The sequence below is a fragment of the Sparus aurata genome, chromosome 4 (genome assembly GCF_900880675.1).
Source record: "Sparus aurata chromosome 4, fSpaAur1.1, whole genome shotgun sequence".
In the NCBI taxonomy this organism is placed as follows: domain Eukaryota; kingdom Metazoa; phylum Chordata; class Actinopteri; order Spariformes; family Sparidae; genus Sparus; species Sparus aurata.
The window spans coordinates 24,049,556-24,121,644 of NC_044190.1; the positions used below are offsets into that span (position 1 = coordinate 24,049,556).

Consider the following 72,089-nt stretch of genomic DNA (forward strand, 5'->3'; position numbering starts at 1 on the left):
AAAAGGACAGGGATTCATAGGTTCAGGTGATCCTACACTAAGAAACTGTAGCTATGAATATTAAATTCCATATCTCCTCCTAAACCCCCGTGAATCCTATACACTGGACCTTTAAATGCATTTTCTGAGAACCGAGACTCAAAAGAACCCCTGGGTTGAGGGTATGTCTAAAGCTCTACGTTAACTTTACAGGACATGGCCTAGAGAAGAACATTGTACTGTATTGTACATGATGATACAACTGTGAAAAGGACTACTGGGGCTTTGATTCTTCAAACAGGAGCACAAGGTTTGAGCATTTGCGAAGTACAGATGTGGATTCCTGTATCTTAAATTCCAGTACAGTGAACGAGCAGTTACTTTGTTCACTTGCTAACAGAATACGAACACTTAAAAAAGCTTCATGGCATACATACAGTACAAACTCTGCAATCTCTGTCACTCACATCACACACTCATACATACCGATATACTGTACACCCAAGTGTAGCTATTAGACTTTCTGATCTCTCAGCTTTTTTGGGGGGGGTATTTTATACATGAATTGTTTCCACCATATCCCATAGTGTGTATCCTTAGCAGCACGAGGAGACTGCATCAGAACAGAGAGATAATCAAAATAATATACTATATACATCTTCTCTGGATCATCCATACTCAACAAGGTGATGCGCCCCCCCTCCCGCCACCATTCTTTACGAGAGGAGAAAATTGCACATGTAATAAAATCCAATTTTGTATTTCATTCTGAGAACTACAATAAACACAAAACAAGCAGTAAATAAGCTTTTCAAAAAGCTGATTACCAAAGCAATTTATTGCCAAGTCCAGGACTGTGTTAAAGCAGAGCGGCGCTGGAAAGTGAAGGGGCCCACATACCAAATCTTCTCTCCCTCAAGCTCTTTGCTTTCCATGTTATTAGCTGGGCTGCTTGGTGAGGAGCCAATCTGATCAACTTATTTTACTATATAATGCTCCAGCTGCCACGGAAAGCAGTTAAGAAAGGATTGTGATTGAGGTCATCCTTGCATCCATCACGGTGGTAAACGCTGATACGTATATTACCAAGGCCTTTTTTTTCTGTGTTTGGGTTTGTGTTAATGCAACAGCCAAGGGACCGTGTGGGCCTTGGTTCATTGTGTTTGGACTTTGCTGAACTGGATCACTACAGTACAGAGAAATATGCTTATAGTACAATGGTCCTGTTATCAAACAGGAAGCATGTATTCAAAAAATTAAGATAATTAAGTGACTTTTCTCCCTAATTATTTAAGTGATGTTTGTGTTGCAAACACTGATGAAATACAGTAATAGAGTGAACAATGTTTCAGGGTTTTCACCTACAGCATTGTACTATAGATATCCTAAATTAGCTCAAACTTTAGGTGGGGATTGAGGAATGAGCAAAAAGTATAAAGTCTGCATAATATTTTTGAATATAAATTGAGGCAGTGATGGCACAGGAGAAAATGCTATGTGGGGATTATTCACAGTTATATAATGTTAGGAAGAAAACCAGGCGCTTCTCATTTTGGTCACTTATCCCTCATTGTAAAGGTCTGTATATTTCATTGCTGGTGCAGCAGCTTAGGGGATACATTTCAAAGCAGCAAATAAAAATTGGCTAAACTTCCAAAATTAGCACTTCAAAGTCAAACATGATTTGCAGCGAGGGAAGGGGTGGAAGCAGTGTGACTGTGAAAGTGCGTTTGTAAAAAGCAAACCGCGTGTGTGTGCATGCGCGTGCGTGCGTGCGTGTGTTTGTGTGTGTGTGTGTCTGTGTGTGTGTGTGGTGGAGCTGATGTACAGAGTTCAGCATTAGGCCTTAGAACCAATTTCTAGGCAAATTGGTTTCATTTAAGAATGAGATCACAGAGTAAGCAAACCTCTTTCAGGGCAAGTTCATGCATCTGTAGCCATTTATTTCAGTTTTATATGCATTGCTTGGCACAGGCTGTTTGTAGGTAGAATATGCATAATCTTAGCCACGGGCACCATGCTATAGTTAATGTGTTCACATTTACCTGTTATTACCATGAAGTTTAATAGTTTCTTCCATTTCATTGCATTCTGTCAAAAAGAGCTTCAGCTGTAATTTAGTATTTTGTTTTCTATATTCCTTCGAGCACTGTTGTGGAATCAGTGCTAATCAAAGCCACATGCAACTAATTGCCCTCTCCAGTCTCTTGCGAATAGCAAAAGCAGGCCCATTAGGCATCAATGGAACATATGTTGGAGTTTTTGAGTGGGTGTGAAATTCAGTTTATTTTCAAGGGGAATAATAGTCACTTGACCACAGTTGGCATCCCTGCTCATATTTTCATTTATTTAAGATAACTGTTTTCACCACGTTTTAAAACAAATGCCGGAGCTTTGTCTCTGAGGCTGTAAGGTCACAGCTGTCTGTTTGAAGGACAGCATAATGGCTCACGAGTAGAGAACATGGATTATTCATTCAAATTGTTATATAATAAACATCACGCATTCAGAGATAAGAATACATCAACCAACCTTATTGGCATCAACATCACTTTTGTTTTCGATGATCTGCTGCATTACGAGGTGAAATTCCGCACATACCCTGTAAATGGTGGAAAATGTATTCAGTCTTGTCCTGAATCAACTGTCTGGTCATTTAACACTTTGGTCCAGAGAAAATCTCAACAACTATTTGATGGGTTACTTTTTGTACCAACATTCATGGTCCCCGCAGGCTGAATGTGACTGACTTTGGTGAACCAATCTCAGTCCAAGTAGAAAACCCCTGTGTCATGTAGCTTACATACAATTTAGGTTTTTAGTGATGTTATTTTCAAGTCTATACATCTCATGCATCTAAATAAATATTGTATGCTGTCATATAAAAACATTACATCACTAACGTTAATTTAGAGACCTTACCTGTCAGCTTGTCCAAAGTAGAACCCAACCGATATATTGGTTGGCCAGTATTACTGGGCGATTTTGGGCCATCACAGATCTTTTAGTCAGTGTCGTATCAGTGTTTATGTTACCCAATATCTGCTGATATAAAGATTTTAATAATGATTAAATTCCTAGTAAGTCTGCCTTTTTTCCAAGTGTTTTATAGCCACATTTGAGGGATCATTGCAAAAAAAGGTGTGTATGTATTGGCCAATGAATTCATAATATCGGTATTCGCATCAGCCAGAAAAATCACTTGTCTGGTCCAAATGTCGCTGTTGGTTGTGATTTGTCATCAAGTGGTTAGCAAAACAACGCAGTCCAAGAAATAAGCACATTAGAAACATCGGTCGGATAGGTCGGACCACTGTGTTTAACTATACTGCATATTTACAAAGATACAGTTGACCCTAACCCTAACCCACAGCTGACAACATCAACAGAATAATTGTGACTGTTGCTATGAGGAAAACACCCCTGAGGTTTGGTTTACATATCAACATCTCCTACTGGGATTGGTACAGAATTTCGTCCAGGCAGTCATGGCTCCTATCAGATGTATCTTGCTGACTTTGATGATCCTCTCTGTTCTCCTCTAATGCCCAATGCATGAGGTTGACTTTTTGGTTCTTTATTGAAATATCTCATTAAACATCGAATGGTTTGTTGTGCAAGTTGTTGCATGACTCATGGTCTTTTTTTTTTTTTGCATCCATCTGTCAAGATGGTATTTGTCCCAACACTTTGGATTATAAACAAATGGCAGCAAAACTGATGAGCCTCAGCTGTAGTTTGTGTTTAGTGTTTTAAGCTAACATGCTAAACCAACATGATGAACATGGTAAACAATTTTCCTGCTTAACATCCATATGCTAGCATTGTCATTGTAAGCAGGTTAGCATGTGGTAGGTTCTTAGTATTCCTATTTAATGTGTACTGTGTGAGCCAGTCAAAAGTGTGTGTGAGTCAAAAGTTAATGTGATGGCCAAAAGTTTTTATTTGCTGAAAATAGTCTTTCAACTTATCATGCAGCCCAGTCTCGAGGATTTATGTTCATATAGGAAAAATGTAACTAACCTACCTTTTACTGTATGCCATTGTTAAACCTTTTTCTAAGTTTTGTTGTTGTTAAACTTAGACTAATATATACTTTGTTATGTATTTACTAACAGTTAGCTATTTTTTTGCAGCTACTGGATCTGATGTGTGAGTAAACGTAGTCAAACTCAATAAATGTGTTTTATAATTCTAACAAACAATTAAAAGACACTAGTGGTTAAAAATGTCTTAAAAGATAAACAATACACTTGTCTATACTTCTATTTTTAACAGTTAAATATTGTTATTAACACAAATTATTGTTTATAAACATTATAGAAGACTTATAAGGGTCTTATTAACTATTAATTAATGCTCATACAAGGACCTTCATCGAAAGAGTTACCTAACTAATACTGATGTTTGATCTCAAACAGAACGTGATCCTTTGACTTGTAAAGAAGGGACATTTCTAATCTACAAACTTTCTGTCCCATCAAGAAATTACCGTAATGTGGAGAGGAAATGATTGTCCAGAGCTGTTATGCAGATAATGATTATAATTTCACACATGGCAATAATGAGGTTGATTCCTCGCCAGGAGTTGGACACTGCACCAATTTAGAAAACACACTGGCAGGAGGTTACTTTGAATATTACCTGAAGTAATCAAAATGCATGGCCAAGTATCAGTTCCTTCTCCCAAAAAACTCTCATCCATAAAATTAAATTTGGTATAATTAGAAGTGTTGCAGTGTTGATGGATCCAGAATGAAACACAGAATCACTAGTTTCACTTATCGGCATTCCCGGTGTTTTTTTATTCTATGGGCACCCTTTATGACCATGCTCTGCTGACAGCTGTCCCTATGTCAATATGAATGTCTGTCAAGAGAGATTATACATCACATGAATCGAGGCGGATAATGAGCAAGAGGGAAGGGCACTTTTTAACACCCCCCCCCGTGTAACATATGACACAAGCCAAGCTAATTAAGCAGATGCCATAATGCAGTAATCAGGAACACAGAGGAGGTTGGAGAATTCACAAACTTGAGTCATAACAGCACAACATTTGGTGCTTAAGAACTTCTCCACCACCATGAGCAGATGGGAATGCCGAGCTGCAGTGCACGTGTATTTATGTGTGCGAGCATGCCTGCATATGCGTCATGTTTTGTAATTCTTGGTGAGTGTGCATGTGTCTCAATCTTTGCCTGCATGTCTGTTTGTTACCTTATTCTTTATGTGCATGCGTTTTATTACATGGTTAGTATTAAAAATGTGTTTGCAGGGATGTACAGTCATGAATATAATCCTGTGTGCATGACAGAACACACACACAACCTTGAATCGGTGTGTGTGTGTGTGTGTGTGTGAATTTACAGCTGGGAACAGTGTTACCTGGTGAGGTGTTTTCCTCATTATTTCTCCGGAAAATGAGCAATCAGCCATATTGCGTGGAGCCTGATTGTTTCCCTCTGTAAATCAATCCAGGAATTGCGATTAAAATGTTCTCTTATGTGGTATAATTGATGTCTACCTAATCCTTTATTTGCACACCTGCCGGTGAGTCTGAATTTTTAATGAATTTCTAATTAATGCTCTTTGTACACTTGATTTATGTGTTGGCAAATTATATTGCTGCTCTGTGTCCTGCTAGTAGAAGTTTGCCTGCTTTCACCAAAAAGCTGATAAAAAAAAGTTAAATAATAATAGATACAGCAGTTGTGGTTGGACAATTGACACATTCTGTAAAAATTGAAGCAGAGCTAAAATCAGCAAGTTGTATATTCCAAATGATGATACCAGTGACAGCTCCCCCTACACCGTCTCTTTTCTTTTGACCATACCACCATATTTTGGTCCCTTGCATCAAACATGGACTAACTGCAAAGCTTCAGATTCAATGAGGGTTTACTCATGATGAGCAATTTGTTTTTCTAGCACAGGTTTTTATTTAATCCTCCACCAGCGATTTGAACTTTAAGGCCTGCATTACACACACTTGTGCACTGGCGAGAGAAGGGTATCGTACGGTTTTCCAGGCCCTTTACAACACCACATTAAGTCTCTGCCATAGTGACGCAAGATGACCGACCGCACATCCTTTTTTTGGTCCTCAGGGTCAAATGAGGTCTCGTAACATGTGATGTCATCATACCAGAGTGAAATTAAAGGCCACGGTTCAGGCTAATGTAGTGCATGTTACCTGCTACTGAGCTTGAACTCAAATAAAACGGATGATCCGATCTAAGCCCTTTTCATTTCTTTCTGCTCAGGTTCTTGTGAGGAAAAAATATTTTCTCTCTACAGGAGGGAAGTCTGAATGAATGGCCATTTTTTTCACCATGTAAAAACTTAGAGTATTTAGATTGCAACATGGCAGAATTAATTCAAATCTACTTAAAATGGCTTTACAATGCTTAATGAACTAGAGTTGAAGAGATTAGGCAAATAATTATTTGGTCGATCGTCAGGAAATTAATTGGCAGCTATTTTGACCATCACTTAATGATTTAACAGTCTATTCAATAGTTCCTGCTCTTCCATTTTGATGGTTTTCTGCTTTTCTCTGTTTGACATAATTATAAAGTCGTGTTGTGGCGATTACTGGGAATACTTTGAAAAAATTTTATATTCTGTACCATGTTCGATACCATGGGGAAAAATGTACACAAATTTGGGGGGATTTTCAATAAAGGATAAACGTAACAAGGTTTGTGTACTGTGTGTTGAGCACAACTGCATTTGAGTAAATTTAATTCTGACCATTGTCAGAAGAGTTGGAAGAGGCATGAATATGTGGGCACAAGAGCAGTGTGTGTGTGGATTCTCTGTTGGAAACAAGAGAGAGCGAGAAAGCACAGCTGGTATCAGTTTGGATACTGTGGAAAATGAGTATCGAAACTGTTTCAAATATTGAGTATCAAATTTATAGATATTTCCATATTTTTGACAACACTATTAAAAAGTGAATATCTTGGGGTTTGGCTTAACAGGCAGCCAAAACATGCCATTTGAAAACGTCAGCTTGAGCTTTAGTGATGGCCTTTTTTCACATTTCTTTTTGGCATGTGTATTAAGACTAATCGAGAATTTAATAAACCGATTTATCAATCATGAAAATAATTGTCAATTTCAGCTCTATGTTTAGCAAATTATCATAAATGATTGAGCTTCTTATGACCCAAAACTATTCACCAGCAGAATGATAAAAACTGGTGTTATAAAGACTGCAGCATACAAGTGTCACCCTAGTCACAAACCCTCTTCTATACAAGTCAGATCATTGTATTATTTTGATATATCAGGATTACATTAATATATTTAGCAGTTTATCACCTACATCATGTTATTTGCAGAAAATGATATTCACATTTCTCGTACCTATTTTTTTTTTTCTCATTTAGTAGCCGATGTTAAAATAAAACTATTGCTTGATTATTTCATCCAGCTACATGTAACAAGTGGATTCATTTACATAAATGTTCGTATGAAGGATGAGCTAAATATTTGATAGCTCCACCACTGTTAGTATATTGCTGGCTGTTGGTGTGTGCATCAGATCAGTGTCACACAGCTCCATTAACAGAGTCTTTTGGGAAAACTACTTTTTAATACAGCTCCTACTTCTGTTCCTGATGAGTCTGAATGAGCCTAAACGCAATGAGCTTTTATTTTCTCTCTAATTTATTTGCTGTTGCATTTCATTTCCAGGCCAATTCACCCTCTTAATCAGATGGCAATTAGTGAAGCATGAATCGCGGAGAGCCGCTCAGCCTTGCTCAGTCCCTTTCATGACACCTGCACGCTGACAACAACACAGTTTGGAGAGGCATTCTTTTATTCCAAATAAAATCTTATTTAGTTCATTTTAAACAGCATTTCTAATTCCATCAGAACTCTGTAGAATGTAATAAAACTTGTTTTGTTGCATCATGTTTTGAAGAAAGACTTCAAATATATTTTTCCTCTTGCAAGGCGTTTTATAGCGTTGCAGTTTCTGGAGTCATGATTACATATCAACTTGTGGGCCAATCCCTGTCGACAACTTTGGTTTTGGTACAAGAGAAAAAAACTCACTATGAACATTTAAGAATCTTTAATTCACACTAGTAATAAAATTGCATTACATTTCATAAAATAAATGTTCCAGTTTATATATACAGAGAAAACAGACTGTACATACCCTCCAATGAACCATTTCTAAAAGGAAAAAAAAACTAACCGGAAACAAATTTCACAAAACATACAAGCAATACAGTGCTCAGCTAAGCAGGCACAACTGTACATCAAAATTTGTAACTGCTCAGTGTTGGGGTGTGGGAGGGGCAAAAAGTTGAACATTTACAATAGAGTCCTTAGGGACTGATAAAGGGGTCTTAAAAAGTATTGCAGGCAAGCAGACAGACGCTTGTCTTTATCCAAGTGCAGCAGAACATCCATCTTGTGTGTAAAGTGTGGAGCTGACTGTTGCTGCCACGATGTTCCGACTATTGAACCTGTGTCTCAAAGCTCCCGTTCAGCTGGCCCTCCTCATAGTCCATTTGACACAAAATCATGTTGTTTTTTAGGAAAAACTTGTCCCCCACGCAAAACCTGTTGGCAGAGAAAAACATACAAAGACAAAAATTGTTAAAAAACACAAAGACGAGTACTATTGGCATCATGACAAAGTCGTCTGTGTGTATGTGTGTGTGTGTGTGTTTGTGTGTCTGTGTGTGTTGACTGGCTGACTCTGCTCTCCTCTGGCAGTGAAAATGTTGCATTTAAGATCAGCAGGTAACGATGATTCTGTTTGATTGCCCACATTTTGGTCGGAGATGTTTTACCTGACACTGCGCCTCGTCGGTTTCAAAGCCTGTTTTGATGGCCATCATGAATGTGTGGCTTCAAATAAAAGTAGATTAAAAACCCTATCATTTCAAAGCAAGCAGACATGAACGCTGGCACCCAGTGAAAGGCAGGTCAACTCTCCTCGGCCTGGCAAAAAAGGGCGCTGGCGCTGTGGCATAGTTTCCAAGGAAACTCTGCTACGGGGTTAGCTTTTAACACACCAGTTTGGTTCTAGTGCTCGAGACGGTTTTTTCCTCTGAAGTCAATTGAAGAGGGAACATAGCACGTAGCAGACTGCCCCGCTGATGTTCTTCTCAATGCTGCTGTTTGTTTGTGTGACACAGTGGAGACAGCTCCATAATGTGACTGAAGGGGAGTGAAGATAAGGATATAACCGAGCGTAGCTTGGCTTTAGTAATGAGCCAGGCTGGTTAAACAGCCATGGCAATAGTGTGCCAGATGAGACCTGGCTTCATGTCTGCCAGCTGAGAAGAGAGACTGCAGTCATAATTCCCTTACAGCAGGTGTTCACTATGGTAACTGAATCTGGCCTGCAGAAGGTTAATGGGCTTGTGCTGTGTGGAGGAACAGGGTCACAGCACCCCTGACAAGCATGCAAAGGACGTTCTGCTCCCAGAGTGGTGCCATTACTGACAGTATATTAATGGGAAAAAGCAATATTTGGGTATGTCATATTCTGTGTGGATCGTACCATAGGGTTTGTGCTCACTCCAATTTCATCATAGTTCCTATCATTAAGGAAACACCATTTTACACTTGTGTAGGTCTGTTCTCCCTTATGCAGCGAACACACCTACCTTTGTAGCTCCCGTACTTTCTAATTTTACGTCACCGTGGCATAAAATATTTACAGAGCTTGCCACAAACAAGGACAAAGTGCTGGCAGTGTGTCACAACAGAATTAATAAGCAGATCATTACGGACACAATACGACAACCTTTATTTCTTCAACATGTGAAGACAATTGACTTCTTTTTTTCCACGCTTGTTCAGCGGTCTGTAATAACATAATAAGACAGAGAAAACTCTGCTGCCTGCGCCTCAACAGCTTCTCATATTTAAGCTATTGGCCATTTCAACACGTTCATGTTTTTTTAAAAGGCGATGTTGTTGTTGCAGTTATGATCCCCCCCCATTCTTACCTCTGGTTACAAAGCTGACAGGCAAAACAGTCCAAATGGTAAACATTATCTCTGGCTCTCATCACCATTTCAAAGGCTGGGATCAGTTTACTGCAGGCTGCACAGTTCCCCGTTGTACCGAAGAGCCTGAAAGACAGAGGAGCACAGACAGAGATTAACCCACCTTCCCTTTACCTTGATGCAATAAAAGAGCAAACAAAAACGTACCGACAGCAAGAACAATAGCAGGGGGAAAAAATGCTGCAATGGAAGGGAAAGAGGGTAAAATGGAAATGCGTTGAATGCAATGCACAAATCTTTCTTGGCACCCACTTGGAATTTTTTTGTTAATGAGAGTCACAAACATAGATCTTAATTCTTGGCTAATGATCTAATTAAAATGATCACATGGTTTAAATCTTCTTCTTCAAAAGAATTTCCCCCCTCGCACATTACAAAAGCAGCGAAAAACAGATCTGAAGCAAAGCATTTTTGAATTGTTGAAAGTTTTCGTCTTTCATAACTAAAATACCTAATGAGTCTATCTCCAACCAAAGCCAGCTGGATTTTTTACATGAGAGGATACGTTCTATAATGTAGTCGTGAGTTCAAAAGATTTCTGTTACGAGGATTCAGGCTCAATCCCTTCGCTCTCTTTCTCTCCGTCTTCTGCTTTCATTCATCGAGGGAGCCTGAGACAATGATGAGAGATGTAACCTTGAACAGTTAACTAAATGTTTCACGGCGAACACCCTCGCTGCTCAAACCTTGCCGCTGCTTGTTTAGGCTTATTAGATAGGAGCCAAATGATAAAGGTCACAAACAGAGCAAAGAGGCACTGGTGTAGATCTTTTTTTTCTCCTGCTCAAAGCAAAGGAACCACAAATGCTTTTTCCCAGTCAGATTTACATTTTCATTTTCCGAGCTCCTGCTCCTATGTTTAATTTGGAGATTCTGGGGTGCAGATAGATTTATATATTCTGCAGGAGGAGAAGGGCCGTTTCACAGCTTTGCAAGAGGGGATAAGGCAACGGCAGATTGCCAATCCAACAGTATGTTAAACACTTTTTCCCTCCAAACTTGTAGGGCTTAGACAGAGGAGTCACATTGTTGATATTCTGCCTCGTTTATGCTAGTCCCATTCAGTTGCTTTCACCTTGTTAAAGAAAACGTCTATCCAGCAGGCCTGCTTCTAATAAGGGACCACATTGCCCCACAGGAGCAGCAGAGACAGACACAGGGGGAGAAAGGTTGTTATGTTCCATGAGAGGGATTCACAAGGTGTTAAACAGAGGCATTGTTACAAGCGCTTACTGTTTCTGTAAATACTCCATGTTCTCATACAGTAGACATCTGCCACCCACTGGGCACTCTGTAACACAAATAAGTTGCCTTTTTTTCCCCACAGGGACCTTTTTAAAAACCCTTTTGCAAACATCTAGAAAATTCTCACACATTCAGTATTGATCCAAAAATTGACCACGCATCAGTGCTCCAGAAATTGGCCCTGTTTCCATTACAGCATATAGGCTTTCCAGCACTTACTGGCAACTCTGATGTCGTTGTTTTCTAATATGATTAAATAAAGGTCATTCTTTTCCCTTTTGTCCCCATTGGGTTAGTGGTGGGTGATCTGGTGATCAATTTTAAAGGCATCCACAATCTACTTTTCAGGTCAATGGTAGAGATCAAAATATTTATTGTTCTCTTACTTTTGTATTCCAACTTCACAGAACCTTATTGACTGACAGATTTGCACTTTGTGAACTCACCAACAGAGTGATGCAAGTGCTACAAGGCAATGTGAGTTTTACCTAGCAACATGGCAGAAAAAAAGTTTAATTGTAATGCAATATTGTGTCTTAATAGAGAGGTGTAATTATGCCCCTTCTGGTGTACTCCATGGCATCTTATTGCGGAAACAATTCTACAGTATTCAATAGGAAGAGATATTTAATCCTGTTTGATTGGTCCCAAACACACGTTTGTCGATTTTAAAAGATAATTTTGAAAGTCAAGAAACTAGCAGTTTTTTGTAGAGATAATAAAATACTGTTTTGTTTTGTGTAAAACTGCTCAGTGATCTAGGTCATCTCACTCAATAAACCTCACAAATACTAACATGGCTGCCACCTTGGCAATGAGAAAGTTTTGAAAAAGGTGACTATCGGAGCTGCAAGGAGAGTTACTCCGTTCTCTGAGCTAGCTAATATTTGGCTTGACAAGGTTCTAGTAAGCTTTAGAAAGGCTTCGCTTGGGTGTGTAGTCTGTCTAAATGTGTATTTTCACACTCGAGAAAGTTTTAGGACTTTCTCGAGTTGAAAAATTATCTTTTAAATTGACAAACATCCTATGTGCAATTACTGGCACTAATAGGATCCACAAATTATTTGTCACTCGCCATCCACTACCCTATCATACACATCTTTACTGAAATAATGAAATAAGGGGCATGACTTCACTGCTTTATGATGCAAAAGGAGAAGTACAAAGGGTATTTCAAGTCTCGCTATAGTTTTCATAGCATTTCAGTATTAAAAAAAACTTAATTGATTAAATAGATTGTGATTTTACTTTTTTGGTTCACACTTGATGTAACCCACTGCCTCACTCCTGCTGCGTCATCATGACAGTCCAACAGCAGGGCCTGCTCCAGGTTTCACCACATCTGAACTCTGTACTGGACTGAACGGTGTGCGACCCTTCAGTGATGTCTTTTTCTCTCCCTCAGGGAGCCACGACTATGAAAGGGCCCAGAGAGCCTTGGTCACTTACAGAGTCTGACATGCACACACCTCTAACAGCTTGTGGGATTATTCTAACCCATCTCCATTACACCCCGCTGGGCTGTGGACATGGTGCTCACTTGATACATACAGGTTGTGAAAACGCTTCACGGGGAGCTCAGCTTGCTGCCGACTCTAAGTTCTCCGTTCAGTCAAAGCGGTGTGTGACACCTGTGGCTACTTTTTACCTTCCAGCTACATCCATGTTCTCTATAAACAAATAATAATAATAAAAACTGTCTATTGAATCTTTTTTTTTCTTTTTTTTTACTCTGTTGAAACACATTTTTTTTAGCATCTCACCTCTGCTGAGCTGTTTACAGATGCAACCACAGCTACTCTGGCAATGCCATACTTTCACTTGAAATAAAACAAATAAGAATAGAAATATTACTACTAAAATACTATGAAACTATGATAATACTATGAATACTTCCATCTTTATGATATTTGCTTAAGCATTTTCTGGTAAATTCTCATGAGATTGACAAGAGCCACATGGAAGTTTGTAGTGGCAGGATTAGATATAAATTCATCATAAAATTAAAAACAGATAATTGGAAATTATGATTAGAATTATTATTATTATGAACAAACCATTTCATTTGTTTGTTTCTGTTTTTTTTTTGTTTTTTTACTTGAATTTTTTTAAGCTTTAATTAACAGTTTTAAATCATTAAAGGCTGCAACTATGTAAGTATTAACAGTAGTAACATCCATATCAACACGATATCCACCTCCACCTGCTCCACCCTGCTGAACCCGCTCTCTTTCTCTTTCTCTTTCCTCTGGTTGTGTACTTTTGTAATATTTTGTGCGTCTTTGATTTGTTTTATTATATCATCATGTAAATCTGCTTTTTGTTCCCCATTAAGTATTTTATTACCCAGTAATGAATTACTAATGTGCTGAAGATTATAAGAAACTTAATGCGTAATGTTTTGAATTACCAGTAACATTTTTTTTTCTGGTGGAGGTTCATCTGCGGCCAATAGAAATAGTTTTGTAATCAAGACCACTACTTTATGATTTCTTTTCTGAGCTTAGCGATCTCATAGAAATCCCACCTCTGAGCTGAGCTCTTCTTTGCTGGCAGAGTGGAGGTTCAGTATCAGGATCAGTCCAGGAGCTGACTGCGTAATGAGCTGCTGTCTTTGTAAATCAGACGTTGAATACACACAGATTGTGGTTGCCAAGTCAGTGCACATTTCTGCACCATTTCTCAGGAAACCCAGCCCTAAATATGTGTTGAGGCTGTTTTCTGTAGAAAATTAGCTCGCCAAAAAGGAAACACAAGTATTCCACTTCACATCTTTTAGGTGGAAATAGTGAAAATGAAGCTACACCACCGTGGCATGTTCTTTACTGACACTGGTCCCTGTTTATCACCCTGACATTCGGCAAATCACGGAGAGAAATCCTGTGATTTACTATCGCTGACAGAAATGTTGGCAAACACACAAAAAGATGTCTTCCATTTTCACCACAATAAGAAGAGTTGGAGTGTAAGACATTGCATTGGATGTGGCTGCCTCCCATTCGCACCGTTCTCCAGCCAACAATTGATGTGTCTGGGCTATAACGTGGCATCAACATACGGCTTAATTGGGCTCCTCGTGCTAAGAGGAGATTACAGCATGAGAGAACTGTTCAAACACATTACACTCTTCTCCTCCTGCTCCTCTGAAGCTAAAAGCAACCAGAGTTGAACCACCTCTGCAGCAGTCTCATGAGTAACAGCTGAAGTGGAGCCGTGCATAGTAAGCAATGAATGTTTCACACCAAATATGATCAAGCTGAGAGAATGCAACATACTACCATAGAAGAAGAGGTGTGACACAAAGTTGAACTGGATAAGGCATGAAGAGGTTAAAAATCAAGATAGCTAATGAGGACTGTAATTACGTATTCAATAAAAACGTCCTGGTAAATTCATGTGTGTTGTTCATCTACACAAGAGAAACAAGCGCTTTCTTGATACGCTTCACAGCACTGAAACAGTGCCTTCAAAGAACATAGGTTGTGGATTACCATTGAAAAATATTAATTCATTTCATTTACAATAGACCTTTTGTTTGAAAAGGCTATTTTCTGCAGAATTCCCACGTATTGTTCTGACACATGTCCTGTATTGTACAAGTGCAGTGGCTCATGCACTTCAATTTCCCTGGTCATTTGGATTAAATAAATCAATATTCTCAAAAGGAAAGTGGGGGTGGGGAATCCAACATCAAAACAGTTTTCAACATTTCTAGTTAAATTGAGTGTGAATGGTGTATATATATATATATATATATATATATATATGTATATATACATATATATATATATATATATATATATATATATATATATATATATATATATATAAGGTTATTGTTCAGAGCTGCTCGATGCATGAAGCCCATCAGTTTTTGTCGATCAATCATCAGCTTTGTGCGTACAAGAAGTCCTCTTTTAAAATAAACGCTTCTGTGGTTTATTTAAATGGATTAGAGGGTTGAAAGTGCTGATTTAGATTGCTCCCAACAACCTGTTAGACCTTCTGGCATGGATTTCTGAACAGGTTGATGCTGGCTGAAGTGAATTTGGTATATGCGTTTTTAGGAATTTCATCATCTGTTTTTTGGTATTCTATGACCCCTGTTTGAGTTCATAACAGTTGGTTTCACAGTCATACTTTCTCACAACGTCTAACATATTCAGTTTACTATCATGTATGAGAAAGTAAAGCAGCAAATTTATCTATTTGAGAAGCTAAACTTAAAGAATATCGAAATAGATTACGTGATTATCACACTAACAGCCTTTTATTTTTGTGTCCTTTTAATTAATTGGCAAACAGTTCCTGCTCTGAAGAGTTTTAACAGCAGTAGGTTAATTACTTCAGATCTGTCCTCTAAATCAGATGTGCCCACACCCTTTCCCATTGGTCACAGGCCAAAAGCAAGCACCTATTGTACTGTATTATTAAATTACAATATATTTGACTCCCAAGTTCCCTTAACTAACTCAGATTGTGAAATAATGTATAGTGAATAATTAAGAGAACCTATGTCTGAAAAGGAAACTTTTACAGCAGAATAAACTTAAAAAACAACATTAACAGAAATACAGACACATAAAGAGATACATAGATGTTTTTTGTAAAATACACACTAAAGACATGTGGCAGGCCAAATTAAACCATACAATGGACCAACTTTGGCCAACGCCCCTCATAACGGAGACAAACATTACATACTATTTTTATTATCTTTACTTTAAACTATTTAAATATACCTTTGTAAATGAAAAAATCTTCATAATATAATTGCCATGCCTTGCCAAAATTACTATTTAGTATAAATCATAATTTTTCTAATGCCAGCTCTTACATGCACTATATGACAACATATATCTCTAATATCTAATCCCACAGTATCTTCAATGCAAGACAACTCCCACACTCTCTAAAAGAGCTCCTATTTAGTAGCTAAAATGTTAACTTTGTGGGTTGTTGGGAGCAGCGTTGGATGGCAGGAATGTAAAGAAGCTCGGCTATCCTTCCTCTGTTATTGAGTTATTACAATGGGTCTTTAGAGAAAAGAGGGCCTTCTTTAGTTCTTTCAACTTGCTGCTTTGCTAACTTCAAACCCTTAAAGCTCCTACAGTGCATCATCTGCCTCTCTGTATTGCTTCCCTCAGATTGGGCTGTGGCTCTTGAAGTTTTTCTACCTGTTCTCTGAGCTCTTTGAGACTTCCCAGCCTGCACAGGGGGTTTGTCAGATTTCATAAAAGGGAAAGCTGTTAATGCATGCATCACGTGTTCTGACCCTCCCCAACACTTGTGTCTTTTTGAAAGTTTAAACCGTTCTGTTCAGATCTGCCTTGCCCAGAGAGGTAGAGTAACTGTTACAGGAGGAGAGCGATTGTTTTACTTGCTGGGGTAGTGAAGAGAGGACAGATTTGAAAAACAGTCACATCCAGATGGAGCTATCATCTTCCCCCTGCTATTTCACTGGTTTGTGGATAACTTATAATGTTCATTATCTTGAAAAGGTTTTTCCTCTTACAGTTAATTATACCCCATTTTGATAAGTGGATGACTATTATGTCCTCTCTAATATATGAAATAGAAGATTAAATGATTTCAGGCTTCAAGTCCTGATGATCACACCATGACTAGATTGTCAACCCTCTGGTGAAGGCGTACGATCCTGCACCCTAGACATAAAGGAAACGCCTAATTAATCTATTATTCTCATGCATAATGAAAGAGTGTGGCCATGTACCTTAAAAAAACCCACTCCTGATAGGAGGAGGGGAACATCAGGGACGTTAGAAACTGAACTTTATGTCGGTGCAGTGGTTTAGAGGGCACGGGAGGACGCCGTTTTAAGGTGTGTGTGCTGTTAGTGCCGTGTGTGTGTTGAAGTGTAAGATTCAGGAAAGCGTGAGTGCATTCAATAAGTTGCTAATGCCACTGAAGGACAATCACAGATGGAGCTCCTATAATAATTAATGTGAGCATGGCAGGGTTCCAAACCCTGGGAAATAACCAAAGTGTGTTTGATCCACCCGCTTGTCTTTAATGAAGTGCGGGGAGGCTAATTCAGTGCACAGCTTTAACTTCATTACTGCAGGTGAGGGGGAGCTTTCGTCGTCTTACTACACAGAAAGGAAGGAATGAAAAGGAAGCCGGATGGAAACTGCATCACCTACTTTCAGATACTCTCAAACTGCCTCCTCTCTATACGCAAGGCAAGGTTTTTAATTTGTTCCATAATAGAATTCATCTCAAGCATCTCTAGCCATTAAGTGTTCAGCATTTGTCGCAGGCTGAAGAGCAGGCGAGTGGGATGGATTTCATTAGGCAATCCGGGGCAGCAGAGGAGCACGGAAAGCTCTCCCCTCCTCCTCTTCCCTTTTTATTCTTATTTTAGTATTCCTAACTCTTGATTTCATATGTCATTCTCAGCTTTTCATCCCTTCCCTGACCTCTACATCTTACTGGTCTAATGTGCGAGAAAGCTTTTCCTTCTCCCTCCACAGTGCCAGTTAGGCACTTATGGCTGTGGGGGGGTTGGGGTTGCTGTCCTTTCAGCAGATGTATTTTACCAAGTGAAACTCCGAGCTTCATCATTTTTGCCTTCTCTTGGTCATTTGCCCATTTATTATTACCTCATCTGCACCATCTGCCCCTTCTGGGGGCAACATCACGTCTTAGTGGACCTCTCACTGCATCTTAAAAGCATTAACTGAGGGTGGAAACTGATGGATGGTAATGGCCTATCTCAACGTAACGTCCCTAAGCGCCACTCAAGTGGGGCTGCGGGCGTCTTCCAGGTCAGAGGAAGAGCTGACGTATAAGTGAGATGTCACGGAGATACATGAGTGAGATGGCAAGAAAAAACAAGTTGATTAACATTCCCTTATTTGTGTGATACAAAATGACCAATTTTAACTAGAATAATGAGCTGATACAAACCCAAGTGATAAAACAGCAAGTGGCAATAAACTGGGAGTATCACTAAGTGTGTGAAGGGACAAGTAGGCAGAGAGAAAATGGAGAAAGGGAAAGGGGGGAGGACAACGAAGGACAGGGAGTTTTAGGAGGGGGGCCTAGGGCACTGGCATCCCTAAGTTGGCCCCGGGGGGATTCCCTCAAAGATAAATGGTAGGATCTCATTGGGAATGTGACTTAACGCCCAGGAAATGGTCATGTTTAATTTAACAAGCAGATGGCAGGGGCATCTGAAGGGGGGGTACACAGAGCCAAAGACACTGATGAAGCAACAAGCCTGCCTGGAGGTTTCTCACAGCCTACAGCTCTGGTGCAATTGAGAACCAGTCTACTCCATGACAGAAGTCCTCTGTGTTCATGTAAACACAGAGAGAACGATGAAAATATGACAAATGAGCACTGTGAAAACAAACACGTAAGCTAACTCGGCCTAGAGATACATAATATAAGATATTGTGATATTTTATTATCAGGTATTTGTTGTTACCAGTGTAATCATAGGTGATAAGTTGAGATATTGATACAAAGCCAAATTGTTTTCATGGGTGTACCAAGCATTGCATCTGCACACCGATACTGTAGGTAGAAATAAGCACCTTTACAATGTGTTCGTTACTGCCAGAAAAGGGAGAACAAGAAGGTAGATAAATAGATAAATTAGGCACACCAGTGTAAAAATTCAGTCTTGAGCCCTGCATGTGGGTCCCAAGAGGAGGGACAAGTCTATGAGTATTAACACAACAAATCTTATTAGAGCTGTGAAAAATCATCTACAAATCAACTATCATAAACTAAAGGTTAGGAACTTCTTTTTAAAATACAAAGATGTAAACTTTTTGGTTATCTTATGGGAATCAGCCATTAGAAGCAGGTAAAGTATGTTTGTTTGGTATGGACCTCAACGATTGTCTCATCATCATTATGATTTTAATACATGTTTTCCCCCATAATTCCCGCTAACTGTGACTCATTTCATAATTGTAGCATTGTTTGTTTTTTAACATATTCGGCAGCCTAAACAACAAACTACTGCAAATGGCAACCAAGCTTAACCCACTGCTCACTTTAAATTCAAACTGTGACTCTGCCTTTTGTTTTTTGGCTCTACAAGATTTAAAGCTATAAAATACGGGGTGGAACTGCTCCCAAAATACCTGAACGTTGTTTTTTTCTTTTCTGTACACTGTGTTTGTGTTGAAGCTTCACAAAACAACGCAGCTGTAAAAGAATATGACAACAAGCTCTCAAGATATTAGGTTTTGCCGCGGTGAAGTTCTAACGCTGAGGAATCTCGTGCATGATTTAGATTGATTTTATCCGTGTTTCTGTGAATGGGAGCCACAGGAAGCACACACTGAGAGACCAAAGCAGAACTGTACCAGGAGGCAAAAAACAAAACCTTTGTGATCCTTTCATGTCCCACAGCTCTTGGGATGGCATGGCTTTTGTGTTTGTTGTGAGTGGAGAGGGGTGATTGTGTGTCTTGCTTGCCTCAGGTAGTCCCTGCGACAGAGGATGAGGTTGGCTTTCGTATAGAGGGTGGAGCCCACCTCCCCCAGGCGGCAGTCGCAGCAGGCACATTTGAGACAGTCCTCATGCCAGTATTTGTCCAGGGCCTTGAGCAGGTAGCGGTCTTTAATCTTGCGATTGCAGCCAGCACACCCCTTCTGTTTCCCTTTGGGCTGGACGGAGAGCATCGGCACACCTGTAGTGATAAGGAGACAAACAGCCATGCGTGATTTACGGCCTGGGAACACGAGTGACTTTTCATGTTCTCTTTTTTGATAAGCTGGCTGCTTCTCGAGGCGTCTAAGCCTGGCCTCGCGCGCGGCCACAGCACACTGCCTACCTGCTTCATATGCATTAAAGAAAACATTCTTCCATGTAGATAGGCACACAGGTCACATTGGACTACAAAGCCCTGGCCTGCTTGTTCCACTAAGAGCATGCTGTAATACAAAAGTTACATGATCACTTGCAGCAGGTTCCAGTGGAAGGGGCATGTCTCTCGTGTTGCTGATGTTTATTTTGCCTACTGTGGTATTTACAGCGAGCTGTGTAGTATGTTAGTTACCTACCATTTCATCAAAGCCCATTTCCCTCAACTGTCCACAGCTGTAAAAGCTCCTCGTGGGCTTTGTTTGGTATAGATTAACATTAACCTTTTAAAAAGCCTCTGACCACAAAAACGTTTCTACCAGACCCCAGTGAGATATGTTATGGCCTAAGTGCCTTTTAGCATACACTCACTGTCTGTGTTGCACACACACACACACACACACACACACACACGGGGACATGCAGACTCACACACACGCATTTGCACACACACAAACCACAGGCACACACACAGTGTTTCCTGCTCAGAGCATTACAGCCTCTCCTCCTTTTACACTTATCTGTACTCATGTGTCTGCGACGAGCGAGCCTAAGTTACCAAACTCGCAAATTGCCCTGCTGTCACGCAGGTCCCCTTTAAGCACGCCTTTTAGCCTCCTAAAGGACAAATAAAGTCCATTTAATAACTGCACTAAACACTAATAGTCTATGTGTGGTTGACATTTGTGTTTGGACTAAAAGCCCCCCTCAGGCCACTGGTGGTACAGAGGCAGGGGTGCGCAGCTCCCCTCTGTAGCACTAACAGGTCTGCCACAGCTGAAAGCACAAGACAACAGCTCTTAAGACACTCTCTCACACACTGAGCTATTGATCCATCTAAAAGAACACACAGTGGACGCCACTTGCCACTCCACTTTCAAAACACATTTCTCTCTCTCCCTCTCTAAAAAAAAAAGACTGGACACTCTGCATCACAGGGGGTTAGGCCAGCATTTTGTATGTGTGGGTATCTATAAAGGCCCATTTTAAACACACGTTATACTGAGTTTTATAAATGTCAGCGTCTGAACAGGAAGTGCACGGGAACATTTTGTCCAGAGCAGATAAAGTTTTTATTTTCATTTCCTTAGTGGGGGAATATGCACAATATCAGGGTAATGTAAAGTGTGAATGGGGGGGGGGGGGGGGGGGGGGTGTCATTCTGCAGTAGGAGCTGCCATTTTACAGTAACTTCTGCGGTTGGCCCAGTGATAAACACAACCTCAGTTGGTAACAAGGGACTGCTTCACTCTGTTATTCTCCGCTAAGCCTGTCAAGTTCATTCTCTTTCACAAAAAACCTTATACCACTTTTCAAAGGAACAAAAAAGCACATTTTCTCTCTCTCGCTCTGTCTCTCGCACATGTACACACACATACTTTGTATCTGCACGCCTAAATAGACTCACAAAATACCTTATTGGATCCAGATTTGCTCCGCAATTTTTGGCCATGCACACATCAATAATGCTATGAATGTAATATAATTTAGCATTTCCTCTTTTTTAAAAAAAAGAGGTGAAAGAAATAGGAGAGCTTGTTAGTCAAATGTACGGCTTCGGTTTATATGTCAGTAAGTGCTCCGATGGTGTTGAGCCATCTTATTTCTTTATCAGAAGTGGAAAGGAGAGGCTCGTTGGTTCAGTGCAGGCGATGGGAGCCATCAATTAATGTTCTGCCTGCCCTCCAGCTCCCTCACCTCCCTCCCGCCCCCCTAAAACAGGCCCCTTGAAGCTGGCGCATTAGGATCACAAAACCTGCTATAAATACCAATGTTCAGTGTAAATGAAGCTAAAAAGCTTCAAATTCAAGCCACACTGGCTAAGGGTGGACTCTTCTACCTGCATTTCATGGCTTGTTAGGGGAGCTCTCTGCAGGTATGCCAACAGTGCTCGCCTGACAGACTTCTACAGAACTAAAAACAGTCTTAATGAGGAGAGAGAAAATGCCTGTGTGTGTGTGTGTGTGTGTGTGTGTGTGTGTGCGCGCGCTCTTGTTTAAAGAAAAAGGAGTTTCTGCAATTCCCTCGGGGATCACAAAAATCTTTAATTTGCCTTTTATGACACCTAATTAGTTATTCTACTCAAAATCTTTGCTTTAAATAAGAGAACTAATTATATAAAAAGGTCGTTCCTCCACCTCCAGAGAACTACTCCTAATTGGTTGAGACCACTGCCCGCTACACACTCCTTAAACACATCACGTGTGTGTTTTACATTACGTTTGAAAAGGCCAAAGCTTAACCTATTCTGGAATAGCTGTATGCTGCTCACCCCGCTGTTGGATGCACACTTAAAAACCCTGCTCAGCATCATCTAAGTGACAAGGCTCCCCTGTCTGTGTTTGCAGTTCATCTGACATTCATGTCTTCACGCATGGTCCTTAATGTAAGAGAGATGTCTCAATGGAGGAAAGGCCTGGAAACCAGTATGCACATGCCTCTGATGCCTCTTCCTTGAAGCCATCGCGGGGAACAAACACGGGTTTGATGTTTTCTACCAAAGCAGCCTCTGGAAAACATCTTTAATAGTAGTGTAGCGAGCACAAGCCTTAAAACCTACTAAACAAAGAGCAGTGACAGGAAGAAAAAAAAAATGAGCGTGTAAAGTAAATGTCTTTTCAATTCCCTTAATGCCACAAGACATTTTCTTGCACCTGTCACCACTCCCGGCGCAATGTGAAACTGTGGAGTAGAACAGAACCTCCCATGCTTGCCACCTCCCAGAAAGAAAAAGCTGCATTATGAAAGGACGCAGCCGACTAGGAGGCAGCCTCCACTTAATCCAATCCATTTAACAGATACAAGTGCCACTGACCTTCCAGTGTCATTTGATGTCACCAAAAGCATGCCTCTCCACATCACGATTCATTCTCCAACAAGGGATGCATTTTGTCCCTCAAAGTGGAGAGACAGCACTTGCCCTGCCAAATATCCCTCCTGAGAAGGAATTTAATTTGCCATTAGGACTGTGTGTAGAGGCCTGTCATCTCTGCCTTTCTCGATCCATCTACTTTCTTTGAGATTGTATCTTTCAAGAATATGTACAGTTAGTTTTTCTCAGCCCAAGCAGTCTGTCAGAGCATGTATTTTCCATTATAGAGATAGCATCCGATTTCTATGTTACCCCATTTAGATTTCCGTCTTTACGGCTATCAAAAAAAATCACATCAGTCTGCTAACCTTTTTTTTTTTTTTTTTTTGATACATTTAAGGTTTTGAAGGAAAATCTGCTGTTGGGAGCACTCAAGGAAATGTTTGATATTAGAGAAATACAATTATCAGACAAACCCACATTTCCTGTGTGAGTGTATGAACAGATGATTTAAGCTACAACTGCTTTTCCTGTTATTATCACAGAAATATTCTTTTTTTTATACAAGTGAGCAGGTGCTTGGATGTTATGCTGCATGATGTACAATGGTTTGAGTCCCTGAGCCATCCGCCATGCTGTGTCATGACATGCGGACTCAAATGAGAGTGGCTATTGCAGCAGCATCGATGGCTTTGGGTGCAAAATCAGGAAAAAATTATAATTGTAAAAATAATTCATCTGCCAAATTCTTAACTGCTCTCTCTTCTATTACACAGTTTTTCGTAGGGCTGCGACCAGCAATTATTTTCAATATCGATTAGTCTGACAAGTACTTTCTGGATTAAAGCTGCTTTAAGTGATATATTTTTATTAAAGTAACTGTTGAGTAGCTCTCTATTCCAACAATAATCACTGTTACAGAGTCAGCAACCCATGTCTCTCCTCCTCCCATTCATGCAGTAAAAGAGAAAAGAACATTTTGATATCCCTGCCCACTTTATCCAATCAGGACCGAGACCTCCAGAAAGAGGCGGCCCTGTCTGCTTGTGAACATGCCGATAGCAGGATCCTCCTGTTTGCTGCTCTGTCTTGCAGTTACTGCTGCAACTTTACATGTTGATGTAGAGAGGAGGGAGGGTTAGGGTTAGGGTTACGACAGGAAGTTAGCCAAATAAACGACAATGTTGTCACAGTTATTCAAACAAAACCCGAAAATATTCTGTTTACTGTAAGAACAGCTTCAAATCTTGAAAAAAAAAAAAAATAATGAATATGTTTGGATTTAGCCACAGTCAAAATCCAAACATATTCAGTTTCAATGGATGTTAAACTGGGATAAGGACCAAATGTAAACATAGGAGACACTGGAATCTGCATGTTTACTACATAAATTATGGAACTGATTAACTGATTATTAAAATTGCTCCCAAATAATTTTAACCTTGATCGACTAATCGATTAATTTACTGGTGAGCTGACTTCCGGTCTCAATTGCAATTTAATGAAATTCTATGAAAACGGACTCACAAATTCAGGGTGTGCTTCACTACACCACTACACACATGGTCCCAATGGAGCAGCTGCTCTCACAGGCACTCAGCCTTAATGGCAGCAGGAACAGTTACATCTGATTCTGTTTCTTTTCCTTTTTTTTTTAAATGTCTTTTGATCAATTAAAAGCACTGACGCCATGGTGTGATGCAGACTTTCCCGGTTCACGGGGAGGTAAAGGATCTTGATGAGAATCACTCGGCCTTTCTAACACATGGGGGAAAGGGAGGTGGGCTTTCAAGGAGGTGGAAGCTGGCCCTGGGTGGGCCTCCTCTCAGGGGCCCCTATAATTCCAACTCCCAGCTGCAGCAAATGAGAGACTGTTAGCCATCATCGGCCTGGTGAATTCACACACTGCGATGCTTAGGGAAATGAGATACTACACTAGCAAATGATTGCATTTAGCTGGAAACAAGTGCATTTGTCATCATCATCACTTAATTTGAAACACTCAGTAGCCTATGATGCTACTGCTACTATTATATTATATTATATTATATTATATTATATTATATTATATTATATTTAATAAGATAATATCGACTAGACGAAAGTCAAAAATACAGTGTTGGTATTGTACCAGAACTCTCTGGAAGACTTCAGTGTAGACCCTAGTGAGGCTGATTTAAACACCACTCTTTTATATTTCAGCCACCACTGTAAATGCCGTGGCCATGGCAATCCCAAATAAAATTTGTCCTCAGGCCAAGGTGTCTGCCACTAAGGTTAATAGGGATCTCATGCAGATGTCTTGCCATTGTGTGCATGAATCAGCCCCTTTCATTCAGCTTCCGTCATCGCTGTAATTGAGCCCATAGACGGCGATTCTCTATTGCCAAGACAAAATACAAGACATCTGGTAATAATATCAGCTGGAATACACATGCCAAATGAAAGCGGACTGATGAGTGTATTCTGAACGATAAGCAAAATAAAGACCACTGAATCACTGTGTGATCACTGTTCCTATCCTTAGCTGGAGCATATGCAAGGAGTGAAAGAAGAGATATGCATGAACACACACACGCTCACAGAGAGAAACTCTCTCTCTCTCCCTCTCTCTCAAATAAGCTAGTTTTCTTACAAGGCCCAAGTCAATAGTACATTTCATAGCGACTGTGTTTTTTTTCTTACAGTTCGCTGTAAGAGCCTTCTATGTTGCTATACCGAGTGCTACATTTCCAGATGGTTGTGTATGAATGCTGGGGTCTGTGAGGTGATTTCTGGGACTGTATGCATGCTATGATTATGACATAATTAACACCCACAGTAAGTGGGAGAGCGAGCAGACAGGGCTGGTGCGGATGAGGAGGGGACTGTTCATTAACAAGATGCACTCTCTCAAACTTTGCAGCTTGCTGTGGCTAATAAGCCCCGGTGAAACGGAGCCCAGCCGTCCCTTGCATTGACCCTGGCACTGCCCAGGATAAGGGAGGGTTTTGTCTCCTGGAATAATTGCTCTTTTCACATGTTACAAGTGTCCTGACCCCGACGGTCGGCAGCCACTTTCCCTACCATAATTACTCCTGATCCGCTCCAAATGAGTCAGCCGCATTAGGGCTGCAATAACACTGGCCCAGCTTCAAGCGCGGCATGGGGAGTCTCAGCAGAGCAGCCTGGAACAGGACTGCCTTTTCTCCCAGCCCACGGTCATTTCCATCACGTCAGAGGTGCATTTCTTACACTTGAAGTCAGCACGAAGGCCCTGGGCCCTTTTCTGAGGCTTACAGAAGGCATTGTTAGCTCCTGGTGCTCACTACTCACTGTGGTTTGGCAGCAGTCTCCATCCCAATTAACGGAAAACTTCATTAGGGTGTTTTTCCACACTTTTCAGCCCCCTATTATTTTTAATTTATTCACATGGGGTTAATTAAAAGAAATGTATCACAGAGATATGCAACAGCTTTCTAATTAAATTCATTGCTGCTTTTTTTTTAAAGACATGAAACTGGCAGAGTTTCCAAATTATTACAGAAGGCGACTTGTTCCAACACTTGGTTGCTCGGTAGTAGGGTGAGATTAGAGCTCAGCAAGGTAACCTGTCAACAGCAGAACGAGAGCGAGAGATGGTGCAAGAACACGAGAGTGAGGGAATAAGATGAATGGGAAGGAGGAGAAAAGACACAAACATTCATGGTTTTATCATGCCCCAAATAAACCCATTAGAGCTCTTAAAGAGGGAGGACTGTCAGAGTGTTGACAGAGCAAGGGGTGGATTTGATGTTGTATCTAGCCAGTAAGATGTTGGGCTTTGTCTGTTGCTTAGTTCTTCAAACCCGCCATCTTTACCAATTTTCATTTAAGTTCAAGATGTCAATAAATAAGATGTTGCGTGCATCTCCACCGTCGATCCTCAAAAAGAAAAAGAAAATCCATCTACTCTCAAAACTACATACTTTTAAACTTTGATGGACCAGGCAATCTTATCTGCCACTTCCTGATCGCTGGCGAAAAAATAAATGAATAAATAAATAAATAAATAAATAAATAAAAAAACAAGCCATTAGACCTGTCACAGCCACCTTCCGCCATCCGGAACAGAATAATGCACAAACACTTTTAGTCTACATTAAAAATGCATTTAGAGAGGAATAAATGTAGGCCTCTAAAGTTTGTGTCACTCATGAGGTCAGGAAGTGATGTACAAAATCCTCCCCACTCCCCAGCAATTACTGCACACTTATTATTTCAAAGGATATGCCAGGAGACAGGTGTGCCATTCAGGGTCCTCAGTGTGTCGAAAATGGAAGGGAAGAAGGAACACCATACTGTGGCGCACTGTGTGAGGCTCTTTAATCTTGAATAATGCAAATTCCCCACAGGGGGCACTTATTTGGCAGCACAGGCCTCTAATGTCATTCAACTCCCACACCTGATGGGGTAAATAATGAGGGAGGTTGGTTGGGTGCAGTTAGGGAAGAGGGCTTCACGAAGATTGGGTGTGATGTCATGGTAAACTCAACCCGCCTCGCGTTAGTGCAGCCTATCCCTAAATCTCACAAGAGAGGAATACTGCGGATGATGTTTGATGTTTCATTAAGAAGATTGCTTGCTTTTAATGAATTCCTTTTAACACTTTTATATTACCTCATAATATGAAGACTGGCTCCCTTTTTCTACAGGGAGTAATTCTGGTTACTGGCTAAAATCAAATGGCAATTCAACAGACGACTGGTCAAATGAAATGAAATAAAATGAAATGAAAGAGGTGTGATTGGAAAAGAGAGGGACGGGGAGGGTCTGTGGTCGGAGGAACAAGTTCCAGTTGATGCTGAGGTTCAGTGTGGATGTGTGTGGACGGCGGCTGTTGTTTTGCTTCTGAATTCGCAGTTGCAAACATCATAGTTGAGCGCTGATTAAATCATCAAACTTCAATATCCAAAACCTAATCTACTAGCTTTAAGAGGAAAATAACTACCCACCCCCCTTCCCTTAATCACAGACTTTAATTAGCTATTTAAGATTTGATTTACTGAAGGTCATCCAATAAGAGATTAGTTCTCAGTAAGTCGGCTCTTATTTAAGAGAAGGCACCCAAGGCGTTTCTATTTACCAACAAGATAGCTGTGATATCTCAAATTGTGAAGGCTCAGTCCTTCTCCGTTTGTCGGGATTCTTGAGCTGAATATCAGCTCGATGGAGCCATTTAATTCGGTCTTGTTTGAGCTAAATAAATGCATGTGGTGGTTTGTTTTGTGGCAGAAAATAGCCAAGTAAAAGTCACATTAGGTTGTATGTATTGTATGTGAATGTCCATTAAAATGTAAGAACTGCAGTTTATACAGGCCTAAAACATTAACAGTTGTCCAGTGACAGATTTTTTTAATGCTTAAACGAGCTAAATAAATAAACTGTTCGTTTTCATGACTGAATACAGTGACTAAACAAACTGACCTTAAAGGACAGCGCAATTTCATACTGTTCTAATTTGTTTGTTTTGTTTAATGTGGCAGACCCTGCCACCTTTCCAGTTTCAAACAATGTTGTGGGGACCTTATTTTCCTCTGAGAGCAGCGTGTTTATTCACTTATGGAAAAGCTAAATATTGCTGAATTTGTATTATTACCTCATTATTACTGTAACTATAACATTTGTGAGGTCTAATTTCTTCTCCTAAACTACATATCGCCCCTTTAAGAGCTAAAAAGTAAGCTAAATATTGCAAGATAAATAGAGTAGAATGGCATTTGAGAGACATTTACAGTTAAACAAGACTGAAAGTCTCAAAGCCCCACTAGCAGCCCCTAGAGGTGGTGCTGCTCCTTTCCCTCATAAGAACAAAGTGTCTTTCACTGACCAATCACCACTGCCATCCTCAGAGCCCCATACTCACACAGGAAGGGCTAAAAACAAATGAAAAGAAGAAGAATTCCTGCTGACACCGTGAGAGAATACAGCAGGCCCCTTCACACAACTGACTTCTTGATCTATATCATTAGAACCACACAGACTTTCTGTAGGTGTTCGTTTCCCCATGTTAACACAGACCAGCGCTAATTAAACCAATCAGCACTTGAATAACAAGTCTTGCAAGCACATGCATGTAGGTGAAAATTGTTATCTGCTGCCCTCATACACGTGTTTCACATGTTTGCCTGCAATTGGAAATTCCACAAGAAGCTGTTGAAAGACTATAATTCTTCTTGCAAATTTTACCCGTTTACATACCCAAAAAATCCTGCACAGTTGAGGTGGAGCTTCCTCCTCTCTACCAAAACAAAATCACACGTGCACACTAGATCCAGGCCGAGAAATCGCTTATTAACTTATTGCTGATATATTGATATTGGTGTGTGTGTTTGTGTGTGTGTGTGTGTGTGTGTGTGTGTGTGTGTATGTATAGCTTTTCCACCAGAGAGCACTGATAAGTTTATTTTTCAACATGTAGCATGTCTTGTTTGTATCTTGGTCACATTAAAAAAATAAAAATCTGTAAATCCATATCAAGATTGTTTATTCGTTTGGTGTTTTGATGTAAAAAAAAAAAAAAAAAAAGTACAAAACAAATATTTGTTTATGTGTCGTATCAGATCAGAACTCCAAAAATATCGATATTGGTGTTGGCTTTAAATATCCACTATTGTATTAAATGATATATGAGTATACTGCCTTTTCATTCAAACGTATATGCATTAAGGGACCTGTTTAATACTGGATGAAGAATAGAAGATCTTCTTGCTGTAAGACACAAGAGGCATTAGGAGGCATCAGTGCAACTATGAATATTGAAATGGCACATGAATAATCCTCCGTTTTCATCAAATAAACATATAAACAGTCGTGTTGTTCTTCTGAGTGTATAATCATTTCAAATATGGAGGTTTTTTGTGTGGCAGCGCATATGGTTGAATATTGTCACATTAAATTGTGTGATTTAAATATGTAAAGTATGACATAAACCCTGACGGTGTTATTGTGTTGATTTCCGCAAAGACTTAATGACACAAAGTGCTCACGATGTAACAGGTGACATGTTATTTTATCACTGCCGGTGGAATATTAGAGGTTTTTCATCAGTAGCATTTTTCTGTGCACCTTCACACTTCACAGCTGCCACAAAACCATTTTTTGTGACATTGTAGTCCTGACATCTCCTCCTCTCAAGAACTTTGCCGCGTGTCATGCCACTTTCTCCACCTCTCCTGTCTTCTCTACTAAGCCCATGATGACAGAAGAAAGGCAAAACGATCTTCCGGAGAGCAAAGAATGAGCGCTACAGAGTGCGTCAGAATGCCAAACAAGTCAGAATGCAGAGCGCACGATAGGTAAACAGTTGAATAAATAACTTTATGTTTGGGAAAAAAAATGGAGGATGTGTGCACGTGTGTGTTTGCAGAGGCGTCAATGTATGAATATTTCTTTTCCCCGCGTCGACATGAATGTAGTCAACAGCAGCTTGAGAGAGTCAGCTTTGCAGGGACAAGTGGCAGGGAGACCTGCTTCAAACAGGTTCAGACAGGCGAATAACAATATACATACGTATATGGTGGATAAACTAAAGCCGAATCACATGCTGTCGATAGATATGGCAATATTTTTCAACTAGGTTTGAAGTTATCGCGGTTTGTGTTCTGCAGGCGAGAATAGTTCTGCACATGTCAACATGACTTCTGTGCATTTCTGCCTTTGTCTCGGAGCTTGCAGGTGTACACGTCAGGTTCTCCGAGGTGGTTCCAAATAACGATTCATCTCAACTTGTCAGCATATTTGTGGAATTCATAAAAGGTTTTGTTCTAACATTTGGACTGATGTGTATGTGCCCTCGCGGCTTTCCTATTTGTACACACTTCATAATGGCACTTATGTCTCTGCAACCTTCACCATTCTTGCACACGACTCAACATCATACTGGAAATTCCTCTTGACATTGAAAAAAAAAACAAAAAAGCATTTGGAGTGTTTGGACTGCAGGAACAGGGGACGTCCGTTCCCTGTCATGCATGTGGTCGCCAGATCTCATTGTGAGAATTTGCCTGATAACATGGCTAGCATGTGGCCTCTGGCAATAATAAAAAGGGATGCTCTTACAGCTCAAGAGTGCATAATTGAGTTTGTGTGGCACACTGATGAGTGCAGCCATTTACATCGAAGGCAGGTGGGCACGCTCGCTAACACGTGTCCCCCAAGTCTCAATTCAGTCCCTTTGAATTCCACTAAAATTACGGAAAATGATACACATCTCGAGCACTCGTAGATGTGAAACAATCAGGACTGATAGGGATCTGGAGGGCTAGTGGTGACAGACGAAATTATCTCCTGTGGGAATTCTGCATTGGTAAGATCAGGAACAGATTAGGCTGAATTAAACACTCACATCTGAAAACGGCATACATGGGATTTTGCTGCTAGGTTGAATAATGCAAACAGCATTAGTCTAATATGAACCATTAAAGCAGTGAGGGTTAAAAAAACATGCTGGGAGTCAATGCAGGTGATAACGTCATCATCACATCTGTGTCAGACACGATTAAAACTTTAATGTTTCAGTGTGCTATTTTGTTATGTGTGTGCAAACACAAAGGAGATTTTCCTGCATTCATTTCTGCACAGGTTACTGAGTCTCCTTTGACCATCTTATGTTTAAGACAAAATTGGAAAAAGTACTGCAAAGGCGAATCCAGGTGCCTGCAATAAGGCTTTCTTTAGAAAAAAATATAAAAATAAAAAACGGTGGTGACTTATCAAACGCAGCCATGTGTTTGTAATATTGTTCAGGGCCCAGAGCACAAAAACCAGACGTAATTTCAATATTTGAAATGGGCAAGTTTAATTTTGAAGTAAGCGCAAACCAATAAGCTGAGAAAATAGCAAATACGGGGGAGCAAATTGCATTCCTTTGGAAAAGTGAAAAGACTTAAAGAACATATAAAAGTAATCTCCAACTGGAAATTAGAAATCAACCCTCAGAAAGCAAATAACAGAAAAGAAATATTACTGTCCACTTTCTAAATCAATATAACATCGCTACAAGACAGTATTACCATGGTAACACCGGTAAAGAATGAAGCAATTCTTATTATTTCAAAATAAAAATCGGAGCCTGAAGCCCAAGTTTTATTACAGCAGCCGACAGATCACCAGTCTGCATTCATGTGAAGCATTGCTTTTCAATCACATGCTTTATGAATGTACAAATTTCACTGGACAGGATGATAACAGGGTCATAAATTAACAAGCAAAGGTAACCAGACATTTATCAGTAGCTGGAGGATTTTTTTCTGTTTCCGTCGTCTGCTGGGATATGATGTTTAGAGTGTACTGGAGTTGTGTTAATGTTCAGCAAAAATATGCCTTCAGTGTGGACTCACTTTCTTCTCCTGCAGTCGGCACGAAGAAGGAGAGTAAAATGGCTGAGTTGCTTTTTTTTTCCCCAACTCTCAAATTAGACGCAAATTGGAGCCTTCATATCACGGGGTGGAATAAAATGTTGACACTGAAGAATTGGTACATGTGTTGCCATTCATTACTAACTATGACCCGCGTATTAGGTCATTTCACAAAGCGGCGCCTGTTCTCCTTTAACAGTCGTCCTCCGTGCTCTCAGGCTCAGTGCTGTGGATGATAACGTAGAAGTTAATGACTGCTTCACGTGAGAACGCGGTGATCGGTTTCTGAGGTGTGGCGGACGCAGGCGATGTGAGCAGGTGGCCACACACAACATGAAACCAACACAGGCGGCATTTCATGTTTGGTCCTTGCAAGTTACAGTTGAAGTTACAACAGATGGCAGGACTTCTATGTTTTTTTTTGTTTTTTTTTTATGTTTTGACTCTGGGATCTGATTTGTAGCAGGCAGATTTTCTCAATGGAGCTAAAATACGGGGCAGGCAGGGGTGGTGGGTTGGGGGGGGGGGGGGGGGGGGGCACACAGATTCATTTCTGGTTATTGCTTTTGTTGCACAAATTGTTGCCGACTTCTCAGAGAGAATACGGAGTTCAAAAACAGCCTGCCAAACAAACAGCAGCATCACTGTGTTGCCAACTGAGGATAGCAGGCTTTGAACACGAGACCAGACAACGCTGATGATTGGTTTTATAGGCCGCATAAGGACTGAAATATGAACACTTCAGCAGCACGCACGCCCGAACACACACACATACACACACACACAGGCATAGTAGGGAATCAATCACGACAAACAGACATTAATCATACACCTGTGTGGCCACCCAAAACACGGACCCCACACCTCCCTCTCTGCATAAACACGCACTTATTCGTGAGGGCACTAAGTGGATACATTAGACAAGAAGGTTCGAATTGACAAGCCTATAACTTGAGAGCCAATAAACGCTAAGAGGCACCACAATGAGGGAGACCAGATCCGAGCAGCTCTGTTGACAACCTGGCCAAAACGCTGGAGCTGCTGGTCGGGACCAGCAAATAAAGGGTGAAGCTTTTAGGCAATGAGCAGCAGGTGATCTCAGCTTTTCTGCAAGTCCTAATGCTCCTAAAAGCCACTCTCCCTGGTTCTGTAATTGGGCATCAGTAGTTAATGTAGTATTGACTGCATTACATGCTCCTGTGCATCCTTTCCCACTAATGCCATTTGCATCACCTTGTACATTTACCATATTGCTTAGCCAATAACTGTTAAAAGCAATCTGAATCATGAATCATATGGGGGGGAACTTTTAGCTCGACAGACATCCAAAGGAGACAATTTACAGTTGAGTTAATTTAGGTACATTTGCTGCACAACATGGATTCAGCCAGACAGACCAATTTATGTCTCTGCCGCAATCCTTTCATTGGCTTTAAGACGCGTAAGTGAAAGGATGCTCCGCTAAGAGATATGAAAGATCCATTTTCAAACATAAATAATGGGTCACAAATGCATCCATTACTTTTTAGAGGGAGGAGGAGGCAGATGAGGAAGAGGAGGAGGAGGAGGAGGAGGAGGAGAGGAGGAGAAGGGAACCCGGGATAAACTCAAAAAATGTGCAAAAGCTTTATGCTGTACTTTGAGGAATAGTACATAAAAAATGTGCGTTAGGGTTGGCGGAGGGTGTCTTTGTGGCGTGTCAGCAGGTGGTCAGCAAAACAAGCCCTCAAAATACTCTTGGAGGAAGAAGTGTCAGGAGGGAGAACAACTTCACCCAGAGCCTCTTTAAATATTATCATCACGTTGTATTAAAATGAACACACACACACACACACACACACACACACACACAGAGAGAGAGAGCACCATTTGGACCCGAAAGTGATCACATGCACTTGTACATCCCCCTACATCGGTTTAAAAAAAAAAAAAATCCAGAAAAAAACGGGGACGTCATTAGAGGCGAGTTTGATTTAAATTAAAATTAATTAGATTGCCTCACCCATTAACCTAAATACATTGAAATAGATAAGTAATGCGAGTTGGGCCTATTTGCGATGGAAAGTGAGCGAACGCGGCCGCTATCCATAATTTGCAATCAAGTTAAAAGCACTCTGCTGTCATCTCCCATCCCGCGGTGATGTCAAAGGGCTGCCTCGCTAACTTCACAGACGCAGGAGAGGAGAAAAAAAAAGCACTTAAGAGAAGGAGGGAAAAAGAAAAGAGGAGCCACATGCACCGCAGCAGCGTCCGTCTGTGGAGTATCCTCAAACTAAAAACAAACAAAAAAACACAACGCGTCACACAAAAGCTGCTTTAAATAAACACGCTAAACTACAGTTCGCCTGGGGTTGTATTTACAGCGACGTGAGTGCACCTCAACTTCACGGTACAGAAAAAGCAAGCCACGATGTTTTCGGCTTTCATCGGTACAAACACACTAAATAAAGAAAACACGGACCGTGTCTCCGGCTACATGGGGGCTGGAAGAGCCGATGTCGTGCGGAGGCTTGCGGGTGCGCAGGGCTGTCCTGGAGACACTTAATGTGGAGGTGGTGGTGGTGGTGGTGGTTGGGGGTGGAAAAATGTCAGTAGTTCGCCGTGTTTAGTCCCCAGGTTATAGCATCCTACGGCCGGGGAAGATGTTACTCACCCTCTTCCTTGTCCAACACCATCGTCCTGAGGAACGAGGAGTCCTTCCCCGGGCGATCCGTCCTCGGCTCCAGCAGGCTGCACCGCTCGCTCCGCTCACAGCTTCTCCTCCTGGAAAAATGGCTTTGAAAACGCGCGGCTGACAAGACTACGCCTCGATAAATCAAAAAAAGAAAAAAAAAAAAAAAAAAAAAAAACCCTGGAAAGATGAATTGCCGTCTGCACGTTTTTCCCCCCTTCTCTCCCTTACCTCCTGTCTCCTTGCTCCGTATCAATAAGAATTCACACACAAGGAATACGGTGCAATACGCGGCGAGATCCTCCTATCCGGACTGAAGTGCAACGCAAATAAATCGCGATCAAACAGCGTTGGTTGCTCTTGATAAATTCCATGCGAATGGAAGAAGAAGGAGGAGGGGGAGAGGGAAAAAAAACAGGCAAAACAATGAAAAGCGATATAAATCTAGTGTCGCCTTGTCTGTGAAGTGTGCACACGCGGACGGATCAGACGCTCAGACTGAACGGCTGAGCTCTCCCCTCGCTCTTAATATTCTCTCTTTCTCGCTCTCATTTGCTCCGAAACGGCAACTATACTCAAACAAATCCAATTGCAAAATGTGACAACTGCTAAGAGCGAAAACTCACGCCGCCTGCTCTGCTCGGTTTGTGTGCCGCGCTCGCCTCGGCTGCTACTGAATAAATGCGCGCAGTTTCCAGAGACCCTCGGATTCCCCTGTTAATTAAATCAATTCATTATGCTCAGATCTGATTAGCAGCCCTTCCCCCCTCTTTGAATCAATTATTCAATACACAAACATAATTGCTTGTGCCAGAGGTGTCTAAGTATTAGCTTATTTAACTCCAAGGACACTAATTACCCCTAGGGCAAGGGAACTTTTCTCATTAATTCTGACAAAACACAAAAGCACAGCTAAGGGAAAGTGTGTGCGTGTGTATGTGTGTGTGCGCGTGTGTGTGTATGTGTGACTGGTCTGCCTGCCAGTCTGAATGTGCGTGATAGAGAGAGCAGGAGAGAGCGCGCACGGACGTAAGGTGTTGTATTGATGCACGTGCGCACGGACGCGGGTGTGCGTGTGTCAGAGAGAGAGAGAGAGAGAGAGAGATAAAGACATTGAGTGAGAGTGATGCTGCTCCATCGGTGCCTGGTACAGCTGGAGTAAACATTAAAATGCGCTTATTGTTTTTCTTCCCCTCTCCGTACTTTGTTTTTTTTCTTCTCCCCCTGCAGAATTTAATAGAAATAACATCTAATTGTGGTCTATTTAGCAGTTAATTAGTGTCCAGACGCAGTTATCATACAGGCTGCAGATAAACAGTCGTTTCAAAAAGAGACGGCACAACAGATGGGCTGCGTTTTTGATTAGTGGGTAGATAGAAGGTTCAGTTTCGAATCTGGTAATATAATTGTTGCCTGTTACTGCCAAGATGAAAGTGTTGCTGTTTCATGGTGGAGCCTTAAATAGCACCACTTTCACTTGCCCTGCGGAGACTGTTAACCAATTAAGGGTGAGATCCAACAAAGATTAGCCATTTAGGAGAGTGGAGTGGAGTATAGCTACAATAATGCTGGTTCGTCAGCAGCCAGCAGGCTGTCTGTGGTGTGAGCTCGCTCAGTCTGTCCTTGCCTTCTGTTACATTTTGAACCAGATATTATAACCCTCCTCTGAGCACATCATCGTTGCATGCTCTTTAATCAAATACTTGCAGTAACACATAATTGTCGTGATACTTGTCCTCAAAAGAGGAGCTTCTTTGAAATCCGCATTGGAACACATTTTGTGTCGTAAAAGCTCTCTTCTGCAAAGATGATCTCAGTGTGGAGGAGAACTTACTTGTGATCTACAGGGTATGAGCCCTGTGATAGTAAGTCATTTTTTTTTACTTATTTCAATTGGGCCATGAATTACACTTGTGATTTTTTGACAATTTAAAGGTGCAATATGTAAGAATTTTAGTTGAAAACACTACATTTTTTGAATGAAATTATCATCTTGGGGCATCTGTGTATTGTGTCACGGAGATATCTACTGAAGTTAGCATGCTAACCAGCTAGCCCTGGTACTCCCTGGTCCAAAGCTGTGCTAGCGATGTAAACACCAACACTTCCCCGGTGCTGGGAGCTCCTAGTCTGGACCGCTAGCTATACAGCTAACTGAGCTAACCAGCTAATGGCAGGTACAGTTTGCAGCAACTAGCAGTTGCTGTAGTGATTTGCTGCCCCCTGTTTGGTCTAAATATGAATTGACAGGTGGCTAAGTCTTACATGTTGCCCCTTTTAAAAGAAAAAAAATGGAATTTAAGACAGTTTGCCTTCAAACTAGAGACATTTGAGAAAATATGTAATGGAAGACTACCCACCAAACAGCGTCGGCCCTTTATATTAGCCAGCTCACAATAATGCTTCTTCTGTTCCGAGGTGACGGCCATGTTGGTGTAGGTGATGTGAAACTAAATCGTATTTCACTATCTCTGCGACAAACTGTGACCTTTTTGACTTGTAAAGTTATCTTTTTAATTTGACAAACATGTGTAATTCGTGTTATAACTCAAATGGGATCAGAAATGTGTTTGTATTTTTCTGAAATAAGGTCCTGTGGGGGCCCATCAGGTGGGGCGTGCCTTTGCTTCTCCATACATTAAAAATAATCACATCCACATAGAAGTGCATTTATGATTTTTGAGTTGGACCTCCTTGTGCTGTTTTTATTCTGCTCCCTCACATGCTGCCCTGTATGATAATCATCCTGCCCTGCATTTGAAATACAGTTTTTATAGGCTCTGCTAATATGATCGTGTGCCACAAATCTAAGGTGTAAAGCTCACTGTACATAGCCCATAGGGATAATTTCAGTTCTCTGGGCAGCGTGCTGTGGCGAGATTGGGTTGGCCCTGAAATCAATGGGCTGATCCCTCTCTGTCCAGCTTCCTGGCTTGACATGCTTGACTTTTCATCTCCACGGTCACATAGATTGATGACTTATGACCGAGAATGTATGTTTGCTGACCTCTAGCAAAGTGAGTGACACATAATTAATCCAATCACACAGAAAACTGGGAAAAGAACGGTTCAGTATCATTGGGGCTTGACTTCAAATCGCAGTTTGACATTTGAATGGAGGAAGAAAACACTACAAAGGCCAGTGAGAGAGATGTGCGAGGGGCAATGGATGGAGTTAACACAATTATTTCACAAGTACACTGGGTTTTGGAGTGTATGGTTGTATAAAATCATGTAGCTGAAGAAGTTTCATGTGCATCAGAGTGTCTCTGGTATTTGATCCTCATTAGCTGCAAGGACCATCAGTCCATTTCCCGTTTTAACAATAATTAAAGCAGAGGCTAGGACAGGTTGCACAGCTCCTCTCAATCAAGGTAGTTCTCATCAATATAAATGACGGGCACAGACGCAAGATGTTGTGTTCCTCTGCTACACGGCTCATGTAGGCCACGGTGTCCTCTTCAGCCCCTCTCACGGTGTCTTGGGTGCGGACCCTGCCTCTCTCCACATCCAACGGCAGGGTCACTACACACTAGAAACAAGCCCCTGAGTGGGCTTCTCTGATACACAGTTAATTAAAATTCATTTCTGAGGATGCATTAGCCATGCCCATCTATTTATGGGCGGCTCTCAAATGCAGCCACTACAAAACAGTGCTCTGTAATTAACCCCACCTAATCAGATAGCGCACTAGTGTTGTGTTCCTATTCGTCCTCAGGCACACAGCCATTGGACAGGGGTTTCACAGAGAGGATGAGCCCATTCTATAGTTCAGAATGGCTAAGCAGATTAAAACCTCATATCAAACATGATATTTACAGGCGAGGCTCAGTGGAGAGTGCTCCTTTTATGTGGAATGGGGAGAGGCTTCAGGGCTGGGCTTTTAAAGCCATGTCCCTTAATTGTATTCTGGCTAAGTGGGATGAATGGTGCTTTTTAATCAGACTACTGACGGGGCTCTGTGTTGTAAAAGTATAGAGATGGTGGCTGATAGTTAAGATGTTGAATGATATGCTTTTAGTCCAGGTTTCCCAGCTTCTAGCTATATTCAGATGCATTCTAGCATTAAGCTGGCACCTGTAAACATCAGTGTGATTTCCCCTGGTGTTTCAGCTGCTGGAGCAAACACAGGTTTGGTAAGTAATTGTACAAATCATTTATAGTAATGTTGTGTTTACATTGAGGTTAGTAATGTAACTTAAAAGACAGACCTTGTGGGGTGTACGATTTCTTTAAAATGCAATCTAATGCTCAGAGAGAAAAAGTATTGCCTACTACTATTCATTCAACAGTGAGACCTACTTTACTTTGTTACTCTGAGATTTAAGGCTCTGCTCCTCCTAGTGGCTGATCTGGGCTATTTTCTCCCCTCAGACTTGTACACAAATGGGTCTGATAGTAGAGGTTTAACACATCACATAATAAATTGTAACCGCTTTTTTCATTCTCTCACTCGTGGTGCTTCCGAGAAGGTGGGTGGAACGCAGGAATTATCTGAATCTTTTTGATGTAACCTGACAGGCTCAGCATATAGAAAGTAATGGGAATGGTATAAGCCCTGCTGTTCACCTCGTCAATTTGAATTTCATGACCAATCAAATGCAGACAAGGTGTCATTTGGTGGATAGGGAAGAGGGGAGAGTGAATCCCTTTCCCAAACAGTTAATCCAACTTTAATCCTAGTCATTAGGAATTAGACATGCCGAGCTGTCCGGCCGTGCCTCTAAATTACAATCAAACGGTTACCAATTACACAAATTATTGATGGTAGATTCTCTTTTCAACTGCAAATTAAGGCTATTAAGGAAGGCTCCCTTTTAATGCAAAAGTGACTAATTAACCAGCGGATGGGAAATCTGCTGCCCAGATATCAAAAAAGTTCTCAGCACACATTGCAGAAACACAAGGGAACCAATTAGTTTAATTATCAAAACAGCTAATTAAAATTGCACAGTTCCTAATTAGTTCTTTGCTTTTGCCTCTAATTGACAGCATGGAGATAAATGAGCTGCCGATGAAAATGGGGAGAGGAGAAAAACAGGAGAAACTTCGGCGGAATATTTATGCTGACTTTATCTCCGTCTGTGTGGCAGCCCTTGAAAGTGGAAAATTAATGACCTTAATTCCCAAACTGTTTTTCCTCTAACGGTGCTCCCCTCTGTGCTCCTGGTGCACGCTCCTTTGTATGGGCCTGCCACCCTGCCAACTGCTGGAATGGGAAAAAAAGGGGTACTTGGGGGTGGGAAGGAGCCACAATTCTCCTCCTAATGTGACAGCTCCCACCTAACAATGGAGAAAGATGAAAGAATGGAGCAGATGTAACCACTGGGAGCGTTGCATCATGGGACTGCAACTCTGTTGCACTTTCTTTAAAGAGCTTCTGTCATCTACAGGGGCGCTAATTTGTCCCATGAAAAAGAGGGAAGCCTGTCGGGACAGAGATAAAAGACCTTTGATGGCTCAGAAATACTTTTAATAAGTTTTTAAATTTGAATTTTAGATTGATTCATATGATGTCTGACAAGCGAACTTCCATTGAAACTTTGCCCATATTTGCAGATGTAAGTGGTGTAAAGCCTGAAACACAGCCGAGAACTTTGTGTTGCGTCCTCCAGATTTATTGTTACATTCTCCTCCTTATTGGTATGATCTGTTTAAAGGTCCTTGGAAAATAAAGGAGAAAGATAGATCCTGTTAGACAGAAATGCTACACTAGCAAACCTGAACGACACCCATTTACCTCACAACATTCTGTGCACGACTTTGTGTGTGTGTGTGTGTGTGTGTGTGTGTGTGTGTGTGTGTGCCCGCCTCTCTGGTGTCTATCCTTCTGGCAGCCATTGTCTCTTTGTCTGTGTTCCTGCAAGGCCAACCTTGTCATGTGTAATCCCGTCCCTCTGCCTGCATGCGAGAGACATGTGGGTCCTCTTGGCACATTAGTAGATAACTATCAACTAATCAGTTTACTTTTGGGACTGCGTTAAAATGTAAATTACATTAATGTTCAAATTATGCATCAAAGTACGCAGATAGGCCAGTCCAGAGGCCGCATAATGCCGGGATCATTCAGTTAGTGCCTTCTACATGCAGTGTTAATGCACTCTGATTTCCCCTGCTCTGGTTCAAATCAAGTGTGATACGTCAGCCAGTTGGTGTCTGGGAAACTGGAGGAGCTTTGTACGAAGTGGAGGAGAAAGCCTTTTTTTTTGCAAAGCTCCATTAAAAGGCAGAGGGATGATAGCCGCCTGTTGGATTTCTTTTGTCTAATTCAGTGGAAAGGACTTTCTGCTTCATGTGCATTTTAACGCTTTGCTCACCTCTCGCTTGAAACAGCGTATAGATATTAATTTGCTTGTAATCAGCGCGAGGGAGAGAAAAGATTGCCTGAAGTGCATTCGGCAACGTTCAAAATGTGATTTATCTGAACTCATTCTATCCATTTCAAAATAACAGCCTGGAGAGGCAGGTCTGTGCAAAGCCTTGGCCTGGAGGAACTTGCTGCCCATGACTAACAAACACACGTCTACCGCTAATTGATTGTCTTGTGTTTTATTTATGGTGCAGTAGTAATTAGCGGACAGCATAATGTAAGCCATTCATTAGCACCTGGCCACCGCTATGGATTTCACTGCTTTGTCTCAGATGCACACATCATTAGGGAGAAACAAAGACTGGAATTTATTAGCACGGCTTCTTATAAATATTCTTAAAGTCAGTGTGCCTTTAAGGAAGAACACAGGCCTGTAAAACTTTTGTCAGCATTTGCTCACTGACTCCATTTGCTGCAGAATATGTTAAGGAAGAGCAGTATAAATTTAATTTTAATTGTTTTGTACACACGCCAGTGAAAAGGAACTGATTGGATACAGTTCAGAGACAGTATATTAATACGTTATTTTCATATGTTAATTGGTTTGCATAATCTCTCCCTTTGCTTGGTTTGGAAGTACCTGGCATTGAGAAGGGGACTGAAGAGAATAGAAGACTCCAATTTACATAAAACCAGCTCCTCTGAACATTAAATAATAATGCATCTGCAAGCTGAAGGTGTGTTCAGTTAGCAGAAAGCACATTTTTATAATTTATAGTCCAGCTGTTTCAGTGCTTTCGAGTCCATTTTCCTCCCTGCCTGCTTTTAATGAAATCTTGTTACTGGAGAATTGACTGGAGTGAATTGAGATTTTAATCCCATTGACGTTCTACCATGGAAATGCACACTGGTGGGAACTTTTAATGGCGGGCCCTGTAATCAGAAGACACTTGTATTCAGCTCCCTACAATAATGAATCTCATCAAATGTTAAAGCCTGGGCCGCATGCGAGGGGCTCAAATTTCAAGGTTTTTGACCATCCCCATTTGAGAAATTCCTCGGGGAGTGTGTGATTACTCAAGTTTAGCAGTTTATTGCCTCATCTTTCAATAGCCACTGAAGCACAAAATTCTCATCTAGGTTGCTCTTTTTTTTTCTCCACTTGAAGAACAGGCCAATATAGACTGCAGAACAGCTGCTCAGATCCCGAGGAACTGCTGTTGGCACTGCAATGTTATTAGCTGCCACCATCATTGTCCACTCACTGTGTCATTTAAAGAATGAAAACTAAATTCCGTGACAAAAATCACTGGTGTGATGTTAATTGTGAACGTTGTGTGTTTGCAGCAGTGTCTGTACCTTCTGACTGCATTATAGTGCTCTGCACAGCTCATGGCAAATTGATTTATTCACACTTACAACGCATTGTGCAAGAACACATATGAGCAAATATTAAAGATTAATGGTGAAATGGAAAGGTACTAATGGATGTATTTGTCTTAAACTTTCACTCCCTTACCTCACTTAACCTCTGACATTGGAGCACTGGTGAAACAATGATTGCGCAGAATATAAAGTTGCCACTGTGTTGTTGCCCAATTCATGAGCGGTATTTTCATTCATTATGACACTGTGCAAGGACAAATCCCCACCCGGCCTCTTAATGAGGATTATTGTCTGTGTGTGGTACAGGCCCTCAGAATTTTAATTAAATATTTAAAAACATTACTTACTGCTCTAGATTAAATATCAACAGGGCCATCACCATCACTTTTGGCCACCTCAGAGGCTAATTATTGTTGCAGCGTAAATTGCAGTTTGCTCTTCACGTTGCACGCGCACACTGGGTTTTACACTCTTCGTGGAGCTGCTCAGTTTTCGTCTGTTTCATCTGAAGAACCTCCTCTCTGGAGAAGACTCCACCGGGTCACATGGGTGCGATGAATGTGATGCTGTTTTATATTTGAATGACTAAATGTGACCTTTGAGATTAGAGGAGGAGTCGCTTCTCAGGGGGCTGAAGAGAGTCCCCGCTGCTATGAAGCTCATGTCCCTTTGATCCCTCTGTAATGAGACTAACACCAGGCGTTGTGGTCACTGGACACATTGACACACCACTGGAGAGCCGACAGCTCTACTGCCTGATACAAGAGGCGGTGGAGTGTGTGCGCATGTGTGTCCTCAGGTACAACAGCGAATGTGAGACATGCAATATAGCCACTGGGATTTACTGTTTGGCTATTATACACTGCTAGTTGCAGTGATTTGCCGTTACCATACTGTGTGAATGATGCAGGCAAATACACACAATTTGTCCGGCCAATTAAAGGGAAATTCCACCTTGTGGTGTGTGGATGTCCATTCAGTGTTGATGGTACATGTCAACAATTGAAGAAATACATTCCTCAGTGCATTCTGTATTGACAGAGAAAGCTAGTGGAGCCGTGCTGGCAGTGCCGACATGTACCAGGATGCATTGCGCTTAGTACTCTAACGCCAGACTGAACTGAACGAGCTAGCTGTTGAATGCTAATCAATGTTACACAACATTATTAAGCAAATGAATTCCTGCTCTTTGACAATTCCTTTTTTCGAAGGTAGCTCTATTGTTACCTTTCGGGCATATCTATCAAATAAATGTACACACAGCAGCAACTCACACAAACATGTCATTGAGGAGCAGAACAAGCTTTGGTATTACAACAAAGCTAACACTAGCCGCACTACTGCTGCACTATAAAATACAAATAGCAAAATGAAAAAATAGTTACTGGCCTGTAACCTACTTCTCTCGTTAGCTAGTTGGCTTCAAATGAGGCTCAGCTTTCACAAGTGTCTCTTGACTGTCCCTCAATTTTACAGCATTAGTCCAACATTGCCCCAGATCGTGGGAGTCGTACGGTAGTCCGACATGTGCTAGTGCCAAGTTCAAGGAGCTAAATTACAAAATGAACAGTAAAGCAACATTTAAAAACTTGGCACAAACTAGAGATTTGTAAGTTCAAGAAAGGGTCACAGACGGGCATTGATATCTAGTAAAATAAATCCACCCACACATTCTAGCTTTCCAGCAATCATGGCGACTTTTTCCGACCTCTATCCGCTGCATGTCTTCAGCCAGAGTATGGCTGATTTCCGGCTGAAATAAATATGGCTGAAAATCCATCAGCCAAAACATTGTAAACTGTATCCTTGTTTATCTTATGCACTCATATTTTGGGATGCCAATATTTACAAGTTTTGTCTTTTGAGCAGCAACAATCCAATCTGAAATAGCCTGTAGTTCTTCCTTAACACCACGTCACTGTACGTGTCAAAAGATGGTGATAGTGCTGAAAGAAGAACAGATTTTAAAGGAGACCGATTATGCTTTTTCCCTTTCTTTCAGTTTATTATACAGGTTCTTGTGCATGTAAAGGAGCTTGAAGTTACGAAAAGTCAAAGTTCACACCAACAGAAGCCCCTCTCTCGCACAGAAAACACAGCTCCGGAAATGCGTCGTCAGTAATCGCGCCTTTAATTCCATGACTTTTGTGACATCACACTATGTCACCATGTCACACATTTGCATAATTTACTCCCACCGGCTACTTGGGCACATACGAATTGATTTAACACAGCTGCTCTTTTGTTGTTAGTGGTGCTTGGGGTGTGCTGACCAATCAGAGGAAACTGGGTATTGGGGGGGGGGGGGGGGGGTTGTTAGACAGAAGACAGAAGCTAAAACAGACACAGAGGTAATATAAGGCCTCAGCCACCAGACAGTGAATCTGTCCTTCAACATGCGTCATAGGGCAGCACAACTTATGATTACTTATGACACTTCATATTTTCCAAACAAGGAAAATGAAGTAAACAATGGGTTTTAAGCTTCTTTGCTGTTGAGCTAACTAAAGTTTTCAGTTGATGTGATGTCACACATTGAAGTCTGAGGGCACCCTTGCTGACCTGAACACGACTGTGGTGAAACCCAGTTCTCGGAGACATCTTCAGAGATCCACTGAAGATCAATCATGACCGGACCCGTCCCCACGAGACCCTTAGTAACAGCCACTGATTGCTTTCTGCTGTGCAGGCCGTTAAGTGGAGTCTGGCAATGGGCTCCTGGACAACACTTAACAATCAATCAGAGGGCACAACCACTTCTCATTGCATGCCGGTTCTTCCCCTGCATTACACACAAACAATAATTCAGGTGGACACAAGTGACACTTAAGAATCACGGCCAGAGTATGCCCCATGATTTAGCTGGAGAGGGATATGCCGGACTGTAGACAGAAACTTGAGTTACAGGATTTACATAAACTCACTGATTGAGGACTGTGGAGTTTTTGCCCAATTGTCATTTGAACAATACTGTATGGATGTGACTGGGTGCATTTGATGTGTGTCCTGTGTCTAATCCTTTGTTTCTGTCTATCTAAGAATACCAGAGAATGGAACAAGACATTATAGCTCACCAATGTTTCCCCAGTTTCATTGTCCCACAGCCTCATCACAGCACCAAGGTTATAAAACAGATTTGCAAAAACTTTTCTGCTTGACTCAATTTCACTATTTACTAAATACGTTATCGCCAATTTTGATGTATCCTCTTACAAATAACTTGGGCCGTTTGTCAGACTAGCCTTTCACCAAGGACAAAATACACAGATTTAAACATCATAGAAATAAGGCCATGGTTGTATAATGCTTCCTGCCTTGCCAGTGTAACTAGACATGCAGTAGAAATTCTGCCATAAAAGCCTGGGCTTAAAGTTTGCCTATTGATTAAGGATTCCATTGACTTAATGAACCTTAAACCCTCCATCAGATGACTAGCCAATATATGCTCTAATCTCTAAAACGGATGTCTGGCTGTGGTTCCTTTTAAATGAATTGATCTACTCAGCTCTCCCCAAATGGGGAAATGGGCAAGTATTGATATGATTCCTGACTCAGTGATGGATGTGTGTGATGGTAAAACACGAGCTACATGGGGCCAGCGTGTGCTGTCGGGTAAGCAGAAAATTCAGAAAACAGTTTTACCGGAGCTCTTCAAAGACAAAGCAATATCATTTGTGTCACTGCCAATACTCGACTCACAAGGTTTGTCGTCTTTCTTTTTTTAAGGAAGAAAAACAACATACAAAGTAAAAATCCTCTCCACATTTGCTTTTTTTTAAAGATATTTTCCTGTCAAGAATAATTATCTACATCATTATGTATGTGTGTACGTATGTATGTATGTATGTATGTATGTATGTATGTATGTTGAATTATACAAGATGGTATGCTTTTATTTTTCATTGATTTTTAAATTGATTTTCATTCCACATTGAGCTGCATATCATGCCTGGCTGTAGCTATTTTAGCAACAGAGGGTCGTTTTGAGTGAAAGTCACTTGAAGGCTAAAAATCCATCTCTGCGGTGGAGTAAAGCAATCACAGCAAGCTTCACGAGAGGATCACAATGGTTTTGTGTGATGTTCAGACTGCATGGCAAATATTTATCTAAGTCAGATTACACCCAAGGGAGACAGAGATGTCTGCATCCCTACAGCCCGCCGTTGTTCCACTGCTGAGAGAAATGCATAGGGCGATTGTTCTGGCAGGAGGTTAGAACTTCTAACTGTTCACTTCCCACAACAGAAAACCATTGTTCGGTCTCTCCGCCATAATAAGCATGAGTGCCATGAATAATCACCAGTGTGTCAACTAGCTGTATTGTGATCCTCAGCACTGGTGAGCCTCAGATGGCATCAAATAATTTTGTCTGTCTTGCCTCTGAAAGCTGCGCAGCCACAAATGTTTGATGTCCCCGCAGTTGATTTCAATAGCAGAAAGGCATTTTGAGGGAATTGAAACAACCTATTTCTTTCCTCTGATCTTCTTCTTCTATACATGGTTGTCAAAACTGTTCAGCTTGTCTTTGACATACTATAATGAGTCAGCAGCACAGGTCAAAGGCCTTCAAAATTTGAGCTCTCATTATATAAACTCCATTTTTGTCGCTAACTACTGTGATGAAGGATGAAATAATTAATCAAAAGCACATTTCCAAAGATCTGAAGATTGCATTGTAAATATCAGCCTGAAAGGAAATTGTAATTAGGGAGAGGAAATTGTTTCAGTGAAGCACTAAAATGAACCACCGAATTATGTAAACATTTAATTATAGACCAATTTTCCAAGACTGTTACTTGTCTGTCCTCGTTGTCAGACCCTTGTTCTCCGCTTGTCACTGGAGCTATTCAAGGGTTCAGGTGGAAAACACACAACCAGGATAATTATAATATCATTCTGCATTTGACTTGTGCGCTTGACTGATCACTGATTTCAATATGCTATTTTCATTTAAATTTTCATGAAGTAACCCATGAATATATTTTATGGAAATAAAGCAAACGATAATGTGTGGATTCAGCCAGGTCGCACGCCAAAGCATGAAAAAAGACCCGCTGATCCACAGGAGGTCAGCGTGTGAGGGTGATGGTTTGGCTTGCTTCAGCGCAATAAGAACACATGGAGTCCACAATGTTGGGAACAACGGACGAATGCAATTTAAAGAGTAAGAACACCAGTATTGGGAGGAGGTTCAGAATGGTCTGGTGATTTATTTTGTAGGATTTTAATTCTTGAGACCAGGGTTCAAATCTTGTATGAGGCAAACAGCCAGTGCTGACTGTTTTGAGAAAGCAGTTATTTTAAGCGAACCCATGATCTTTTCTTAAACCTAACCCTAAACTGGTGCTTTTATTTTGAAAAATGTAACCTGTTGTTGCATGTTTGCTTATCAGTAAAAAGATCACGGAAGAGACCACGTTATTTTCAGAGATGGGCAAGGTGGACCAGCGTTCTGTTAGGGCATGGCGGGATCCTGGGTTGTACCAGCACACAGGCTTCTTGTCATGTGTCACTAAAAGGTTTATCTTTTGTGAGCCTGGTTTTATGATCACCAGTGATCCTGCAAATGCCCACTGCGTGTTCTCCTGTTGATCATGTATGCCTGTAGCCAATTGCAAGCAGCTCCTTGTTGATGATTGTTTAATTGGTTGGCACGTGCATTCTATATGCTATGATGCCATTGTGTTAACACTTATCTGATTACTTGCAGCCTGTCCTGATTTCGGCAACTGTAAGACAACCTCTCTTTTGTGGCCCTTTGCTTGAATCATGTATGTACAGTACTTGCTCACCAAATCTAGACATAAGCATATTTTTTTCAACCTATATTGTTGATCCACCTATTATTGACCCCATTATAAGGGTAGCTGGTCCCACTATGTACACTGACTAAATCAGCATTGGCCCGCGGCGATGTGTAAAGACAAACACTCTGTCCGTCATCGTAGAACTAAAGTTACAGTGAACAGCCTCTCTGTAGGCTTAAGGTGGTAAAACATGGCACTTGCACCTCTTGCTGTGACACCAGCATGACATAAAATCAACATGAACTCATTACATGGGAACAGGTGCCTTTCCGGCCCCTGTTGTGATGGAGGATGGGGTGACTTAATACTAAGCTGCAAGCTTGGTTTACCCTAAGCAGTACAAAGGCAACCAAAACTAGCACAGTTCTTCTGCCCACCAACCAAAGGGCAAAATCATTGGGCAGCATATGATATAGTTATTAATGGCTTGAGCACTCTCAAATATTTGCAAGGCACTGTGTACATTTCTGCCACAGCAACGTTTTGATTATTACAACTTTCCCTAATCCACTAATGCAACACAGTATGTGCCTGCCAGCCAAGGTGTTTGGTGCTGAATCAAAACACAAAGCTGCTGAAGCTTTTACTGGATATGTACCATAAGTTATAGCCTTTGGTTTTTGGAGAGTTCAAAGTCTTTGGGCTAAATGGAAGAACTGTCATGCAACTCCAATCCCTTTCCATCAGGAGTCTGTCTGTGAACACAGATGCATAGATGTCCACTCTCCCAGTGGACCCGACTTGGCTGCCTGCTTGGGAAATGGTCAGACTGTGACACATGTGACATTTGGGGTCCAACCCCCGATGCTGAAAACATATCTGCATTCACCTCATATGCAGGAGACCCGAGAGAACTACTGAGTGAGCTTCTGCCAATAAACCTAAAAGATGCATGAGAGTCAAAGCTGTCATTGTTGTGCATCTGGATTTGCAGTTAGCTCTGCTCCCCAGTGAAGCACCTGCTTTATGGGCTGTTGGGAGCACTGACTCTCTTTCTAACCTGGTAAGGTGCAGAATCAACTGTGCTGTGTGGAACATAGCTGGCTCTGGAGACCAGGCCAAAATAATCTTATGGTTATTTAGGTAGAAGAAGACTTTAGTACCTCGACAGAAACCTTGGCACCCAGAAAGTAGCTGTAAAGCAGAATGCTGTATTTGTAAGCCGCTCCCTAGAAAGTACACAGAGGAACTTTTCATCTCAAGGCACCACTGCAACATTAAAATAAACATCTTTCAAGTCTATAGTGGTGGACCAACCAGCTGAGCCAGCTTTAGTAGCCCTTTTAGTGTGAGTGAGCAGGGAGGCATACTCTGCAAACATTCAACAGATGCAAATCCAGAATGGGTTCGTTGCAGTCTTTTTAATGGGAACTGGGAAATATTCAGACAACAGTCCTGTCTCACTGTTCTCTATTGGAACTGCTGACATAACCTCCTCAAGCATCAATTTGTACATTTTAGTGAGGGGAGCGTCTATTTCTTCATGATAAACTTGTTTACAATACTGAACTGATGTGGGGGCCACTGAAACTGGAGCGAGAAGCTATTATGTTATGTTCACAATTTTCTTGTTCGTGTATAGTGACAATAAAGGCATATTATAGTATATTCATTTAGGATGCTGGCTTATAGCCACCACTCTTGAAGAAACTCTGTCAATGGTCTAAAAGAGGAATGAAGAGATGATGATTCATTATAATACCCAGTGTTGGTTTAGATATGTATGATGAATTTATCCATTTAATTAAAGTGTGTCCGATTGTTATTGTCAAGGTAAAGGCACTTACGAGTGAACACTGACCAGTGATTTCCAGTACTTGCTTGCAATCAAATTATAATCAAAGTCTATAAATTCATTGTATTTATTTGTTTGTTAGCAATAGTGTTGCAAAACTACAAAACTACCCCAGCTTGCAAAGTATAATCCTTGGTATTACGTGAAAATACTAATTGAGTAATGTTATGACCAGTGTAAACCAGGATTAGGTGCAACAGGCCCACATAACAAGGCTGTTGGCTCCTAACAGAGCATGGGGAGCATCTTCAATCATGGCTAATGTGTTTTCATATTCCATCATATCTATTCACAATTTAATTTAATACCAGTTTTAAATAATAAAATAAATCAAATCATAATTATATTTTGTGGGTAACATCACAAATATGCTGTATTTGGTTTAAAAAAGAATATTAAGCTTTTTTTTGTTAATGCACATAGAGATTAGAAAGTGCTGCATTATATACCAACTAAGGGTTTCCCAAGCAGCTCCGCATGTGTGTGTGTTAGTGTGTGTGTGCACGCGTGTGTGTGTGTTTTCCAGTGAGTGTATAGGGAGGGTGCGAGCCCTGTTCACAGTGATGTCACGCAGCCTCTCCGCAGACTGGCTGAGTAAGAGGAACAACAGAATTTCAACTGGAGAGATCAATTATAGATAGAAGAAAATGAATGGGAAAAGTAATTTAATAAATTATTGACTTGATGTCTTATATCATGTACAAAAGCAAATGAAAAATTAGATTGTGCATTTGGATGAAGTTGGATTTAAAGAGCTTCAAAATTATATTTAATTAGACAAGGAAAAAAAAATGTGTCATGGGTATATGAAGTTTCAGTGGGAAGGGTAAATTAATGATTGCATTTGGCAATAGCAAATGATGTGCCAACGACGAGTGTGACCGTCTGGAAAGGCATGGATTGGGTGGGGGGGGTGGCATTTTGAAAGAGTCAACACTGCAGCGGTCCTCTGTCTTCCCTTTTTCCCATTAGATGGACAGATTGGAGGGAGTGTTTCTCTCCTCTGTGGATCCTCTATTGTTAACACCTTACTAGCTGCTAATATAGTAACACGACCGCTGTAAAGGACGCCAGCTAAGCATGTTGGGTGTGGGCGACAAATTAAAGGACAGACCAATGTAACGTGTCACCATCGGGGACATGTCATTCACACCTGGTATTAAATAGGAATTTTTCAGCCCCAGACTCCCTCAAAAATAACAGAGTTTTGTGTTTGTTTTTGAGTTAGGGTAAACTTTTTAAACTTTGTGAAACAATGTCTGCAACAAACTCTTAATTATTTGTCCCCTGTTGTAAATTCGGCATAATGTAATACGTTACTAAGTGAAGTGATAGTAAGGCTACTCTGTGCCAAGATAAAAAATGATATGCATTGTTTAAAACAGATGGCACACTCAGTTATTTACTGTATAACATTTATTTTACAACAGCTTTGCTTCAATTTCTCACGCAGTTCCAATGAATAGCACAACTTTTTGCACTTTCATGGTACAGAATAGACATTTGATCAGTAACTTTTTTTTTTCTTTGAATTCTTGCTTGCTCACTTTCTAACAACTTATATTTTACCCAGCTAAGCTTACTTAGCTGTATGAATGTTATGATGCCTAGGCCTCAGATGTGAGCTGTTGTATGGAATGTGATCTGAACATAATGCTAAACTAACTCCAGATGTGGTCAGGCAGATCCAATCACATCCTGTACATGACGCTTTTTCATATTGCATTTACATGCATTTTTCCTTATCGGGATAATCTGTCCAGATTTTGATTGCATTTTTAATAGCAGGTGTAACAGGGGTGCATGAGTGACCGCAGCAGTTTCTGTGGATTTTCTGATATTCACCTAAAGATATTACCTTGATTTCATGGTATATGTTATGGTCATGGCATGTATGTACTTATGTGTTATGGCAAAAGGGAAATGCTGACATGGAAAACTGCATTGTACTTTAGGTTTTGGGTGAGGTAATGGTGATGTGAGAAGCAGTCCAATCTAAAACACTGAGAAAATGGAGTTAATCAAACAGTTTATAGTTCAGTGTAGACCTTTTCTCTATAAAGTGTAGGATTTGGCTTTGTGTGTCTGGATATGTGTGAACCTTATTTTGCAGTGTTGTCTTATTATTCCAAAGGACTTGTTCGATGCTGAATTAAACATTGGTTTCAGGACTTAAAAAAGCCGATATGCTGGCTCACACGGCAGCCCCGGGAAAGTAAATACAGATTGTAATTAGATGGAGAAAAACTTTAAAGTTGGATTTCACTCTCTCCTTTGCATGAACTGTGATGTGATGAAGCCATGGGACAAATAAGGGGGAGAGGGGAGGAGCAGCAGTGGGAGAAGACAGAACGGAGGGGAGGGGGAGAGATGGGGGAATACAGACTTATTTATGTGTGAGCATCCAATGCCATCTCTGGGACGCAGCATCCCCTCAGACTCTCTGGCCTGGCGTCTGGAGAGGCAGAATGCAAATGGAGCTAGGTTTCTAGGTGAGGTTGAGCACAGTCACAGGCCCATGTTGGGACCTGCTTCTGCAGTTGCTAAACAAGTGTTCTTTGTCATGACGGGCCCCTGGGGTTGAGCCAAACGAATCCTATCATCTGCAGTGTTGTGTTACTTAAGCAAAAACACTCAAGTTTGCAGCCACTATTTATAAGATGAAAGGACCCTCTTCAGGGAATGTCAGAATTAGTTATTTTTTTCTCCCAATTAATTTGTGTTGTGAGTATAGTTTCATGGTCCCTGCACAGGCTCCCCAGTGGATTGGTTCGGTGCGCTTGCGTCTGTGCTCGATAGTCAGTGTGTCAAAACTCAAGGAATAAGGGACCGCCGGTTCCCACCTTTGTTTTGTTTGCTCCTCTGAACTCACTTCAAGAAGCCGAGACGATTTCCTTAATAACAGAAAACCGTCTTCAGTGGAAAGCGGATCGTTCACTCGCTCGTGGATTTATTTTAACAAAAAACATCCATGTCTTCTAATGTGTTTTCTCTTTCTCCCCCTCGGCTTTTGCTAATCTAATAAATGCTTACACACTGACTAATACCAGGCCAGAGTCCTTGATGAATTGAGAAACACTGTGTTGACTAATTGACAAAATCATTGAAAAGTAAAGATAAAATCCTCACTGTAATTGAATGTGAAGCATCATTTATCTATAGATTTGTACCAGACTACTTTATTGGATTGCTTTCCCACGCCTGAAATATGCTTTAGCAAATTGACCTAAATTCTCACGGGGAACATAAAAACCAACTAAATTTACTTTAAATATCCTTCTTTCAAACCCATTACGTGAAGTTTTACAAAATGCCCCTCTCTGATCTTGAAAGTTCTGTACTTGAATGTCTAGTCCTCATTGTGGCGATGTGGGGGAGAGAGCTGCATGTCGTCAGGCATTGCTGCAGCCCTGGAACAGAATAAGGTGCTAATAAAAAATGTGTGACTCTACTAATGAATTTGATTCTGCAATTCTGCAACTCAAGCTCTTAATTATCATAAGACATTCGCTAATGTGCTCATTCAAATGGGAAACACTTTGCTTGGAATAAACTGCATGGCTTAATGACTTGAGAAAAGAGCCTGATGACATCCTGCTCTCTTATCAACACTTCCCAAAGGCTGGCACAAGAGATGGTGGGTGGATGTGATCAAACTGGCCGATAAATGAAACCACTAAATATTCAATGGTGTCGAATGTGGTCACAGAGTCAATGAGACGCACCATTTCTCAGTCAACTCTACATATTTTTCGTACACTGTTCTGGATTTCGTGGAGAGACAAAGAAAAAACCAGAAATCTAAATTGTAGTCACTCTTGAGATCTAAGGGTGAGGAAGTGATGCCATCGCTCTTTGTTCTAACATCTGCTCGTGAAAAGAGATAAAAAGAATGGAGGCATTACAGGATTTTTTCAAGCGCCTTTTGCTCTGAGTCTAAAATAGGTCTACTCTGACAACCGACATCAAAGTAAGTCATTATGGCTGTATATGATCCATCCATTAGCTGCACACTCCACTTTCCTGGCATTAATTGCTTTTTACGTGTCTATATGTGTGCACGCTTGTTTGTGCGCGTGTGTGTGTGCCCACATATGTGAGTGGTGTGTATATGTGCGCCCACACACACTCACACAGCCTGTTCAGACAAGTAGAGGTGTAAAATTAAATCCCCCAGTGCAGTTGCATGCAGATGATGTGCTTCAATGGCCTAGCTGCTCTTTGCACCATTGTAATTGAATAACCTACAGAAAAGTCATCACATTCCCACTTTGCTATTCCCTCTCTGTGTAACATGTAAAAGTCCTCTTGTAACTACCTGGTAGAGCAGCCCATCAACAGCTGTTAGAGCTGACTTGAAGGTTAAATATTAGGAAGGAATCCAATTTCTCTTGTCTATTCAGCTCAGCGGTGTGTTAGATTGCAGCTGGACTGTGCTTACGGAGTGTGGGATATGAAGTGGGCTAATCAATCCCCTCTGCTTCATTCTCAAATTCCTCTCATATCAGGTCCCTGCCCCCCGGGCAGGCCTTCTGCTTTCCGAAAGCCAATTCCACACGAAATAAGAACTGTGACCTGCAGCTAGAGGGTGAAGTTGAGTTTTCCCTTCATGATTAATCTCTTCTTGGGTGGTTTTCAGAAAAAAAGAGAGGGGGAGGATAGAGCGAGAGGGTGAAAAAAAAATAAGAAAACATGCAAGTCGCTGCCTTGTGACCTGCAAGTTTTTTTCCTCTGAATGAGCCCGGTGCACTGGAGCCTGCTTATCTCCCGAGAGAAAGACAGAATTCATTTTTTGACAAGGTTTCATGTTGACATTGAGAAAATGAACTACCCGATTCTATGATTAAACCTGGGCTGTCATAATTGTCATCTGAACTGTGGTGACGATGAAAATTTGAGCATTTTTTTTCTCCTTTTTTTCACAGCTTCTTGTTTGGAGGACTTGGAGCTCAGGAAAAGAAGTCTTGATTCAAAAGCTTTAGAAACTACTCAGCTCTCAGAAACACGGACAAATAGATTGGGTTTTGTTGTTAGAGGATAATAACATTATACTGTATATGAAAAAATAATGCACACAGTGAGTCAATTTGAGCTGGCCAACACAGCCTAAAAATATCCCTTAACACCTCACTTCAAAAGGGATTTATATTGTAGTTAGAATAAACAGTGGTGAAGTAACGGATGTTGAATGAACACATCGGCTACATGACCTAAAACAAAGGAGCGTGCCCTTATTATCGAGCAGATGGGCTGCCAGAGTTGAAGGGGAAAATGATATAACCTTAAAGTGGCAGTATCACATTTTACAGGTTATAATGGCATCTGTCACTGAGAGTGGACCTGCCAGACACTACTTTCATGCAGTTGAATTGCCCTTAATGGCTGTTTCTCCTGGTTCAGGCCCACTTTTAGACGCGGGGGTTGATGTCTGTCTAAGGAACAGTGACGTTAAAAGCACTGAGCTAGAATCAGATGGACTTAACGGACCATTTCTGCCCTGCCTTTGTCCTTTGTTCGATGCTTTCGAACTAGGTTATCCTCTTTGTTAAAGAAAAACTCCCTCAAGGACAGTTTTGACTTCAGCGTTTAAATGGTCAACATTGAAAGCATTGGCGTAGAAGAAATGCGCTCACTCTGGGACTCTAAAAGGCCCCTAGAAATGTTTACATTTTTAATGCCATAATGATGATCCCACATTCAATGTACATGTTTTGCTCACCCACCTTGTAAATTTTTCAAGTGTGTAAAACATTCCATTTGGAAAAACAGCCCATTTGCCCACTACCACCCACCAAACAAATTGGCTCAGAACAACAAAGTTCAATCTATGTCTGAATATTTCTTTGTTTGTGTGTTTTCCCTCTCCAGCGGTGCACTTATGAAAGTGCTCTTTTGCATCAGAGATAAGGTATGCTGGCCCACTGGGAAGCAAGTGAAAGTGGGTTTCAGAATATGTGGGAGACCAAATTCCTACAGCTAGAAGTACCTCTGCGCCAGGCTAAACAGTGGGCACAGGCCTCGACACACACCCTAATGGAAGAGTGAAGTAGCATACAGTGTTGGAGTGCAGGTTTGCGGCTGAGGTAAACAAGGCTGTAGCCACTGTAGATCCCGTAAGTTATTCATTAAAGATATGTCATTGCAGGCCTCCCTAGCTATTCCCACGGAAACCGTCTCTTGTGTTTTCTCTAATTTAAGGTGGTCTGCTTTCCAATAAGACAAATTAAGCCTCGGTTATTACAGATTACATTTTTCAAAAGCCGCAATCAAGCCCTATCTAATCATCTTGATCTGCAATTTATCTACACTTTCCAAAAGCTTCGTGGACTGAGTGTAAACAACATTCACAAAAATGTTTTTTTTTAAAGTTGTGTATGTGTGTGCCTTTTGGCAAAAGTTGTGTTTTGGTAGTTGATTCTAATAAGAGGCCTTGCCAGTTCTTAACTACATCTTGTATTTTGGTCTAATTTGAACAGTAAAAATACAAAAAAGTGGCTGCGGTGATTATATTGTCTGTTTTTTAGGTGGCATATTTTATTTTCAATGACTGACCACTCTGCATTGCGGGACAGTGGGCTCTATGATACTCAAAATGATCCAAAAGGGCGTACATATATTTTCATTACATTGTTTCTGCAATAGCAAAGAAATACAACAATAATGAAAATAAACTCCAAATTTAAGTGCAAAATGGTCAAATGCATTGTGACACAAATAGTTGTTTTTTAATACATAGTATTGTTGTAAACTATTTTCAATGGGATGTTTGAATTTTGAAAATGTTTTTTCCAGTTGCACCTCTCTTTCAGGCCTAGTGTATCAGCATGTTTTAGAAAAAGTGGGACAGTCTCTTGGAGGAAAGAAATCTAATTTATTTTAAGGGACCACATCTCATTAAGAGTTCAGATTCTCTGTATGTCTGTATTTTCTTTTGCATGTCTCAAGAACCATTCTGCTGATCTACTCACAATTGGCAGGTTTATAGCTGAGGACACAACAAAGTGCAGTGTCAAATTTGGTGTAATTTGGTGTAATTTGGACACGTGACACGCAGCACTCTGGCTTCATGGCTCTGCAGACTGAAGCTGGGCTCACACATGAGCCCTCTCACGTGGTTTCATGGGGAGGCAGACATAAACAAAATGAAGATTAGCGTGGTGCAACAACTTGATGTAATAACTCCTTGCAGTGAGAAATAAACAAAAGCAGCAGGTTTTCTATTCTTCAGCAAGGACTGGAGTTGAGATTTTAAGTTTCTGTTAACAGTGATTTGCTAGTTAACGTTAGCTTCTAACGACTAGAATGTTAAACGTTGCCTGGCAGCACTGTCAAGTGCTCCGGGAATCCTCTCAGAATCATAAAAAGTCCCTCATGTTACCAGATAATCTGTGGTGGACATCATTTTTTAAACTGGACTCAGCAAGGCAAGTCTTTGGTTCTCATAGTGTTGTTTTGAATCAGGTCAGAACCCTTGAATAATTTCTATCAAGACAACCCAATGTAAATAGCAGTGCTGAGGAAATTTGCTTTAAAGTAATCCGTTAATAATTCCTTATTCATAATTACTTTACAATAATACAATATAATAATTTGCAATAATTACAATAATTACTTTACTGAATAATGAACACAGTCACATTATTTATCACCCTTTTACTTTTTCATTGCTTTCTAAAAGTCAAACCAATCCTTACCTGTCATTGGTGTCTTGATTAGAATTTGATCAGTTGCTCATCCATGGTTTAATTCAATGCATTATAATATAGTTCCATTAAGATTGCGTGTAACACAATTTTCACAAGACCAGTACCTGTACGGTAATTACTGAAAATCATTACACAGTGCATTACTCTATGTCATGTTTATTTGACAAACTCAATAACAGTATGGTGTCAGTATCAATACAATGTCTCAGGAACATTTAAGAAGGCCACAACAGCAACTGTTCACAATTAAGAACTGCGGATTTCTGTATTGTAGTTTATGTCCTCGTGTTTTTGGGAAACAGAGACGAAGGAGTCAGAGCACATGTGAAAATGAAAGTGATCAGTTCATCTCGGAACTTGCAAACACAACAAATGTTGTTCTCAGAATGTGGGGGAGGATGGGACAGTGTGGGAGTGCCAAACAACTAGAAATCAATATAACAGAAACTAGGCCTGACTAATCCCTCCCACTGAAAACAATACAAAAACAAAAGACCAAACACGTTCATCTGAAAAAAAAAATGAGTTTACCAAAAGGAATACAGATGTGGCAATGACCAATAATCCCAGTGTCTCCTGGGAAAAGTTAACTGCGAGTGTAAAACCCACCTATCATCCTCGACCACCCACCACATACCTTTTTCTATCAGTCCTAACAAGTTTTACTCAAACAATACCACAGCTCAGGCAGGCTAAGAGCAGGGGAAAATGAGAGCATGAACTCTTAAGACATGCTGCTTTTATTGAGGGTTCCCGATTGATGATAGGACAGCTCGACATCCGACAAATGAGCAACAGGACTAGACTGCACGGGTGGAAACCAATAGTGTTGTTGGCACCTGAAGAGAAAAACAGGGAGAGAAAGAAAAGCAAAGGGAAGAAAACACATACACGACAGGCACTTTGCCCCCAGGATTTTAGCCATACCTAAGATTGACAGAAAAGATGAAAAGGTTGTAAAATCAGTTGTTGGGGCTGCTTGGAAGGGTGTGAAGTGACAAATTATATATGAGGTTCACATCATTCTTAGACATAATTTGTGCACCGTTAACATTTGAAATGCATCATTTGCATTATTTCATCCAAACACCATTTGGTATAGCCATTGAAAGTGTGGTAACCTATGTGGCTTGCTAGCTGTGAATTTAAACATGAGTTTTTGGAGGTGATTGGTGAGGCAGTCAGGTCCCTCTCTGAGAGGAATAGTTTAAAACAGTCCAGACCCGACTATAAGCAGAAAATAAGCCTCAGCCAATTCTAACTAGCAAGGTTTGCTTCTCTAAAAGCAGGTGGTATTAAAGGTTGGCATTCCCAATAATGATGGTTTTTAATAAAACTGTTGCTTTTGTGAAGAAAATGTCCACCCTGACTGGAGATGTGGAGCATAGATTCATGACCTTTTTGCACAAGCAGCACTAAAGTTTAGCCCCAACCCTTAATGATGGGAATGATGATGTGGAAGAGTGACACTTTGTCAGATGCTTTTAGATGAGGGTGCAGGGCGAGAAATGCTGCCAGAGTCCTCCTCACCTCATTGTCCTTTTGCAGGAGGGAGAATGGAGTGCCGATGCCCTCTCTCTGCACTGACTACAACTGTCATCTCAGGCTCATTCAGAGCTCCGCAGCACTTAGGCCCCATTTGCTTTTAAGGATGTCTGACAGGACAGCAGCCACATATGATCAAACTTTACTTTCACTGTGCACTTGTGACAGTTCATTGAGAGAGGCTCTAATGTGCTGTCAGCAGTGCTCTCCACTCAGCTGCCTTGATTTACCTTCCCCATCTGTCTCAGTCAAACAGCACTAAGTAGAGGATGAAAGGAAGAAAGGTGGCCTGTTAATTCCATGTCCTTGTATTCAACAATGAATTCACGTCACATGAACCAACCCTGTGTTTTCCTATTTGAACGCTTATCACAATTACCCACATTTCCGTACGGGTCAACTGTGAAAGCAGTTTATTCCTACCCATAATTTTGATTTTTGTTGAGCAGTGACCTCCAGTGGCCGTAGTAATTGTCATGGAAGCACAGGAGGAGGAGTTGGACGAAGTCAAGCCCATAAGCAGAGTGCCAGGCTTCAAAGCCATCTTTATAGTGGTCAAAACTGTGTTACTGCAACATCACGCGATGCACTGGGGCCCAAAAATACTTCTTTCCCAAAAGCTTACACTAGCCCTTTTTAGATAGAAAAGGCGGCACATTTGCTCCAAGGTAAGGGCAGCAATGTGCCGGCCTGTCTTTCTAAAATGAAGGCGTAATATTCCTCCTTTTCCAAAAGCCGCCACTGGGGTAGGCGTAAACATGTGACGTGACGTGAAGCTCGAAGTTGGCCTGTCAACAGTGACAGCAAATTTGTCTTCAAAATAAGAGCTTTACATTGCACCCCATTGGAGTTTAGAACTGGGTTCTTAGTGGGGGGCTTTTAATTTGAAAGTAGCGACCGTTCCTAGCTTGCCACTACAACAACAAGCGGACAACAAAAACAGCTACAGAGACCGAGGAGATGCTAGCATCTCCTGGATCTCAGCGGCTGTCCAGTTGCTCATCTTAATGTCCGTGGATCGTGGATGAAGTGATGGACTGACTGCTGTGATCAGCTGTTTCCTGGCTTCAAAACTCCACGGCTGTGGGTCGCACAACAGTGCAGGTCATTGACACCTCCGCCCATCTCACGCAGGGGCCGGCACATTGACGCCTCAGTTTTAGATAGCAGGCGAGGCGGAAATAAGTGTACCCTCCGAGGCGGCAAATCGGCGGACCTACACAGACCCCCAATTTGCTGGCCTCTGTCTAAAACTATGGACCTAGCCGCCAAAAGGAAGGGCAAATTGGCAGCTTGCTCTCCTGTCTAAAAACGGCTACTGCGAAAGAAGCATCATCAATAGTCAGTCCGCCCTGTCACTTAGCAGCTTTCATGGGATTAATGCCCTCTACACTTTAGGTTACATTTTGTACATCACGTAAATAAAGTTAAAATACACAACGTTAATGATGTAGTTATTTTTGACCACACCATGGTGTTTTCTTAAACCTAACCATTTATTTTTTGTGCCTAAACCTTACCAAGTAGTTTTAGTGTCGGAACCTAATCAACCAGCCAACCTGCAATGAAGATCCAGTACGCCTATAGCTAGTACAACGCAACATGTTGTGTTGGGAGTGGTGATATATGTCGGTTCTGGAGTCGATAGCAATCTATTTATTTAGTTGATTAGGTATGAGGATGTGTTAGAGAGTCTACTGCAAAGTCCAATATAGGACTAGGTTTCAATATATAGGAATCTGAGACTGCTTGGCATATTCCCAGGAAATGCACGTGCACCATTGAGCACACAAAGACATGAATGAGTGTGGCATCTCCAGACAAACCAAAGCCTTAAGGAGAATCAATCAACTTTTGGATGTCAAGTACCTTTTTCCTTTTCTCCAGCCATGCCCACAACAGCTAAATGGAAAATGAGAAACTAGGTCCTCTAGATTCTAAGTTTGGAAATTTGTCCAGGAAAACTACCAGCGCATTTTTCAGCAGCAAGGTCAAGGTAGTTCATGTAAAAGTATAGGGTTCCCACTTCAGACCTAAATTCTCTTCTCAAAGGTTGCTCTGCACAGTGCCTGACACCACAGCCATGCATCATCATGTTACCATGACAGCAGGAGGAATATATATAAACTTTTTCATCTACTCATTTTAACATTCAGACACAACATTGCCATCATGAGACCAGCAGGGGGACAGACTCAAACGTTCTTACGTACCTCGAGTCTCTAGTGAAGGTATCACATTTCTTAAGAAAATCTTTTAGAAAACTGTTGTTTTTTTGACATGTCAACACCAAAACATATACGACCTAGGGAATGAATGACTTATATGCAGTGTTATATAGCCCCTGGTTGCTAAAGAGTTTAGGGTGTGCATCTAAGGATTGAAGATGTTTTTGATTAGCTAATGTCTTCCAGTTGTTTCACGTATTTCAGTTACTCAAATTGATGTTGAAATGATAATTACTGTGTGCTGTTTAATCCTACAGAAGCACTTCATTGCATTTCAGTCTTTCAGGATCACAGGATGTGAACAGATAAATCCTCCCCACTCTGCCATTATGCCAATGATTATTATGTCCAGAGTTATTCAGTGTAAAAACAGAGAAACTAACAGTAAGAATAACCCCTTTTAAATTTTTCTCGCATAATGATTCACTGCCCTTGATGAACTAAACCAAAGGGAGAAGGGCCAGAGATCACTCAGTGTTTGGAGGCTTCAAGATCTCTCTGTCACATTAGCTCGCTGGAGTGCTCAACAAAAGATGCTAATGTCTCTCTTCACTCCATTCTAAGGTCTTCATTTTGCTTTTTTTTACAATTTAAGCTGCATTTTTTTTGGACGTGTCTGCGTTTACAAGCTGTAATACAAGTCTCTTGAAGGCCTAATAAATATGAAACTGAATGAGATTCCTTTCTCTCTCTGTTTTGCTTCTGCTTTGATCATACCATCCCATGACATATCCATCGTCAGCTTTTCAACTCCTCCTGGAGTGGGCCAAGCCTAATTGGTGCTAGGAGGAATAAATCAAAGCAGGAAACGGGACTTGTTCCAAAACAGAGCTCACGATGCACTAAAAACCTCTAATGTTTTCTGAGACTGTCCAGTGAGTTTACATGTCACCTCATGTAACATTTTTCTAACACTACCTCAGCTGATGTATGGCTGTTAAAGAGTAACTGTGGTTTGACATTACACAGCCATCCTGTGAGGTACCTGTGCTGCTCTCTTGGTCCTTATTCTAATCTTATTTAACAGTCTCTGCCTGACACGCAATTCAATGCAGGCCCCCAGATTGGAGAGTTTCCAAACAATCCTGAGCTCACCCAAGCTTGGAATTGGTTTTCCGTGGAACATCTCCCTCCTCCCTTTGGGCACTTTACCAATTTGACCAAATTTGTTCCATCACTGGTTCTAAGTACCAGAAGTGTTTTCTGCCCACACTTGGACTCGTTTCTTCAATTTGCACATTCTTTGCAGAACATTAACAGCTTTGTCAGGGGCTGAGCTACTGGCTGCTGTGGTAAGGGGGCCACCTTTCAGGGGACACTCAACAGAAAATTACCCACAACACTTCAGATCAGTTCACTGTAACTATACAGGGAAATACTTCATTTTAACCCCTACATTTAAGCATTTGTCAGCCATTTATAAACACATCATTCATGGTTTATAATGCAAAATAACACATTCTAATGTTGATATAAGTGTTTAATAATGTATTTGAAAACAATTACAGCTCCTCAAACCGCTGATGAATGATTGATAACACTGTTCAATACAGTTTAAATAATATATGATTATACACATGAAGTAATCCTTACTGTACGTGTGATATCAATCTTTTCAACTGCTTGTACACATGTACAATTCAATCACAGGCAGGTTTTAAATCTGTTCAGAACTGATGAGAGCAAGTCATTGTATATGAGCACCACTTGGTTTGATCATGGTATTAATCATTCACTTTCTGTTTGTAGACTAGTTATGATGGAGTTCTAGTTGTTGTTATTATCTGCTTAGAACAACTTTATGGTGTACTAAAATAAAACATTCATCAACCATTTCTAAACGGGGAACGGGTTATATAAAGTGTTTCCATTATACAGTGTGCTGACTTGTAATCTCAGAATCATTATACAGAGATTCTGCGTCAAATACAGAAGCTATCTATATTTGGCGCCACTGTATTGATAATCGTAGCGCAAGAGGAAGCAGTATGATTTATTGCTGTATCTATATTTTTCCCAACTTGGTCTTTACCCGCCCTTCTGTATGTGTCCAAATTTGAGTTTAAAATGACCATGATAATGTAATTAGTGTACAGCAGATTAATGCTGCTGTACTTTGTGCTTGGATGCAAATGTAACCCCTGGGTCACAGAGAAGGGATCAATTCTGGCTGCCTTGACAGTAAGGTTTTCCACGTGCTGCTCTGGTAAAAAGATAAAGTTTACTTACTGGCAATAATATATGTACTACTGCTTTTAAACCGTAAGTATAGTACATTCATGATTGTGTCAGCCTAAAGCACTGCGTCCAACTAAGGTTGGACCTCTATGCCTTATAATCTGAGATAAATATTCTCTGCCACAAAGGCAGCTGTCCCGTTGATGCATATTGAGAATACAATGGACTACTAAAAGTTGATATACTGTAATGGGCTAAGATAATTAGAGTTATAAAATCCTCCATAAATGCCCCATTGAGATCAGGAGTGTAAGATTATGCCCACAGAAATGCACGCCCACTGCGTTTTTAATGTAAGGGATGAGGGTTAGCAGAAATATCATTTAGCCATGTGATCGCATTGGAGGTGTACATACAGATAAAGACCGGGATGCTTCATAAAGTACTGCTTTGGAGTTGGGTGATAAGTGCTTGAATTATAAGTCAGCTAATGTGACCGAGTGACTGTAAACTTTCCGGCAGTTCTGCAGCTTGAGCTGCTGCAGCGAACAGCTTCAGGCTCCAAAAGTAATTAAGAAAAACTTAAAATAATTTGAGCTAATTCTTCTCTTGCTATCTGCTCGAAAATGATGCATTACTGTATATGTTGATTATGAGTGGGAAGAAGGCCTTTATCTGCAAAGTGAATACCTTATGCTGAGCCTGCTTCTTTAAAGAGGCAGCTTCAGGGGATGTTTGAAATGTGCATTTTTCCCTCCTCATTTTCATTTGTGACAATCCTCTTTACATCCACTGTTCGAATGAAAGTACTTTGTCATTACGCATCCATTTTTACCTGCCGGAAACAGTAGCCTCCAGTTCTTATTGGGTACAGTCAAACATGAATAAAGTGCAAAATGTGATGCATTTTGACAGTGATGTTTCAGTTAAATGTGGCACAAACTCCTCGGTGAATAGTGTTGATGTTTTTGATTTTAAAAACACTGTTTCCTGATAGCCTATAAAAGCCTGTTTAGATGAAACGGGACGCATACACATTGGCAAGTTGGCAAGTTTTTAGTTTATTTGTCGATTGTTTTTGTTTTAATTTCCAGAATATAATTTATCTTCCCTCAGACTGTTTAGTCACATTATATACACAGCAGCATATGAATTTGGTAGCAATTTATTTGTGTAATTCTGCAGGCCTTGTGCGATCGTGGCCTGCTGTTCTGTTGCAGCCTCGGCTCTGCTCGGTTCTCTGTGAACGCAGAGAGAGCTGGCCCAATTTAATGTCCTCTGATGGGCTCAGCCTGTTCTTTATCTCTCCCTACATCACACCGTTCTAAGTGGCTGTAATAGGATAATAGACTCATCTGTATTTGTTTTTGGACCATTGACTTGAAACCTCGTTGATACAATAATTTCTGCAAATGCAGGTAAATGATGTTTTTCGGCTGCCCTTTATTTCCGACACAAAATATCTGAGGAACACATTTAATTGAAAAAAGAAGCAAGCTAAAAAGACCTGAAAATATTATAGTTAATTAAATGCTAATTGATTCTGGAGGTGACAGTGTTCAGGTTTTGTAAAACTTTTTACAGAGCTGTTGATTCAACTTCTGAATAATAGTTTTGAAGGCTACAGTGTGTGGTGATGTTGAACTCTATTGCCTTACTGACTATTATTTTGTCTTCCCTATGTACGTCAATTCTGGTAGGCCAATTAACAGTCTATCTATCTATCTATCTATCTATCTATCTATCTATCTATCTATCTATCTATCTATCTGCCTGCCTGCCTGCCTGCCTGCCCGCCTGTCTGTCTGTCTGTATAATCTGTCTGATTTTCATATCATAAACAAGCAGACGGACACAAAAATACAGCAGCTGTGTCTGTCTCATTTTGTGCATTTGGTGTAATTATTTTGAAATAATGAAAGGAATAATGACGGCATGTTTTTTTTTTTTTTTTTTTTTTTTTTACAGCTTTCATTAATCTGGTGTCCGTCTGTGTTAATCAGTTAAGCTCCACCGTTGAGATGGAACATATCCAATGAGCGAGTGCTGCTACCTGGAGTATCATGCTGAAGTGCAGAGGTCAGACAGCAGGAAGTGGACACCAGCGATCTTTGTATTCTTCTAGAATAATTAATTCAGGATATTACTGTCATTAAGTTCAGTTAATGTACGACTCTCGACTGTACAAAGTTGTTGTTGCGGCTGCAGATAAGGTGATTTATATCAAAATTAAAGGAATATTCTATGCTCACCCATTTTTAAAAAAAAAGTAGTTTGGGGAAATATTCTTAGACGAGAAGATCAACCACTCATGCGTATCTGTTAAGTATAGGCATACAGCTAGGAGATGGTTAGCTTAGGTTAGCTTAGCTGAGCTTAGCATAAAGACTGGAAATAGTCTTAATGCTAAGACAAGCTAACTAGCTGAATATGCCTTCCAGCACCTCTATTTCTAATTATTTTACATATCTTATCTTTTTCATCTGTACAAAGTGTTTAAACAATGTGGTTTTGATTTAATGAGAAGTAATGTGCTTGCAAGTTCTTGTCTGGGAACGATGACAAGCTGGAGTCTCCATTGGTCGCCTAGCAGGTGCTCCCAACCACAAAATAGTCCGGAGCATCAACAGTTCGTGTCCCGTTTGTAACCAAGAGTCAAGAGTGATTTGTTTTTTAGCTATGTTACATAAGAAAGTACTTAAAGTAAGTAAATTACATAGCTTAATTCATGTACCCCACGTAGCTTATGTGAGTTACATCACGTATGCAATTGACGTTATGAGGGTGAATAAAGTTATTTAATTATTATCTTTATCTAAACCTAACCAAGAACATGACCGAGTTTACATTGTAAAAAACATGCAAAAAAGTCATGATATATGAATTGTTTTGTCAGCAAGCTTTATTTTGAAAGTCTAACTGGACATCATATATCATGAATTACTGCTGACTTAAACACGGACCACATGAACTTCACATGCAAAACTGACACTTGAGGGGAAGGTAGAGTATCATAGTTTGAACCCTATGGCCACTTACCAAGCAGCCTAATTGCAAGAGAGAGAATGTGCAGCATGTTAAGTCTTTGTTTTGTAGTGGAAATTAAAGAAACAAAATACTTCATGTAAAGAAGTGAGGAATAGGGGTGCTGGAAAGTGGATTTAGAGGTGCTCGAAGGTGGATTTTGTCAACCTTGGAGAAAGCCAGTCTAGCTGTTTCCATTTGTTTTCTAGTCCAGTCATTGAGAACGGTTTGAGAGTGGTATACATTTTTTTTGTCTTCAGCATCTTTAAAAAAAAGCAGACTGTTCCTTTAAAGTGGAAACTTGTTCCTCGACACACCAAGCAAGATCTTCATTCTGACAGTCAAACATAATTACATTCACAATACATCAGAGATTTCTGGGTAGACTAAAGACTATTTCCCAATGCTGATTGTTAAGAGGACGGTAGAGCGATTCTTTGGTCATTTATTGCCAGTTCCAGAGGACTGTGTGATATACCGGGGGGTTTAATCCCTCAACAAAGTTCTCTATTGCATATTTAACAGAAATCATGTGATGTCAATGTTGTTGCGGTTTCCAAAAGGTATTTTTATGGACTGCTGTTGAAGATATCCCCAGACTGAACAGTGTTGTTGTGTACAGGTGCGTGCTATCTGAAACGTTGGATCACTGCAGAAATAGTCCCTAAAACAATAAAACATTCACGAAAATTTTAAAACTAGCATCATGACTTAATTTAAAAAAAAAAAAAAAATGTCTTCCTCTTTATATCAATTCTACTTCATTTGTCCCTCAAGGGGCAATTAAAAACAATACAAACACATTTACACCCATTCAAAAGCTATGTTGTAAAGTTTAACTACACTGATAGTTCAGTAAAAGCTGTGAATAAAGGCCAATTTGATTATCGCAATATCTAAATTACTATTTCTGTCTTCATGTTTACTGTCAACATGATTCTAAATACTGTAATTGCGAGTGTGGTTTGCAACGACCTCTTTCTTAAAGGTCACATCTCCTTTTTCCGTTTTTATATTTTGTTATCAAGTTGTTAAGTTGCTAGTTAAAATTAGAAGGCTCAAACGGATGACTAAATTAACGTACTTCAGCTTTGGAAATGACACCGAATTCTTCCTGCTATTGCAGTGTAGTATCCAACAGAAGGGGGCTGCATCAACGCAATGCATATGCAGGTAACAGCTGCACCAGGCACCAAGCCCGGTGTCCCAGCAGCCTTTTAGTGGGGCTGTCATGTTTGCTTCCTGGGGATATAGACGCCCAACTCAATACAGCAAACCCTACTTAAAATCTGAGCATATTCAGGCCAGTAGAAGATTTGCACACGAGACCTGTGCAAATGTCTTCTGAAGGGCATTGGGATAAACAGGCACTTGTCTGTATGATGGAGGGAGGAGGGGTTCGGGTGGAGGAAAAGTGGGGACTTGGGATGGGAGATAGCCAGGCTCTTCTAGGCAGATGGCCTCCCCAGCTACAGCGCAGCTGAATCCTCCCACCCACCCTCCCTCCCCTTTCTCCACCCAACTTTAGGGCCTCATTCCCTCTCATATTGTTTTGTATGAAGGCCAATGTCTTTATTTATGATTTTTTTTTCCTGCTCAATGTGTGGTCGCTTAGAGACTCCAGTGGTGGTGAAGTTGCCATGACTTTCATTAAAGCCGAGGCCGAATGAAATATGGATGTGCAGGGAGTGAATTAGAGTGATGGAATGGGCCAAATATTGCCTTCGTGGTGTCTTGGCATTACTGTCTTGAGGGGATAGATACTTGGGCCGGAGGAAAGTAAAACCCCCTCTCCAAGTTCAGCGCATTCATCAGCAGGCCAGAGAAGTTCGCCTCCATGCAATGTTGATGACTGTAGTGCTGCTGAGTATTTTGGGTGTGTGAGGAGAAACTGGAATTGGTGGGAATATCCGTGACCTTTACCTGTGATGAGTGTTTGACCTTAAGAACAGAACAGTAACAACTTCAATGTTACTTCAACAAATCTATTATGCCTCTGACATTCAAATACCACTGGTGCTTAAAATGCAATTTGCTTTTAATGATTTAATGAAATGAGTCAGAACAAGAGAAGGTGCGGTCCTTCATAAAATCTTTTCTCCGTGCATTGCACTGAATGACTATGTAATATAGAACAGTAGGGGTAATCTTAATGATGCAGGAAAAAACTGAGTCCACGTAAATGACTAATTACAGTGGTGGGGTGTAACTATGTTGTAAGTAGATTTTTTTCAAGCACTGTCCTCAATTACAATTTTTATGTGGGCCTACTTGCTTTTTACTTACTTAAATGAGATCAGGTATGCTTTTTCATCTTCAGTGATTTATAAAGGTTCTTGTACGTGTAAAAGATCTTAAAAGTTAGAACGGTCAAAGTCGACACCAACACCAGTCCTCTCTCCCACAGAGAACACTGTTCCTGAAACGCCTTGTCATTAGTCTAACCTTTTAAATTCTTGACTTTGTGACATCACACTATGTCACAGGGTCACACATTTGTGTAATTTTAAGAATCAATTGAGCTGCTCCGCCGCGGTTAAGTGAGGGAACAGTCTTTGACACAACATTGATGCTCTCCATTGAGTGAATGCCCGTCCGTTCACTCTTATTTAACTTTAGTTTCTACCAATCTCCCTCTTCATCTTCCATCAGTGGGTTTTTTTTTATTTGCAGTGTAGAATTTCCACAGTTTTCCTATTGTTCCACCGTTACTTGGGGATAACAGCCAGGGAAAACAGTACTTCTTCCTGTATTAGTTGTGCGATAGCAGATGTGTAACTTTTGTGCCGTTATGCTGCCTTAATCTTTGAGGGAAACATCTGTACCGGTGGGCAGGCCAACTAGCATAGAGAAACCAAGGTTTATAGGGAACCAGTCTATATGTTGATGGCGTCATTTCACGGCCATAGCACTGTGCAATCAGTATTCACTTCAGAATGATAAGTAGAAGCAAAAAACTGATCTACTGCCAGTTTAAGTAAAGAATCTAAATACTTCCTTCACCACTGAATAATTAACCCCACTGCATTCTTGGCAACAGAGAAGTAAAGACAGAACTGGCACCTTTTTTTCACCTGCTAAAACTACTGTACAGAACATTAAATATTATATTAAACATTAAATACAAGTGAGCTGCCAGGCATTTTCCTCAGTTGTATTTAAAGATTATATTACATCAGAAAGTATAAGCTGCATATCTCAGTCTCCAGATCAAACACAACCCATCCAGCCTGAAATAAGAACATGTTTTTCCAAATACCGTCCAGATGGAAGCTCAAAAGCACTATTTCAGCACACTGAATAATTGGCTATTGACACCAAGTTGTCACCGCACCAAGTTGGATCCGGTCGGTCCCAGCTTGGTGTTATGCTGCATAAATGAAATGCAGCAGAGTCAACAATATGAATTCAGTTCATTCAGCTCAAAATAATCCCAAATAGGCCTTCGTGTGGAAAAGTTTGCAGTGTGAAGTGAGTTCACCTCATGGGTTTATTCAACAGCAGCAGCTGACGGCTGCCTCTTCCAATGTCTTACACTAAAATGTAAAATGAGAATTAATCCCCCCCTTGTTGTTTTGTTTTAGGATTACTAATCACGGTTCTCCTTTCAAGGACCTTCCATGTACCAGCTCTAAATCTAATTTGGGTCACATACAAACTCACGGAAATGTCAAAGGCTTCCACCTTTACTGCAGTGTGCACATGGAAAGTCTGCTTAAGGGGAGCAACTACTTTTGCGGTACCAAAAAGTGTATTCTCGTCGTCACGGTGGTGCTGTGGGGAGGCCAGGCTGGAGTGGGAAAAGAAAGCTTAATTGAACAAACTAATGAGTAGTTCTTATTTCCATTGGGGATGTGCCAGTGAGATTGCTGGACAGTTTATCTGTGATAAATAAATGCTTTAGGAGCTAATTAGCTTCAGGGCCCTCAGGGGAGGGGGGTGTTGAGTGTCCGAGTGTGTGCATGTGCGTGTGTGTTTCTGTATATTGCCATATCTTCAAGTCGACATTAGTCCACTTCCTGTTCTTTCTCACTCCACCCCCTCATTCACACATGCACCCTTAACTATTTCCATGTTTCTTACCCTAAAGCAACACGCTTGGAACAACTAAACAAGCTACAATTGAGTGAACTGAATGCAAAGAAAAAGATGATTAATCTCTTCTTTACATGAAAATCGCTTTCTCTCTCCATGCTGAATGTCAAAAAAGACGTCCACAAGAAATTCTCTTGATCCAACTTAAAGGAATAGTTCAAAATTTTACTTCAACTTTCTTATTAGCTGAGAGTTGGATGAGAACATTGATACCACTCTTGTTCAACTAACCACCAGGATTAAATGATTCATGAGCGTTGTGTAATCCAATTAGCTGTTTTAAAAGTGCAATATGTAAGAGTTTTAATTGAACACATTTAAGAATTAACTAAAATTATCAACAGTATTTAAAGAAATATCACTTTGACGTAATGACTTCTACGTATTGTGTTGCAGGGATATCTACTGAAGGAAGCATGCTAACCAGCTAGCCATATCCTGTTCTGATCCAAAGATCCTGTGCTAGCAGTGTAAGCACAGACACTCCCAGGGTGCTCTGAGGTTCCAGTGTTGACTGCTAGCTGAACAGCTATCAGAGCTAACTCGCTAATGGTAGCTACAGTTAGCAGCAGTTGCCGTTTATTCTGGTGATATGCTGTCCCTTTTGTTTGCTTTGAGTATTTCACATATTGTACCTTTAATGTCTGTAATGTTACTAATTATCTCTGATGCCAGTTCATTGTTAATTGGTAGGATTCAGAAAATAGTTTGACATTTTTGCTGAGAAGACTCTCTGTCCATTAGCTTAGCTTAACACAATGACTGAAAGCAGGGGGGAAGCAGCTAGCCAGTCTCTGTCTGATGGTAAAGGACCAACATCTTGATGTACGGCGTTTTTAAAAATCTGTACAAAAAAGCCTATTGTGGTTTTACGGAGGGTTATTTGTGGAATTCGTGGACAGAGCCAGGCAGTTTCCCCATGTTTTCATACTTGAGTGATAAACTACGCTTACCAATTACCAGCTAGCCTCACACTGAACAGATACATCTAGCTCTCAGCAAAAATGTCAAACCACCAATTTATATCCACCAAATATCTGC

General features: G+C 40.8%; 1 protein-coding gene across 1 annotated transcript; it reads right to left on the reverse strand.

The window, feature by feature from the left end:
- Positions 1-8,053: 8,053 nt before the first annotated feature.
- Positions 8,054-35,978, reverse strand: lmo1 (LIM domain only 1). Its single transcript, XM_030415395.1, has 4 exons — positions 34,957-35,978; positions 19,728-19,941; positions 9,966-10,091; positions 8,054-8,565 (listed from the first exon to the last, which is right to left on the reverse strand). The coding sequence occupies exons 1-4, from the start codon at positions 34,976-34,978 to the stop codon at positions 8,460-8,462; spliced, it is 468 nt and encodes a 155-aa protein (XP_030271255.1). The 5' UTR covers positions 34,979-35,978; the 3' UTR covers positions 8,054-8,459.
- Positions 35,979-72,089: the final 36,111 nt, after the last annotated feature.

Bases quoted from the DNA above. Each gene is read 5' to 3' on its own strand.
- lmo1 (XM_030415395.1), bottom strand. From the start codon at position 34,978: ATGGTGTTGGACAAGGAAGAGG. The intron at 10,092-19,727 runs GCAAGCAAGACA...TCTGTCTTTCAG, and splicing joins TGTCGCAGGGACTACCTGAG to GCTCTTCGGTACAACGGGGA. The intron at 8,566-9,965 runs GTAAGAATGGGG...CTCTGCCAACAG, and splicing joins TGTCAGCTTTGTAACCAGAG to GTTTTGCGTGGGGGACAAGT.